General features: G+C 45.2%; 3 protein-coding genes, 1 long non-coding RNA gene and 1 pseudogene across 5 annotated transcripts; 4 read left to right on the top strand and 1 right to left on the bottom strand.

The window, feature by feature from the left end:
• The first annotated feature begins 5,001 nt into the window (after positions 1–5,001).
• Positions 5,002–8,145, top strand: LOC109744773 (protein ORANGE, chloroplastic). Its single transcript, XM_020303919.4, has 8 exons — positions 5,002–5,551; positions 5,838–5,952; positions 6,399–6,515; positions 6,645–6,731; positions 6,837–6,913; positions 7,007–7,134; positions 7,459–7,595; positions 7,763–8,145. The coding sequence occupies exons 1-8, from the start codon at positions 5,310–5,312 to the stop codon at positions 7,838–7,840; spliced, it is 981 nt and encodes a 326-aa protein (XP_020159508.1). The 5' UTR covers positions 5,002–5,309; the 3' UTR covers positions 7,841–8,145.
• Positions 8,146–27,991: 19,846 nt separating this feature from the next.
• LOC109744775 (uncharacterized) lies at positions 27,992–32,097 on the top strand. 2 transcript variants are annotated; one of them, XM_020303920.4, is made up of 7 exons: positions 27,992–28,220; positions 29,968–30,141; positions 30,222–30,305; positions 30,574–30,823; positions 30,991–31,087; positions 31,287–31,352; positions 31,801–32,097. In XM_020303920.4, exons 2-7 carry the CDS (start codon positions 29,994–29,996, stop codon positions 31,993–31,995), a joined length of 840 nt encoding a protein of 279 aa, XP_020159509.1. In that variant the 5' UTR covers positions 27,992–28,220; positions 29,968–29,993; the 3' UTR covers positions 31,996–32,097. The 2 variants fall into 2 exon arrangements, with proteins under 2 accessions (XP_020159509.1, XP_020159510.1); XM_020303921.4 differs by having other exon boundaries at positions 28,018–28,220; positions 29,984–30,141.
• A 13,406-nt stretch (positions 32,098–45,503) lies between these two features.
• On the top strand, positions 45,504–49,542 carry LOC109769915 (serine/threonine-protein kinase AFC1). The gene is made up of 12 exons (XM_020328617.4): positions 45,504–45,920; positions 46,462–46,639; positions 47,074–47,100; positions 47,243–47,396; positions 47,478–47,526; positions 47,614–47,728; positions 47,975–48,066; positions 48,233–48,389; positions 48,512–48,576; positions 48,708–48,805; positions 48,958–49,063; positions 49,188–49,542. The coding sequence occupies exons 1-12, from the start codon at positions 45,810–45,812 to the stop codon at positions 49,338–49,340; spliced, it is 1,305 nt and encodes a 434-aa protein (XP_020184206.1). The 5' UTR covers positions 45,504–45,809; the 3' UTR covers positions 49,341–49,542.
• A 1,832-nt stretch (positions 49,543–51,374) lies between these two features.
• LOC141025645 (uncharacterized) lies at positions 51,375–52,353 on the top strand. The gene is made up of 2 exons (XR_012187854.1): positions 51,375–51,776; positions 51,899–52,353. It is a non-coding gene; the product is annotated as an uncharacterized lncRNA (long non-coding RNA).
• A 2,442-nt stretch (positions 52,354–54,795) lies between these two features.
• Positions 54,796–65,295, bottom strand: LOC109769933 (uncharacterized; annotated as a pseudogene).
• Positions 65,296–71,569: the final 6,274 nt, after the last annotated feature.

Genomic DNA, 71,569 nt, shown 5'->3' with positions numbered 1-71,569 from the left:
TTCCCTTTGAGACAACACCTCGGCATCGTCCGTAGGGCGGGGGAGGAGGCGGTCGGGAGTGAATCACTGTTCATATATGACGGGCCCAAAGAATCATCCGACGAAGACACGTCGATGTGGGCTCGGGATGGACTGCATAATCATGCGTGGCGTGATAAGAAACAGTACAATAAGACACACCAAGAATTATTATGGTATCCGAATACTCACGACTTCGCCAGGGGCTTGTCCCTGGGTAACCACTCCTCGTCGCTGAAAGCGGCCGTCGTGGAGCAGTCTGGGAGGAGGGTCCTTCCCTTCTTGGACCCTTCGGCCTCCCCTGATGGGGCAGCCTTCCTTTTCCTGTCCCCCCCCCCCTCCCGGCTGGGGGGGAGAACTTTCCTCTTCCCCCTCCTCGTTTTCGTGGGAGGAGTGTGCCTTGGTGTTTTCGGACGACGAGTCCGATATAACCTTTCGCCGGAGACCCTTCCTGGTCCCCGTGGCCTTCTTCTTGGCCTTCTTCTCCGGCACCTCATAAGGCGCCGGAACCAGCATCTCCGTTAGGAGAGCATCTGCTGGATCTTCGGGCAGGGGAGCCGGATAATCGATCTGCTCCGCTGTCGCTACCCAGTCCTGTTAAATGGCGTGGAGGCTTAGATCCCGCGTATGGTTATACTGGGGAAAAGAACATCTTATGAGATGTAAAAGACTTACCGGATTGGCAGGGCGCTTTGCGCTGAGTCCACGGTCCTCGGTAAGGGGAGGAGGTACCTCGGCGCCCTTGAACAGCACCTTCCAGACGTCCTTGTGCGTCGTGTCGAAGAGCTCTCGCAGCGTCTGGTGCTCGGCCGGGTCGAACTCCCACAAATTGAATGCTCGTCTTTGACACGGGAGGATCCGGCGGAAGAGCATGACTTGGACCACGTTGACGAGCTTGATTTTTTTGCTCATCATGTTTTTGATGCATGTCTGGAGTCCGGTCAGCTCCACCGAGGAACCCCAGGACAGACCCTTCTCTTTCCAGGAGGCGAGCCGCATGGGGATTCCGGATCGAAATTCGGGGGCTGCCACCCAGTTGGTGTCGCGCGGCTCGGTGATGTAGAACCACCCCGATTGCCACCCCTTTACGGTCTCCACATAGGAGCCTTCGAGCCAGGTGACGTTGGGCATCTTTCCCACCATGGCGCCTCCACACTCCGCTTGCTGGCCAACCACCACCTTCGGTTTCACGTTGAAGGTCTTCAGCCACAGGCCGAAGTGGGGCTTGATGCGGAGGAAGGCCTCGCACACGACGATAAACGCCGAGATGTTGAGGATGAAATTGGGAGCCAGATCGTGAAAGTCCAGCCCGTAGTAGAACATGAGCCCGCGGACAAACGGGTGGAGGGGAAATCCCAGTCCGCGGACGAAATGGGTAAGAAATACCACCCTCTCATGGGGTTCTGGAGTAGGGATGATCTGCCCCGCATCTGGCAGCCGGTGCGCGATATCCGCGGCCAGGTATCCGGCTCCCCGCAGCTTTGTGATGTCCTCCTCCGTAACGGAGGAGACCATCCACTTACCTCCCGCTCCGGACATGCCTGGAGTGGTTTGAGGAGAAAAACGCGAACTTGGGTGCTGAAGCTCGAGTGCGCGAGAATGGATGAGCAAGGAGGAAGAAGGCGTGGGTGAAAAAGGTGAATCATTGTCCCTTTATAAGGGCGGAAGAAACTATGCGCCTCCCCACCTACCTGGTAAACTCGCTTATTCCCCAAGCGCCGTAATTGATGGCGCGGTTGGGTTACCCACACCTGTATTAATGAGAATCCCGTGATAAGGGGACACGATCTCTGCTTCGACAAGACGTGCCAAGAAAATCGCCTCGCAATATGTGCAGTGGCTGGTTGTGAAAAACGGTTCGAATAATGACCGCGCCGTGGTGTGATGTCATGCTGCAGAATGTGTCAGTAGATCAGACTTGTGGAAATATTATTCTCTCTACGGTGGTATGTGGAATTTGTTTTGCAGAGCCGGACACTATCCTCGTATCTTCTATGGAGTATTCGGAGGAGGAACCCGCCTTGCAATGCCGAAGACAATCTGCACGCCGGACTCATCGTCATTGAAGCCTGGTTCAGGGGCTACTGAGGGAGTCCTGGATTAGGGGGTCCTCGGACAGCCGGACTATATCCTCTGGCCGGACTGTTGGACTATGAAGATACAAGATTGAAGACTTCGATCCGTGTCCGGATGGGACTCTCCTTGGCGTGGAAGGCAAGCTTGGCAATACGGATATGTAGATCTCCTCCCTTGTAACTGACTCTGTGTAACCCTAGCCCCCACCGTGTCTATATAAACCGGAAGGTTTAGTCCGTAGGACAACAAAAATCATACCATAGGCTAGCTTCTAGGGTTTAGCCTCTACGATCTCGTGGTAGATCAACTCTTGTAATACTCATATCATCAAGATCAATCAAGCAGGAAGTAGGGTACTACCTCCATCGAGAGGGCCCGAACCTGGGTAAACATCGTGTCCCCCGCCTCCTGTTACCATCCGCCTTAGACGCACAGTTCGGGACCCCCCACCCGAGATCCACCGGTTTTGACACCGACAGTGTCCTACTCAGGAAGGTGAGACGGTGGCGGCTCCCTGAAGATGGAATAAAGGTCTCCCCGCCTAGCCCCCGTTCCGGCGGTGCGTCTAGCATCGTTGGTGGGCGTGTGGAGGTGTGTCTCCGGCAGATCTATCTTTGGTGGATTTGCTCGGATCTCGTCGTTGTTCGTCTACGTTCGTATGTCTTCGGTTTGGATCCTTCCGATCTACGTTATTTTTCATCGGCGGCGGTTGCTGTTCTGGGGTGCTGGTCCTATGGGGCCTTAGCACGACGACTTCCTGACTGTCTACTACAACAAGTTGTGCCCGGTTCCGGTAATGGAGGGGCGATGACGGCGGCACGCCTTCGGCTCGCTTCGGTGCTTGTAGTCGTCGCTAGGTGGTCTACGAATCTGGATGTAATTTTTATTTCTGGTGTTCGTTGTACTGTCATGATTGAAGATGGATAGATTGGAAGTTTTTCCGCAAAAAAAATCTTCTTCTCTTTTTTTTTTAGAAAAGATCAAGCCTTCAGTTAAATTCCCAATGACGAAGTGTTACAGTCATCCCATCAGGGTTTCTCTTAGGGCTAAAGGTAAATCTCCAAAGGCTTTGTGATCTCCATGAATTCTGGCAAACACGGCCAATTCATGAGCCATTCTGTTGCTGGTTCTTCTAACTGCTTTGATGGTGACCTCCTTGAACTGTTTCATAAGGTCCCAAAAATCAGTGACAAGAGGGAGCAGTACTGATTGGAGGAGCAGTCCGTCTCCACACACACCGGCCCCCTGTAGCATTTACTTGGCTCCAAAAGGCCATGCAGAGCAGCTGTTAGCTCGGCTTCTTCTGAATCTTTGCACGCCGGCGTAAGTTGTCCCCCCGACACAGCAACCTGGCCCGAGCTGTTCCTGACAATAAAACCGGCAGTCGATTTCTCCGGTGTTCTGAATGAAGGATGCGTCAGTATTTAGTTTCAAGAAACCTGCCGGCGGTGGATCCCATTGGCCATCCCCTAAATGTATGATCTGTTGCAGGGGACTCAGCATGAGTGCTGTCCAAATCCCACCCGATTTGGCAACTGTATTGCCTTTTTTCATTAATTGTGAGTTTCTACGTAGTGATTTAAACGCTTTTATATTAGTTTATGGAGGGAGTATGAGAGATTTATTTTATGAGTATGCAATGCAAGAGATGGACACGGGGAGACACACGCCATGCAAATGCCCTGCAGATCTGACCGGACCTGGGCATATCCTGATATCGGATTGAGATCCAGTGACTTGCTGTGAGCAAGTCACCGGTGAACAGTACGGTGACTGGCTCCCCTCTCCACACTGTCCGATCAAGGATCAACGGACAGATCTGTGTGAACAGCGTGCCCCCGAGCTACAATAACTCGTCTACAGTAGGTCATCCACAGTACCCCGGTCTACAGTACCATCCACAGTGTTAGCGCTACAGTATTCAATCTGAACTGCCTCCCCTGCATCCAACGACTGCCCGCCCGCTAGTTACGACATGACTTGTTGTGGGCAAGTCACTGGATTCCTGATATCCATCAACGACATCGACAATGAGCGATACTCTATCCAGCTAAAAAGACCTTTCTCTCATGTTCAATCATTCCACTTTCTTATGTGAGTCCGAATGCTCCTTGTTTCTTGCTATCCATTCAAGTGCTTTGATTAATTGCTAATATGCCAAGACTTAAAATCTATAGAAGAGTTTTCCTCCAGAATTTCTTTGTCAGATATTAAAACCGGAAATCACTTAACAATGCAAGTGCTTCGCGGACAGATGAATTGCAAAAATATGAACACTGTTGACAAAAAGAATGCAGGGCTGCACCTTCTTATTAGACTTTCACCATCACATGCAGTTCCTAATGCTAATTGCGATGCCATCACTTCTTTCTGTAATTAGACTATTGCACTAATCCTCCCGTTTACAAACTAGAGAGTAAAATTTTCACAGAACTTGGACGATGTGTTTCTTGCAGAAAAAAAAAAAGTTTGGCAATGTGGAGCAAGCTCTGTACCATCCTCACTCAATTGTTTCCGGGCTTCTGGCTTTAGCCGACCGCCAATACAAAATCAACGTGTTGGAGCATGAAAATTATATAACATATTGGATAATTTAATATTTTACTCGCAAAAAAGGATAATTTAAAATTTTAATTCGTAGCAACGCACACGTATTATAGTGGATGATGGACAAAGAAGAAGAGTGAATTTATTTTTCGGTAAAAAAGAATCGACTATGTCGTTTAAAATACTAGCATCGGATGTGAATTATGTTGCACACAATTGATGTTTTGCCGTTACACCGCACGGGCATTTAGCTAGCCGAACGTAAAAAAAAACCACTCGTAGTTCGTGACGGGTGTTTCTAGGCGTCGCGTTTTCGCATGGTGCACAACCATCATAAATCCACTAATCACGGATACTTGTGGATCACCTTCGTTTCCAAATTCCATCTACCACTATCATTCTCTTCCTACAGAAAAAAGAAAATAAAATTGAGTAGAAAATTTGAGCTCCACTACTTGCTGCCGCGACGCTCTCCCCTCTTCCCCACTCCGCCGATCAGAACTCAGAGCCACCACTTGCTTTTCTTCCCCGCTCCAAATCCCCAATTTTCTTCGATATAATCTAACGTATCCGTCCATCAATCTCACCTCCGATCCGTCGCCATCAACCTATTCATCCACGGATAAGCACCTCTGATTTGGAAGCTCCAACGGGGAGCATCGCCGGCGATGCTTTGCTCCGGCCGCATGCTAGCCTGCAGCGGCCTGAGCCCCGGGAGGCTCCGGCCGCCGCGCGCCTACGCTGACCGGCTGCGTCCCCCGCTCCCCGCCCGCAGGTGGCGGGTCGCCGCCTCCGCCGCGGCTCCCGGCGGTTCCCCAGACCTGCCGTCGTCGTCGTCGACACCCCCGCCGTTTGGCGCCGGGGACGACCAGGCCGCGGCCGCGGCCGCTGCCGCCTCCTCCTCCTCAGGGTACTGATTAATTGATCTATTTTCTGAGCAGTTGGTAGCTTTGGGTGCTGGTTGTGCCCGTGAATCGTGAAGCGTCGCTACGATTATGCCAATCAGATTCAGGAGTAAAAAAATTACTGTAGTAGCTATATATAGGAACATGCTTGGGCAGCATATAGCCTTATCTGCCAATCTAGCATATGGGATAACCATGATTCTGTTCTTGAACTTCTGGGGACTGGATATTTAGGTGGTACAGTAATGATTCGGGCAACTCAAGTTGAGCATTGCTTGTTCTGGCTTGCAGGTTTTGCATCATTGAAGGGCCTGAGACAGTTCAAGATTTTGATAAGCTAGATTTGCAGGAGATTCTTGATAATATCAGGAGCCGCCGGAACAAGATATTCTTGCATATGGAGGAGGTGTGTTGGTTTTGTGTTATTTTTGTCAATCAATATTTACTGCTTGCTTGTGAGCTTGCATATACAATTTGCTTGTCAGAAAGTTGAAGTACTGGAGGACAGGATATAGTTTTAGGACTTGTAAATTGGTAACGATGTTAGCTAAAATGGCAATCCCCATGCTAGTACTTGATTTTTTAATTCAATAATGAGCTAGAACTTGTGAGGCCGAACTACGTTATCCAAGGATGGTGCAAACCGTGCAGGTACAACAAACTTGGAACTAGCTTGGAACATCCATGGATCCTTTAGGATTAGTTTTGGCCCTTCTAGTGTATCTTCTTTCTGTTTATGATTCAGCTTGGCATCTTTTAATTATGCCTTCGAGTGAGTTCTGCTGTGCAATAATGTCAAAACCACTATCATATACATTCTGGCATCATATTTTCCTCTCTTTTTTCACACAGATTCGCAGATTGAGAATACAACAAAGAATAAAAAATGCTGAACTTGGAATCTCAAATGAAGAGCCTGAAGGAGAACTCCCAGATTTTCCATCATTCATCCCGTTTTTGCCTCCCCTGGTTAGTAGGCCCTCACCAGACCCAAAGCTATTATGCAACAGCATTTTAATACTTTACACGCCATGACATAATAACGTATTGAACTTGAATCTCGAAAGCAGTTAGTTACCATTACTTTCTTGTAAACAGAGTGCAGCTAATCTGAAGGTCTACTATGCTACATGTTTCTCTCTCATTGCTGCAATAATGGTCTTTGGTGGATTTCTTGCACCAATTGTAAGTTACATTCTTGATTTTGGATTGGCAATTGTTGCTACTCTAACTGATTTCATCATGAAACAACATGGTGGATGTGTAACAACTTGATTTGCTTCCCTGCAGCTGGAACTTAAACTTGGTATAGGAGGCACATCTTATGCAGATTTCATCCGAAATGTTCATTTGCCTATGCAACTGAGGTGATCTAGTCTAATTTATGAAGCATCTTTTATCTATGGAATTTGAATGATTATTTACTGCCCTTACATTCATTTGTCTATCTGATATTGTAGCCAGGTAGATCCTATTGTGGCATCCTTCTCAGGTGGAGCAGTCGGAGTTATCTCCGCCCTAATGGTTGTTGAGATAAACAATGTCAAGCAACAGGAGCATAAACGGTGCAAATATTGTTTAGGAACTGGTACCCCCTCCCCCTCTCATAGAACTCTTATCATATATGCACAGAATGGGGAAGATTCCACATAATACTTAATGTTGACGGTGATAATTTAGTGCAAAATTATATTACACCGTCTAAACCCAGTTTCAAACCCGAGACGGGTAAACTTACTTCATTGGCTGCTTAGTCTAAGATCAAACAGCGAACAAATCTCAGATGGATTGATAGAGATAGTAGCTATAGTAGCATATACATGATAGCTTATTGTGCATCCCCTATACTTGGGTGGCTATTTGGTAGCTGTAAGTTTAAACTCACTGAGGAGATTCCATGATGTTGCTGTAGGGTATCTGGCTTGTGCCCGCTGTTCAAGCACGGGAGCTGTTGTGCTTACTGAGCCTGTTTCGACATTCAGTGATGGTGATCAACCTTTATCAGCACCAAAAACCGAGAGATGTCCAAACTGCTCTGGTGCAGGAAAGGTAAAGCAGTCCTTTGCATGCTGAACTGAACACTCGACCCTGTTTCTGAATCAACACACACTCAATCCTAATCAATATTGGCTCTTATCAGTATGTTACATGCTACCCTGCATGCTATCTGGAATTGAGACTCAAATGAAACATGACATGTGACAATATGCTTGCAGGTGATGTGCCCCACATGCCTCTGTACAGGGATGGCAATGGCAAGTGAGCATGATCCTCGAATCGACCCCTTCGATTAAAGGCATATATCAGTTCAGGAATTCTTGTATCGCTATGTAAGTTGTTGTTTGTAGATAATAGTATGGACCGGCATGTCAGGGATTCAAGGCCTATAATCATGAATAGGGACTATTTGTATACTAGTGAATCTGAGTAGACCACTACAGGAATCTGTAACATTATACCATACCCATCGTGTGCACTGATCAGTCGCTTGAACCGAACGATGCAGGAGTGTATGTTTGCCAAAGCAAATAAATCGTGTCACGTTTGTACCAAACAATTCAATCTCATTAATGAATGTTACGCGCCTTTTGAGTCCTAATGTGTGTTGTAAACGAAATTTCAATGGCACTGGTGTAAGGCACCATTCTTTGAAGACTACTGTGAAATGTCTAACTTCTACATAGAAGCATATGACTATTTGTGTGATGTGTAATACTTCCCCGTTCACATGCTAATTGCCTGAGCTAATATGTCAATAAGTTGGAGTTCATAAACCACTTTGAAAAATAAGATATACTTCTTTCGTCCTAAAATAAGTGTTGCTGATTTAATACAAAGTTACTATTCCCTCCTTCCCACAATATAAGACATTTACGCCTTATATTATGGGACAGAGGTAGTACAACTTTGGGACGGAAGTAATATGTTTTTTTTGGCAAACACGGAAGTAAAATGTTTGATTTGCGACATACTAACTGCATTAGTCTTTTTTTTAGGGAATACTAACTGCATTAGTCAGAGTAATATGAAGTTTTGAACTTTCTTATCCCAGCAGTTTAAAGGAATAGCTGGGCCCTAGGCAGCCCAGACCATGGCCCGGGGAGTGGAAAAAGTACTAGCCCATGGGTATGAGATTTGGCCCGAGGCGCAACCCAGACAGCCAGCCCAAGAACAAAACTGACTTGAGAGGAGCTTGAACTAGGGGACTGACTAGGCCATCTCAGGACAACTCCAACTGGCCGACCCAAACGGACACACAATGTGTTCGTTTTTGTCTGTTGGAATCGGCCAAGCGGACACCAGGGCCGTCTTGTTTGATGGCCCGTAGGTGCGTCCAACACGGCGGACGTGCATTTCAGATTTACACAATATTTTAAAATTAAAAATATTTCACTTCGTCACCAAAAGTCTCGGCTTACATTAATTAAACTAAAAAGTCATAATAAAATCTTACGTCTAGTTGTGGTCGTCGTGGTTGTCGCTGTCGTCCTCACTGGTGAGGTCGACGAAGGCCAGATGATCTCATGGAAACAACCATGGAACTACCGCCGGCTGTGGCGTTGGCGCGTGCAGTGGTGCAGCGGGGCGTCTCCTGCTGCTGCTGAGTGACCACATGTTCGCACCCACCCACACGGACGGGCCCGACACCCACTTCGGCGTGCAGGGCACCATGGCCGTCCACGACCACGATTGCCCCACTAATGATGCCCACCCATCGTGGCCCTCCGGCTGCCGCTGCTCGAGCACGACGACATCGCCTGCGGTCGATGCAGCCAGTTGCTTCGCCAGGCCCTCCCATTTATGTGAGCTCGTTGAGCTTGGACTCCCCGAGGGACTTCTTGTAGGCCGTCGATCTCCTCGACTGGTGGCAGGGGGCTGGGAGCACGCACGAGGGTGAGCGGGAGCATGCGCACAAGCGGTAAAGTGCGAGCGATGCCGCACATCGTGCTCGTCGCAGAACCAAGTGTCCCAGAACGATGAGTTAATGGCGAACATCGCGTCACGGTGGAGGTCCTCATGGAGCTGAGCTCAGCGGCGGTGTATGTCGGCATAGCGTGCGCGGCCGGAGGCCATAACGACAAGCACTGGGGCCCTCTCTGGTTAAGGTGTCAACCGTTCGGCGGGTGGGCGTCAGGCCACGACACCAGGATGGCCTCCTGCCAATACTGCTTGCACTGCTCCATGCCGACGTACACAGTCGTTGGGATGCATGCAACGTTAGGGCCAAGCTTTCCGCACAGCCTCGAGGAGGAGCCAACCTTGTGGTCGTGCTTCCCGGCCTTCCCGGGGATCCACTTCCATGATATTTTGCCGGTGGGCTGTAGCTAGGGGTAGAGGGAGGAAGAAGATGATGACTGGACCCCCCCCACACACACGTAAGCCATCAAAAAGGACCCATGAAGGAGGTTGGCTTGACGTGTGGGCCCTCGGCAGGCACAGGATTTAAGAGGACTAGCGGGTGGTGGTTGGGTGGCCGGCACGCAGGCCCAAACCAAACACCAAGAGGACACGGGCGCGACTGTCTCATGTCAGTGTGGATGCAAATCAGGCCCAAATTTGGGGTGGATTTGCATCCGGACAGACATGTGACGGACAGAAATTGTGTTTCCGTCCGCGCCTTGTTGGGCCGTGCTTTTTTCCCTCACGAACCCAAATAGACACAACCGGACAAAATGGGTCGGTCGGTTGGAGTTTCCCTCACTGACTAGCTAGCGGGTACCCTCCATGCAGATGTCTCCTAGCGGGCAGCGCTGGGCGCACTCAGTCGCTGCGACCACATGCGCATGCCGTGTGCATCCTACATGAACACTTTTTTTCTACAATGCTTTCGTTTTGTTTAGCTTTTCAACTTTTACTTGGCTTTCCCTAGGTTTTGGTGTTTTTTTGCGAGCATCATTGTGCTTCTCTAAATAATGCGAAATGCACGGCGTGTGCTTCGAGAGAAGCACAAGAAGCACAACTATGCTTCTCGTGAAAGCGCAAATTTGGTTTCGCGAGAAGCATATCATAGGCTTTGATGAGAAGCACAGGATGTGCTTCCACGGGAAGCACAACCTCTGCTTCCCCGAAAAAAAAGAAAAGGCATAGTAGTGCTTCCATGAGAAGCACAACCTTGTTTCCATGAGAAGCACAACTTCGGATTTTCTGAGGGAAAGCATAGCATGTGTGACGGAGCTAATTCAGACAGATTTCCAGGCAGGGGATCCTAAGCTAGATGTCTTGGAACAATGGTAACAATGACATGGGATTTACCGAGGTTCAGTCTCTCCGGGGAGATAAAGCCCTACATTCTACTTGTGCTTTTTTGTGTTGGAGTGTGTGTAGAGTATAGGTAAAACTACCAAGAGATTGTATGATGTATCTATGAGCATGACCTCTAGGTTTATATAAGATACCGGGGTCCTAGGGTACAAGATCCTAGTCGGGTACATACAAGAGGTAGATTCCTCCATGAATCCAGCATGTCATGTACGCCAAGTCTTATGGATCTCTACTCCTAAGGGACGAGTTGGTAGTCTCCGTCGGTTTATTTTCGCCCCACTACTTTCGTCCGGGTTTTCTTCGTCCCCTCCCCCACCCCACCCCACCCCACGCACGAACCACTCCTCTCCCTCTCCTCGCGCGAGCGGGTCCTCTCTCCGGTACCCTCGCATGCGCTAGGGTTCCTGCGCCGCCGCGAGCTCGTCGACCAGCCCAACGTCCTGCTGCTCCGCGCCTCGCTTCCCTCGTCGCTCGCCTTCAGACTCCTCGCTAGCCTCAGGCGATCCATCGCTTGTCTGCAAGCCAAGCCGCCGCCTCTCCGCCGAGAAAGAGGGCTCCCGATCTCCGCCGTGGTCGACCAACAGCCCATCGCGCCTGCTCCATCGCCTCGTCACGCATGTCATCTGCTCCGCCACCTCGCCGCCTGCTCTGTCGCCTCGCCGCCTGCTCCGTCGCCTTGCCACGCGCCGACCGCCTTCTCCCCCTCGTCTCGCCGCTTCTCTCCGTCCGCACTAGGAGATCAAGAGGGAAGGGATCCCCTTTTCTGCAAAGCCCGTGCCTTGCCGGCTTCGGCAGCGGCGCTCGATGACCCGCTCCTCGTCCTCGAGCACCTCCTCCAAACCTCGAGCTCCGGCGGCGGCGGCGTGGGAAAGACGACCAGGGCATGGGGAAGACGAAGACTTCCTCCACACACATGCCGCTGCCCTTTGATTGTCTTGCTCCTTGAGTTGGCGGGCTGATGATGGAGGATCTGCACTCTGTGCTCCACTGGCGCCACCGCTGCCGCTTCTGCTTCTGCTCCCCGCTCGCCCACGGCGCAGGTATGTTGATGTCTACTATGCAACCTTCTTGTAGACGTTGTTGGGCCTCCAAGTGCAGAGGTTTGTAGGACAGTAGCAAATGTCCCTCAAGTGGATGACCTAAGGTTTATCAATCTGTGGGAGGTGTAGGATGAAGATGGTCTCTCTCAAACAACCCTGCAACCAAATAACAAGGAGTCTCTTGTGTCCCCAACACACCCAATACAATGATAAATTGTATAGGTGCACTAGTTCGGCGAAGAGATGGTGATACAAGTGCAATATGGATGGTAGATATAGGTATTTGTAATCTGAAAATATAAAAACAGCAAGGTAACTAATGATAAAAGTGAACGTAGACGGTATTGCAATGCTAGGAAACAAGGCCTAGGGTTCATACTTTCACTAGTGCAAGTTCTCTCAACAATAATAACATAATTGGATCATATAACTATCCCTCAACATGCAATAAAGAGTCACTCCAAAATCACTAATAGCGGAGAACAAACGAAGAGATTATTGTAGGGTACGAAACCACCTCAAAGTTATTCTTTCTGATCGATCTATTCAAGAGTCCGTAGTAAAATAACACGAAGCTATTCTTTCCGTTCGATCTATCATAGAGTTCATACCAGAATAACACCTTAAGACACAAATCAACCAAAACCCTAATGTCACCTAGATACTCCAATGTCACCTCAAGTATCCGTGGGTATGATTATACGATATGCATCAAACAATCTCAGATTCATCTATTCAACCAACACAAAGAACTTCAAAGAGTGCCCCAAAATTTCTACCGGAGAGTCAATACGAAAACATGTGCCAACCCCTATGCATAAGTTCACGAGGTCACTGAACCCGCAAGTTGATCACCAAAACATACATCAAGTGAATCAATAGAATACCCCATTGTCACCACGGGTATCCCACGCAAAACATACATCAAGTGTTCTCAAATCCTTAAAGACTCAATCTGATAAGATAACTTCAAAGGGAAAACTCAATCCATTACAAGAGAGTAGAGGGGGAGAAACATCATAAGATTCAACTATAATAGCAAATCTCGCGATACATCAAGATCGTGCCGAATCAAGAACACGAGAGAGAGAGAGAGAGAGAGAGAGAGAGAGAGAGATCAAACACATAGCTACTGGTACATACCCTCAGCCCCGAGGGTGAACTACTCCCTCCTCGTCATGGAGAGCGCCGGGATGATGAAGATGGCCACCGGTGAGGGATCCCCCCTCCGGCAGGGTGCCGGAACAGGGTCCCGATTGGTTTTTGGTGGCTACAGAGGCTTGCGGCGGCGGAACTCCCGATCTATTCTGTTCCCCGAAGGTTTTAGGGTATATGGGAATATATAGGCGAAAGAAGTCGGTAAGGGGAGCCAAGAGGGGCCCACGAGGGTGGAGGGCGCGCCCCCCTGCCTTGTGCTCTCCTCATTGATCCCTTGACATGCACTCCAAGTCTCCCGTATTGCTTTCTTTCCAAAAATAACTTTTCCGAAGGTTTCATTCCGTTTGGACTCCGTTTGATATTCCTTTTCTGTAAAACTCAAAAACAAGGAAAAAAAACAGAAACTGGCACTGGGCTCTAGGTTAATAGGTTAGTCCCAAAAATCATATAAAATAGCATATAAATGCATATAAAACATCCTATATGGATAATATAATAGCATGAATGCTTCATAAATTATAGATACGTTGGAGACGTATCAGCATCCCCAAGCTTAATTCCTGCTCGTCCTCGAGTAGGTAAATGATAAAACAAATAATTTATGAAGTGTGAATGCTAGCAGGTGCACAAGTTTGATCAATGATAATTTCAATCACCTTTTCTAGCATCATTATATGTCATAACAGTAGCTCAACTCATAAAACTTTTCATGATCAAGTAACAAACTATTCACATGTTAAAGTATAGATCATAAACTTTCTTGAAAACTAACAAACCGTGTTATTAGTCATCAAACAATTACAATTCATCTTATTTTCAGGAAGAGTCTATGTCAGAGCTTTGATTCAGCAAACTTCACATACTCAACTATCATTTAGTCTTCCATGATTGCTACCACTCAAAGCATATTTTTAGAACAAATAGTATTCATCGAACACAGAGAAAGATAGGGGCTTAATGTTTTGCCTTCCAACCTTTTACCTCAAGGGTAATGTCAACAATAATAATTCATGCTCAAATATATTTGAATGGCCATATATGCTTAGATCTTTCCATCACATGATGCTTGCCAACTAAAGAGTAGGTTGGAATGAGAAGGAATACTACTGACTCTTGCATAAAATTAAAAGATAGGCCCTTCGCAGAGGGAAGCAGGGATTTGTAGAGGTGCCAGAGCTCGAAGCAAAAACAGAGATGAAAATAATTTTGAGAGGTATGCTTTCATTGTCAACATAACGACCAAGAGTTCCCAATATCTTCCATACTAGATACATTATAGGCGGTTCCCACGCAGAAAAGTAAAGTTTTTACTCCCCCTCCACCAACATTCACACTCAACGGCTTGTCCGAAACAACGGGTGCCGTCCAACTATCAACATTCCTAGGGGAGTTTGTTTAAATTATTTGCGAATTTGTTTTTGATCTTTTGATCATAGGACTGGGCATCCCAGTTACCAGCCATTTTCTCGTGAATGATGAGCGGAGTCCACTCATCGTGAGAATAACCCACCTAGCATGGAAGATACTACTAGCCCCTAGTCGCCACATGAGCGATTCGGGCATACAAAACAGATTATTATTTGAAGGTTTAGAGTTTGGCACATGCAAATTTACTTGGAACGGCAGGTAAATATCACATATAGGTAGATATGGTGGACACTCATGGAAGAAACTTGGTTCAAGGAATTTGGATGCACAAGCAGTATTTCGCTTAGTACAGATATTTTGGCTAGCAAAGGATTCTAAAAAGCAAGCACCACATGTTAGAGGATCCATAACAATATAAGTTCTATACAAATATACCCAAGCATAACTCATTATGTTGTCTTCCTTGTCCAACTTCAACTAATTTGCTCAGGTTTGAAAATAATTAATGGGGCTCACAATCATAGAAGATGTCCAAGATAGTACTATATGTGAAATCTCTCTTCCTTCAATATTCTTTCATGAATTGTTCAAGTGACCAATACAATGTTTGCTAACCTTCAATAAATCTACCACCTCTACTTCTTATATGTGAAGGCATTACTCCCCATGGGAAAGGCATATGAAACATATATAATTTCAGATTTATGACATTCAAATCATTCAACCATTTACTCATAGGATATAAGTGAAGCACACGATTAAATGACAAACTACTCCAAAAAGATATAAGTGAAGATCAATGAGTAGTTAAATAATTATGTAGCTATGTGAAGACTCTCTCTCATTTAAGAATTTCAGATCTTGGTATTTTATTCATACATCAAGCAAAACAAAAGAAAACGAGATTTTAAGGATAGCACTCATCATGTGAAGAAGCAAAAACTTAGGCTCAACCGATACTAACCGATAATTGTTGAAGAAGAAAGGTGGGATGCCTACCGGGGCATCCCAAGCTTAGATGCTTGAGACTTCTTGAAATATTATCTTGGGGTGCCTTGGGCATCCCCAAGCTTGAGCTTGTGTGTCTCCTTAATTCCTCTCATATCACGGTTTTCTAAATTTCGAAAGCTTCATCCACACCAAACTCAACAAGGACTCGTGAGATAAGTTAGCATAAACCAATGCAAAAACCTTATCATACTATATTGTAGCAAATCACTAAAATTATTATTCAACATTGCATACTAAATGCCTCTGCATATTTAATAGTCCTATCCTCAAATTGAATCATTAAAAAAGCAAACATATGCAAACAATGCAAACATAACAGCAATCTACCTAAACAGGACAGTCTGTAAAGAATGCAGCAAGATCCATACTTTCCTAGCTCCAACAATTATGAAAGAAAATTCCCACTGTAGTAAATTTATCAAAGCTTATTATGCAAAAGGTTTCAACACACATTCTGACTTTTCTAGGGAATTTTTGCAACAGCGGTAAACTTTCTGTTTTGAAACAGCAACATGTATACTTGCAAAATAAGCATGGTAAAGGCTATCCTTGGCATTTTTATTAAAAATAAAGATGCAAAACATTATTATAGATAACAGCAAGCAAATCCTAACAAAAGAAAATGACGCTCCAAGCAAAACACATATCATGTGGTGAATAAAAATATAGCTCCAAGTAAAAGTTACCGATGAACGAAGACGAAAGAGGGGATGCCTTCTGCGGCATCCCCAAGCTTAGGCTCTTGGTTGTCCTTGAATATTATCTTGGGGTGCCTTGGACATCCCCAAGCTTAGCCTCTTGCCACTCCTTATTCCATAGTCCATCGAATCTTCACCCAAAACTTGATTACTTCACAACACAAAACTTAACAGAAAACTCGTAAGCTCCGTTAGCGAAACAAAACAAAACACCACTTCAAGGTACTGTAATGAACTCATTCTTTATTTATATTGGTGTTAAATATACTGTATTCCAACTTCTCTATGGTTTATAAACTATTTTACTAGCCATAGATTCATCAAAATAAGCAAACAACACACGAAAAACAGAATCTGTCAAAAACAGAACAGTCTGTAGTAATCTGTAACTAACGCAAACTTCTGGAACTCAGAAAAATCTACCAAAATAGGACGACCTAGATAATTTGATTATTGATCTTCTGCAATTGGAATTAGTATTTTATCACGTTCTGGTGATTTTTAACAATTGTTTTCGTGAACAGAAAGTTTCTGGAATTTTTAGCAAGATCAAATAACTATCATCCAAGAAGATCCTATAGGTCTTACTTGGCACAAACACTAATTAAAACATAGAACCACATCTAACCAGAGGCTAGGTGAATTATTTATTACTAAACAGAACCAAAAAGCAAGAAACAAAAATAAAATTGGGTTGTCTCCCAACAAGCGCTAACGTTTAACGCCCCTAGCTAGGCATGATGATTTCAATGATGCTCACATAAAAGATAAGAATTGAAACATAAAGAGAGCATCATGAAGAATATGACTAGCACATTTAAGTCTAACCCACTTCCTATGCATAGGGATTTTGTGAGCAAACAACTTATGGGAACAATAATCAACTAGCATAGGAAGGCAAAACAAGCATAACTTCAAAACTTTAAGCACATAGAGAGGAAACTTGATATTATTGCAATCCCTACAAGCATATATTCCTCCCTCATAATAATTTTCAGTAGCATCATGAATGAATTCAACAATATAACCAGCACCTAAAGCATTCTTTTCATGATCTACAAGCATAGAAATTTTACTACTCTCCACATAAGCAAATTTCTTCTCATCAACAATAGTGGGAGCAAACTCAACAAAATAACTATCATGTGATTGAAAATTAAGATCAAGATGACAAGTTTCATGGTTATAATTATTCGTTAAAGCATACGCGTCATCACAATAATCATCATAGATAGGAGGCATGCTTTCATCATAGTAAATTTGCTCATCAAAGCTTGGGGGACAAAAAATATCATCTTCATCAAACATAGCTTCCCCAAGCTTGTGGCTTTGCATATGATTAGTATCATGGGTATTCAAAGAATTCATACTAACAACATTGCGATCATGCTCATCATTCAAATATTTAGTGCCAAACATTCTAATGCAGTCTTCTTCTAGTACTTGAGCACAATTTTCCTTCCCATCATTCTCACGAAAGATAATTAAAAAGATGAAGCATATGAGGCACCCTTAATTCCATTTTTTTGTAGTTTTCTTTTATAGACTAAACTAGTGATAAAACAAGAAACAAAAAGATTCGATTGCAAGATCTAAAGATATACCTTCAAGCACTCACCTCCCCGGCAACGGCGCCAGAAAAGAGCTTGATGTCTACTACGCAACCTTCTTCTTGTAGACGTTGTTGGGCCTCCAAGTGCAGAGGTTTGTAGGACAGTAGCAAATTTCCCTCAAGTGGATGACCTAAGGTTTATCAATCCGTGGGAGGTGTAGGATGAAGATGGTCTCTCTCAAACAACCCTGCAACCAAATAACAAAGTGTCTCTTGTGTCCCCAACACACCCATTACAATGGTAAATTGTATAGGTGCACTAGTTCGGTGAAGAGATGGTGATACAAGTGCAATATGGATGGTAGATATAGGTATTTTTAATCTGAAAATATAAAAACAGCAAGGTAACTAATGATAAAAGTGAGCGTAAAAGGCATTGCAATGCTAGGAAACAAGGCCTAGCGTTCATACTTTCACTAGTGCAAGTTCTCTCAACAATAATAACATAATTGGAGCATATAACTATCCCTCAACATGCAACAAAGAGTCACTCCAAAGTCACTAATAGCGGAGAACAAACGAAGAGATTATTGTAGGGTACGAAACCACCTCAAAGTTATTCTTTCTGATCGATCTATTCAAGAGTCCGTAGTAAAATAACACGAAGCTATTCTTTCCGTTCGATCTATCATAGAGTTCGTACTAGAATAACACCTTAAGACACAAATAAACCAAAACCCTAATGTCACCTAGATACTCTAATGTCACCTCAAGTATCCGTGGGTATGATTATACGATATGCATCAAACAATCTCAGATTCATCTATTCAACCAACACAAAGAACTTCAAAGAGTGCCCCAAAGTTTCCACCGGAGAGTCAATACGAAAACGTGTGCCAACCCCTATGCATAAGTTCACGAGGTCACTGAACCCGCAAGTTGATCACCAAAACATACATCAAGTGAATCAATAGAATACCCCATTGTCACCACGGGTATCCCACGCAAGACATACATCAAGTGTTCTCAAATCCTTAAAGACTCAATCCGATAAGATAACTTCAAAGGGAAAACTCAATCCATTACAAGAGAGTAGAGGGGGAGAAACATTATAAGATCCAACTATAATAGCAAAGCTCGCGATACATCAAGATCGTGCCGAATCAAGAACACGAGAGAGAGAGAGAGATCAAACACATAGCTACTGGTACATACCCTCAGCCCCGAGGGTGAACTACTCCCTCCTCGTCATGGAGAGCGCCGGGATGATGAAGATGGCCACCGGTGAGGGATCCCCCCTCCGGCAGGGTGCCGGAACAGGGTCCCGATTGGTTTTTGGTGGCTACAGAGGCTTGCGGCGGCGGAACTCCCGATCTATTCTGTTCCCCGAAGGTTTTAGGGTATATGGGAATATATAGGCGAAAGAAGTCGGTAAGGGGAGCCACGAGGGGCCCACGAGGGTGGAGGGCGCGCCCCCCTGCCTCGTGCTCTACTCGTTGATCCCGTGACGTGCACTCCAAGTCTCCCGTATTGCTTTCTTTCTAAAAATAACTTTTCCGAAGGTTTCATTCCGTTTGGACTCCGTTTGATATTCCTTTTCTGTAAAACTCAAAAACAAGGAAAAACAGAAACTGGCACTGGGCTCTAGGTTAATAGGTTAGTCCCAAAAATCATATAAAATAGCATATAAATGCATATAAAACATCCTATATGGATAATATAATAGCATGAATACTTCATAAATTATAGATACGTTGGAGACGTATCATCTGTCTTCTGAATTTACAGGTGATGTCTGTCTGTTGAAGCAAGCAGGTGAGCTGATTTTGTGCAGCGATTGGTTTGTGCAGCGATTGGAGGAGGAATGGGGTATTGCAGAGGATTGGATGCTGCTTCCGTTGGTGCAGGTGAGCCATGGAGTATTGTGAGTACGAGTACAGTACTGAGAAAATTCAGTTAGCCATGGAGTACTTGAGATGTACATACAGTATAAATTTAGTTAGACTTGCACTTTGTATGCTTTCAGTATTGGTGAACATACAGTATAGAGTCAGTTAGCCTTGCACTTTGTATGCTTTCAGTATTGGTGAACATACAGTAGATAAACATACAATATAAATTCAGTATGAACAGTATTGGTGATAATTGAATTCAGATGGGAACATCCTCAGGCCACTATTCTTATTCTTATTCTGTAAATTTATTCTTTACACTTTATTCTTTGGTTACTTCAAGTGAGTAGCTACAATAACTTCAAGTGGGTAACTCCATTTTCTGAATTTTTTTACACATTAACCATGATATTTGTTCCTCTGTTCTGGTCATAATTATAATCTGATTGCTGAACCCTTAATCATTCTCATAATCTGAATGCAACAAGAGCATCCAAAATCTGGAGCAAACAATGTTTGAAAAATTCCAAACTTCTGTTGAAAAGTTAACTGAATTTTTTGTATCAACATTGCAACATTTCAGCATGACAACTCAACTCAACTCAATTCAGTAAATTAAATGGCATATTGCAATATTTACAAAGATTCAGTCAACTTCTGTTAACATTCAGTTAACTGAAGAACATGTTTATCCAGACCAAGAACATTCAGTTAACTTCTTTGACATTGGAGGTGAACACATTCAGTTAACTTTTTTGCAACATTTATGCAGAATAAATGATCAATTGCGTTTGAAATTAATGAACAAGCGCAATTTGCAGAAATTGGAGCCCGGGTTCTTCCTCTCACCGGCAGCAGCACGAGCAGGGGATTAGTGTTTGAAATTAGGGTCTTCTGAATGTTGTTTCCTTGTTGCTGAAGATAGGTGACTCTGAGGAATGTAGGTAGGCTGGCTATGTCGCCGAGGTTGAGAGGGAGAGCCCACCACCTTTTCTGATTAATGTTGTTTAGGTTTAGAGATGGTCCTAACACTAATCCCCTTACACCCAAAAGAAAAAACATCCTAATCTAATGTTATCTCACCTAAAAGAAAAGCATCCTAATCTAATGTTATCTCTGATTTCTTTTGCAAATGTTACTGTTCGTAATTTCCCGAGCTTGTGTAACGTCTTTGTTTTATTGCTGTCCATTGGGAGTATTCTTATGCATGATTGCTTCTTCAGATTGCAAATGTAGCTGGTGCACTCCGGAAGGCGGAGAATAAACTTGAGAAGAAGTTGGATGATCTTACTTTGTAAGACTTACTCTCGAAAGGAGAATGCGGGTATATTTTTCTCTGTCTTCATTGTTTTTATGTTTATTGTGGTCCCTTTATTTTTGATGTGCTACCCTGCATGTCGTAGTTTGAGACAGTTCTGCTTGTTCCTGCCAGTATAAGGACAAATACAATTTCGCCTACGAAACTTCCATTCTTTCCCTGTTCTGTTTGTGTAGATTTTCTTCTTATATAAGATACACATATATTTTTTTGTTACAAGCAAATTAGATTGGTCACAAAAACATGTTATTTCAGCAGCAGTTATTGTTTCAACTGAAATCATGTTTGCTTACTGGGAGCTAGCTATCCCCGACAATAGATTTACACTTTGCTTATATTCGAGCAGTAATATGACGTAATGGTTTTGTTCTCTCCTTGCATTTGCCTCTGCTTTCTTGATTCTGTCCTTAAATGATGACTAGATATGTCCGTTGATAAAGTTATCTGATGTACATAAGGATCGTAAAGTTATATGTTACTCATGATTGGTGTTGACTAGCTACAGAACCTGGGCACTACTCAGTACACCAACCACTTCAACGATGCAACAGATGCACCAACATCCTGTGCAAAACACATTTGTGCAGTCACTTTTTATATTACAACAAGGTTTACTCGGACACTACACATATGGCTTCAAACATGGGCTGAATTTGTGTTGGCCTGAAGGAATGCAAAAAATACTACTTCGGCACATTGATTGGTTGTTAAGCGTTGTATTTGAGTTTTGCACAATCAGTAGCATGTTTAGCATAACATTTTTGGTATCTAGGAACACTATTGTAGGGATCCTTGTTCAGTGTTCGTTTACACAAGAATTTGTGGAAAAAAATATTTGTCAGGCCCCTTGCAGCGTACATGGTCGGGACATGCACTGGCAGGATGGATAGATGCTGTTTTGGTGGCAGTGGCGAGCTGCCGGGGTCGCGGTTCCTCGACCAGGATGAGATGCGCAATTTGGAGCTGGCCCGGAGGAGAAAGACGAGGGTTGGTCCAGCCAACGACGGCCTGCTAAACGAACTGATTTGTCTAGGTAAAGGTTTTCTCACTGCCTTTCTTTTCCTACAGTGTCGTCTTCTTTCCCATGTAGGTCACGTGCCTAGATTGCTTGCTAGATCTTGCTAACTCAACCACTTGATGTTAACTTTGTATGTGTCTACCTAGATTGTTTGCTAGACCTTACTAACTGGGCCATTTGATGGTAAAGTGAAGTACAATCAGGCTTGTTGACTCTACTGTACATGTATGCCTACATTACTTACTAAGTACTCCCTCTGTTCCTAAATATAAGTCTTTATAGAGATTCCACTAGATGGACTACATACGGAACAAAATGAATGAATCTACACTTAAAATGCATCTATATACATCCGTATGTGTTTTATAGTGGAATCTCTACAAAGACTTATATTTAGAAACGGAGGAAGTATATCTTACTGCATATGATGATTTTTTGCCAGCTGTCCAAAGGTTCTGATTTTGGATTCTGTCAAGTTCAATTCAGATTTTAATTTTGTTTCCACCTCCTTTTGTATTGACAATGTGTGCGGCATTTAAACGATGACTGTGAAAATTCATGGACATTGCGAGGCATGGAAAGGATTGGACTTTGATTTTTGTCATTAATTAAAAGGTATAGGTAAGGCTTGGTATGTTCTAATTTGGAGTTGCACTGCAGCCACGACAATGGGAGCTTGGAAGCGAGCCAGACGTGAATTGCATGTGCACGAGCTCGGTGGCGATCGCAAGACCCCCACCTCGAGTGTTCCCATCCACCTACAACGGCTTCATACAGGTGAAGACACATGCTCAATCTGCCATTACCTGGTTGGCACATGCTTGAATGTACGAACCAAATATTCTTGCTAAGTTTTTCTCTTTCAACCATGAAGTGCAATACTATAGGTGAGCGCTCTTAACAGGCTCCAGATCGCCACATTTCTCGAAGAAATCCACCGGCTTAAAAATCTTGCTGCTGGTATGCATCCACCACCTGATCCTTAATCTAAATTTGAGAAGAAATTGATGTAACATCTGCTCTTATGTTCTTTGTAACTCCCGAATTGGAACCCGATGGCAAGTCTTTTTGAATGAATGAACAGAGCAACTATGTCTTAGCATATTTTTCCAGAATCTTTATATTTTTTTAGTTTCATGCTATTTAGTGCAACCTTTGCTATATTCAGTTTGTCCACCTTTAATGCATCTGTTTATGTGACATGTAACATCTGCTCTTATGTTCTTTTTGAAAGGAATGGAACCCCCTACATCGATGTTTGTTTTTTGAAAGAATAAGAACCAAGATGAGCTAGGCTCACTCCTTCACAATGAAGATTTTCGTTCATTTCTCTTTATCTTGCATAATAAATAATATTTACAGTTTTATGCAAGACTATTTTAGCCCGAGCACTGGACAACTGGCACTTTTCATGGTGGTATGTTGCAAACTTACTTGATGCTTATCCAGATATAATATTTCACGCACAAGTACACCCCTCTAAGCAATTGGTCAGAATTTTGATCTTCTATTGATTCATGTTACACACTTTAGGACAAAGGAGGATGTATCTTCCCTTTGAAACAACTTTAACGAAATGCATTTCGCAATTAGATGGGTAAAGTTTATCGAAGGAAGCATTTCAGTTATTGGGCTGTTTTTTTTTAGTTAGTATGTCTTAGCTATAAACCGGTTTTTGTTATTTTCATTTATCGGAGCCACACAAAAGAATCTTGTTGCGGTGGAATAATAAGGAGAGACAAACACCAACATTGCCCTACATGCAACTTTCATTGTGTGTAAATAAGGATTTAACATGCAGTTACCTCTTGTGGTTGGAAAGAGTTTTTCATTTGTAAATCAGATGTACAATACATCATCTTCTCTCATGGTATGTGATGACCATTTCATATATTTGCTAAATTTTGGAAAAGGTGCACAAGCAATTATAAAGGGGTGTGAAGGGCGTTGCCACGGGACAACAAACTTACGCATGGCGATGCTGCTAACTGTTTGAAAAGGTGCACTAGCATTTCATATATTTGCTAAAATTTTGAAGTGTCGACAATACAAGAGTAAGGGCGAATGAACACAGTGGAGGAACAGAGGGAGGTGGAGGGAGGTCGGGTGGGAGAAAACATTGAGATGCACTATGGGGCAATGCAACATCACAATGGCAGCGGAGGCAAGGGAATATTTTAACTCAGTGTAACAAATGCAGTGAAGTAGTGCCTGCTATGCACCAGATGGACCTTATTTTTATATATGCTTTTCTCAAAATGAAAAATGCTAAAATGCACATTCAAATTTATTGGTATCCGATGACAATTCCTTATCCAGATTGTAATTAGTTATACTATTTCCTACAGGTTAGAAGGTACATATGAGACAGAGTAAAGTTGATTATATATGGGATATAGACTAGAAAATTATAAGGCGTCATATGCAAGTTGTCTGGAAATTCTGGCGAATGCATTGACTTTGGCCTCACACGGGGCAAGACATGAACATGATGCCTGATAGTTATCGTCGCTGCACCTTTGGAACTGTTTTTTTTCTTGCAATATCCTTCATCTAATGAGAGTTGTTACCATGCACATGTTAGCGATGCAGGTTATAACGCTACCACAAAGCTTGGTTAAGTCTATTTTTGTGCAAATGAAATATATTTCCTTGGATTAATGATTTAGTAGATATTGGTTCAATACTGCTATCATTGATTTTTGTGCTAAGGGATACCTAGGGTAATTTTCTAGCCATGTCAGTAACATGCCTTGAGTATTCAAACTTGGTATTACAAATTTCTCAATTTGATATTTGATTCTTTCAAGGAATATTGTTGTTTGCCTAATTAACGAGATACTCGAGTCACTTAAGAAAAATGGTACGCCTTTGGAGGTGTTCACAGGGAAGGCTGCTGGTGTTGGCATCGCTGTTATCAGTTATAAGCTAAATGATCTTTAGCGTGATGGGAAGTTATCAACTCTCGTGGTGATCACTAATGATCTTTAGCGTTGCATAGTGAGGATGAGATTGGACCACCGTCTTTGGTAGAAAATTGATTCCCATTTGGTTAAGTTGTAGAGGGAGCATATAATGGTTATTATTGGCATTATTTGCATTGTGCTTTCCCTTCTTCATTGGAATTGACTTTATGCCCATTACATAATCTGTACAGAAAATGTAGAATGCTATTATTACTTTTCCTCTAGAGCAGTGTTTCTAAGCAAACAAAAATGGCCACTTGTTCTTTATAGTGCATGCAGAGGAGAAAGGTATGTGCTACCATATCCTGGTCATCAATAGTAAATGTGTGTATGGTCTTCACTAAGTCATAGTTCTGAAGTGTCTTTGCAACTTCAGATAGTGATTTTACTGTTACTATTTCTTTCATGTTAGAAGGCACACAATATTTTTCTCATTTCATCTTTGCACATGAGTAATTATTATTTGTAATCAGATAGTGTGAGAAATGAAAGATTTATTTGTCTTAGCATTAAATGTTAAATATGCATGGTATCATATTCAATACACATATCATTTCCTTTCGTTATTCTGTGCCCATGTTAGAACTAATGCAAGAATAAGTATTAAAACTAATGCGATGGTGCCCATGTCAAGTCTTGCAGTGGATTAAAAAGTTTACCATGTGAAATCATTTTTGTTTGTTGTACATAGTATAATCATTAATTTGTGTGCTCCCTCGTGGAGTAAATGAGTCAGGATGAAGTTTGAAAAGTTATCTTAGCCCGTATAAAGGTTATGATTTTCCTTTGATGTTTAAGCTTCTAGGATATTTACTGTAGCCGCCAAACATTAATAGGGGTGAGAGAGAGAGAGATAGAGGGTGAAACCCAGAGAGAGAGACGGTGGGAGAGATGGAGGGTGGTAGACAAAGAGAGGAGTATGCATTTTATTCATATATGTGTAATCGAAAAAAGGCCCGTAGCAACGCACGGGCGTTCTACTAGTCTTCCTTGTATACGCCATGGACTGCGTGATGAGGCCCAAGACGGAACCGACGAGGGGTGCTTAGTCTGGCCCACTAGGCCGAGAGTCGATATGGTGAGTGGCCCTTAGCCAGGACACCGTCGTTGTGCTTCCCCCCAAAAAATGACAATCGCAAAATTGTGCTTTCAGTTTCTTTTGGTATTCATTTTTTGTCGGTTTTTAAAATTTAGTTTTTTGGTTATTGTTTCTATTTTTCGGTTTTTTCATGAATTTTTTAGCCAAATCTACTAACATGGGATCTAGTTTGGAAAATCTTGACGTAAGAAATCCAACGATAAAAATGGTTCGGTATTTGGACGCACGAAAACGTTTTGAATAAACAAATCTACAAAAAAGAGAAAACACCCAGCTTACGACAAGTGGCGCACATTAACACCCGAGAAGATGAAGAGTGACCTTTGCAAGGGGTAACTCTTAACTAGTGATTTCGGCGAACTCGAGGTAGCGTGAGGGCATATATTATTTCTTGCGCGTGTCAGGGGATAGCGACCAACGTGCTTCCCGGTAATGGGCCAACCCACTAGTCAGTCTTTGTGTTTCTCCGTTTGTCTTCTTTTGCTTTATTTATTTATTTTTATTTTGCAAATTCGTATATTTTAAAAAATCTAAAAAAATTGAAATTACGAACTATTTTTTAAGGCATGATTTTGTTGAAAATCACAAACAATTCGAATTTATGAACACCTTTTGAATTTGAGAACATTTATTGAAATTTGTGAACATTTTTTTCAAACTCGTGATTTTTTTGAATTTGTGGAATTATTTGAATTCATGATCATTTTTTTAAATCCATGAACATTTTCTTCAAACTCGCAAAGATTACTGAATTCATCAAAAAAAAATTAAATTCAGGAACATTTTCAAACTCACGAACATTTTTTGAAGTTCATGACCTTTTTTAATTCGTGAACATTTTTTGATTAGTGAACATTGTTCAAACTCAAGAACAGTTTTTGAACTTCATGAACATTTTTTGATTTTTGCGAACATTTTTTAAATTCATGAATATTAATTAAAAGTTGTGAACATTTTTTGAATGTACAAAGCTTTTATGAATTTTATGAACATTTTTCGAATTTGGGAACATTTTTTGAGTTGGTGAACATTGTTTTGAATTTACAAAGCATTTTTTCAAATTCACGAACATTTTCCAAAATCATGAATATTTTAAGAATTATGAACATTTTCTTTTTGTCGAAAAGGAGGGAGAACTCCGATTTTGCGAAAATTCAAATTGGTGAACATTTTTTTAAATTCAGAACTTTTTGAAAGCCGGAGTTTTTATATAGTTAAAAACATCTGCCGCCTGGCTGGCCGTTGGATGGACGCGCTGCTGGCCGTCCAATGTACCACCCACGTTCCCCACCTCCCTTCTGCAACAAGTGCGGTGTTGCAAAAACAAGCTGGACTGTGCTACGCGTCCGCCGGTTGAAGTTCGGGAAAGATCGACCACCTTCCACGCCGTTAGGTCTCCCCACGTGAGCGTCATAAATTACAACAAGCTAGTTGTTACGCTCATCCCTCTGCAACAACGACTTTGTTGCAAACCACTCTGAAGCGTTATCGTGTGACTTCACGAATTGCAACAAGTTGATTGTTGCTGAAACGGAGACTTTGTGCGGAGACGTGATGTAACTTTTGCAACAATGGTATTGTTGCACAAAACTTTGCAACTGTGATGATGTTGCAGAAAAAAATTGTCTTCACTTTATGCACCAAATGTAATGTTGCAGATTTTTTTTGCCTTCACATTCATGCAACGTAGGTAATGTTGCGGGAGCAAAGTTTTGCAACATTACTGATGTTGCGGAGTTTATTTTCAATGAATAGGGTTGGTCCAGGTAGTAGGGCCCAAGCACGTGCATCAAGTCTTCATGTGAGTCACGCGCGCCTCACGATCTAGTGGACCAATGGGTCGCGATCTTATGGCCACGCGAGTGATAGATGCAGCGAGAAAGATCGGCCAGTTGATTGGAAGCTTTTTCCTTTATAAAAAGCAAATAAAAAACAAAAAAGGAAAAATGAGAAAACAGGGGCACCTGCGCCAGCGATGGGCTGGCCCGAAGTGTGCGTGGTGCGCGTTTGCTTGTTCCCCCCCGGACCGAGCGGACGAACTACCCAGTAGACTACCCTAAAAAAACAGTAGACGAAAACAGCCCCCTCTAAAAAATAAAATAAAAACAGTAGACGAACCCCTTCCCTGCTGCCGCCGTCCAAGAGGCCGCGCATCAACGCCGCCGCTCGTCCGGCGACCCCACGCCGCCACTCGCCCGCGTTCGCCCGTTCGTCTCCAGGAGGGTGCGCCGCTTCCCGTCCAGGAGGATCACCGCCCGCCCCTCTGTCCTTCCGTTCCGCTGCCTCCGCACGGTACTCCCCCTCAGCCCGCCTGACCCTTCCCAGATCCTAATTTCCACTTACACTACCTGATGCCTTGCTGACTTGAATGATTTTTCCTTTTAATAGATTCATTCAACTGTTCAATATCATCGATGATTAGCTCCTGAGGTTTAGAGTTTGTTAGTTCAATGTAGAAAGCCTTTGGGTAATTTCTGTTTCAATTTGATTTTAGTAATTTTTGTTCTTTGAGAGGAGCTTGACTTTTGATATGCATGTATAAAACTAGGGTTGATTTTTGGGGGTGTTTTTTAGCCCTTTTTTTGCCCGGGGAGTCAGCTAATCCTGGCTACGCCGTTGCCAACAGTTAGTGTGGAAACTGAAAATTGTTTCAGAACCTAGCTGAAACTATCTTGCTTCAGACACCTAGTCTTAGTACTCTAATTACTGTCCTTGAATCAAGAGCTCGGTCCACCTCCCCAGGTGAACACTACCAGATGCAATTCTGGTTGCTGGTTGCTGGTCAGTCAAGTAGTATTGCCCATTATTCGGTATTTATGCAAAAGAAGTAATAATATTTGTAGCATATCTGGGTGCTTCCTGCATTCTGTTTTGCCATTAGCATCATGCGTTCAAAACTTCAAATATCTCCATCAACCGACCAACACCATAATATAGGCTTGTAGAAATGGTAGCGGCAGGTTAATTATTATCTGGAACTCGAGATATTCGAATGGACCGTTGGTGGCCTGTCATCTGGATGTTCTTAATAGTTTCTGTCAAGACTTGATCTGAGTTCCTGGGTTGCATGAACTTGGATCGCCTTCAACTACTGATGTTGGATATAGCTCTGGGCATAATCCACCTCACAAAGAAAAACTATGTCATGATCATTTTTGGCAGAATGGTTTTCTCATCTGGTGCATTTTATTACTTTGAACTAGAATGACTGGCTAGCAATGTTTTTGGTGAGTTGGCTAACAAGTGGCACTGTATAAGCATTTTGTGATCTTGGACCTTGACTAGTATGATCATATGATGGATGAAAAGTTCCATTTTTATGCACACATGATGGATACCTAACTGATACAAAAAGTTCAGTTTGAAATGCATTTATTGATTCTCTTGGATCTTTAAGTGTTTTTAAGCTCTGCAAGGTACAACATAAATTCTGTGTTTAGTGATCCAGGTTTGATTGTCCGAGAGTTCTTAATATACAGGCCGGCGTCTTGATAACATAGCACAACTTATTTCTTGTCAGTGTCTTAGTGTCTTCTCTTGAAAATTTCTTTTCATTGTCATTGTGCATCAGAGAGACCTTGTTGTAGCTGTATGCTTCCTCTTGGTACCTCAGAGATGGATTGCTGCACATGAAGATATTCCTTTTCTAAATATTTTTTTATTTTGAATATGAAATGCCGGCTTTGTATAAGTTGTAACTGGCAAGTCTTATTAGTATGTGTTGTGACTTGTGCCCATATTTTCTCCTCTGCTTGATGCTTGAAACCTCAAAATAAACCGAACTGCAGTTGATAGGGAGGGAGGGAGACTGTGATGATTAGTGGGGATTGAGTGGAGGGAGGGGTTTCACCCAATCCCTGCAGGGACTGAACTCCCTAGGTAGGGGATTAAACCCCTGTCAACCGAATAAAGCCGAACAGGGGTGACAGAGAAACGGGTTCGGTCAGGTTGCTCTGTAGGAATAGTTCATGGAAATTGCGATCGTACTGCCCCTTGATACAAATTGCATACAGAAATTGTGTTTCTAATAACCGAACAGTTATCCAACTTTGCAGCCTCCCATCGATGGATGCACTCATGGCTAACTACGGATCCGACTCTGATGATGACAATGAGCCGGCGACGGTTGCCGGTGGTGCTCCGGAGCCACAGGAAGCTTCGGTGCTGCTTCCTCCTCCTCCCCTCGACCTTCTGCAGCCCCCAAATTTCGTAGGTTTGGCCTTCTTGAATCTATCCCGGTCGTTTTGGGGGTCTGTGGTGATTGCTCACGTTTTGGAACAATATCTGCTGCAGATTACTCGACAATTGCACAGGGGAGTCGCATCCGGAGTTTCCCCCATGTGGAAGGCAACTATGCGCTGCATGTCTACATCCCTGGTCTGTTTCTTTTGGCTATTAACATAATATCTATCTACAAGTATTGATCAGGCATGCATTCATAGATCCATCTGTAACATTGGGCTCCAGATGCTGCTGCTCGCACACTTGGTCTCTGAACTAATCTTATCTTTTCAGTTTTAATACCAATATATGAAGCGACCTTGCAACACAAAACTGAGACTCGTTTCTCACTGTTAGGCATGCAAAATTTACATCCAGAAGCTTCTTCGCTGTTATGACTTATGTGTAGCTATCTCATATGCAGTTGTCATTCCTTTCAACGCAAGAAAACAGCTGACCCTCGTTATGAGAAGAGCTGCATCACTTGTGCCAGATCTCTATGCTGTAGATGCAGATTATGCACTTTCGGAATTGTGTAAAGATGAGCAAAAACTTGAGAAAGTGCTTCTGGGCAGGGAGTTCCATGTAAGCTTAGGAAGAACTGTTGGAATTCAGGTGCATCAAATTGACTCCCTCGTCGCAATGCTTCGTCAGAAGTTTCAATCACAACAGCGGTTAGCCATCTCTCAAAACTTTATTGCTGAGCTGACAATGTTTTGCTCCCTCTGGTGTATCAAATCATGTGAACTTCTGTAGAGGAATGTGTGTGGCCAGTTATGCATGTACTTGTATGTGTCATGATTTGCACTTATGTAAATGCGTTTGTATTTGCATAAAGCAGGTATTGGATGGAGTTCAACAAATGGGAGCATTTTGTCAATGATGATTCTACACGATCATTTCTTTCGCTAGAGGTTACAAGAACTGGGTTACCAGAGGTATGTGGTAGTGTCTGTCTTCACTTGTTGTCTATACGCATCACACGATTGTCAATTTGCATTTATTTATTTTGGTCCTATGGCCAACTCATTTTGAGTTTCTTATCAACATTGTATGATAAAGAACTCACATTGTAACTGCAGTTCACCGATCTGAAGTATTTACTATAATGAGGTCTGTGTGTACTTTGTTTTGCAGATAAGTAAACAAATACATATGGTTGATGAAGTATATCGATTGCACGGTCTCCCTGAGTTTTACAAGGTACTATGTCGTTGAATTATGTTCTGTTTCTGGATGATAACCAGATGGTATGACACTTCTAGTTTACGGCTGATGTCACAACATGCCATGGATAACATAACTTTGCCTCCCGAAACTAATAAATCAAACGCCCTACTTGGAAACAAAAGGGATGAGTTTCAGTTGACAACATTGGTACATAAGTACTCCCTCCGTTCCTAAATATTTGACTTTTTAGAGATTTCAAATGGACTACCACATACGGATGTATATAGACATATTTTAGAGTGTAGATTCACTTATTTTGCTCCGTATGTAGTCACTTGTTGGAATCTCTAGAAAGACAAATATTTAGGAACGGAGGGAGTAATTAGTAACTGAGGTCAGATTATTACGACTGTAAAAAAAGCATCTCGGTTTTCGTCACCAAATTTGGAAAGACGTTTTAACTGGTATTGTCATTTTGCAGAATCCTCGGCCACACATATCACTGGCGTGGGCATTGGGTGATGTTAGCTCCAAATTGAAGCAAGCAACTAAGGAGATTGAAAAATTTGAGAACAGCATCATCTCATCTAAAAACTGTAATCTGAGATGCAATTTCAGTCGTATAGTGTGTAAAGTAGGCAAGAAGGTCTACGATATCTGTAAGATTGGAGACTGAAGCAGCGTTCTTGTACACCTGACTTGCGGTATTACCGAGTTTTATAGAGTCAATACCTTTGGTTGTAACAAGGAACTAAAACTGTCATGTGTTTCGGTAGCATTTGTTGTTGGACGCCGATAACTGCTACACGTGTGGGCGTTAAGGAATCTGCCCACACGTTCTGTGTGGTGTCTAAAAGGACCAGCCCACACGTCTGTGTGTGGGCAAAACAACTAGCGCCCACACGCCTCTTTTTTTCCCTCCCGGTCTCTCTTACATGCGTGCGTGTGGGCGAAATAGATAACGCCCACACGCCCGGTACGTCAGGCCTCGTATCTCGTGGTCCCGCACGCCCCACGTGACACTTTACCGCGCGCCCCGTAGTTGCCATGGGCCGGACCCTCGTCCATGTTCGTTTAAGTGCAGTTGCCATGTCGCTGAACTACGGTTGCCATGTCGGACAACTACAGTTGTCATGTTTGCTCAACTGCAGTTGCCATCTCAGGTCAAAGTTCCAGATTGCCATTTTTTGGACAACTACAGTTGTTGCCATGTGTGGTCTGGTCTACTGCAGTTGTCATGATTTCAAAACTTTAGGAGTTGCCACCTACTAACACTCATGTAGCGCTATAAAAAAAAGCATGGCAAAAAACATGTTTGGGTAAAAGAGAGAGTTGCCATGTGCTCACAAGCACGCTAGGGCAGTTGCCATTTAAAAAGAAAGAGTTGCCATCTGCTTACGTGCACGCGAGGGCAGTTTGCCATGTACCATGCAAAACATATGGCAACTGACATGTTCGGGTAAAAAAAAAGAGAGTTGCCATCTGCTTGCAATCACACTAGGGCAGTTGCCATGTACACTGCAAAACGCATGGCAACTGGCAGCTTGGGTGTGGGAGAGGAGGCGGGCGTGTGGGCGAGATGGCAAACGCCCACACACCAGCCCTTGTGCATGACTGAAAACTGGTGTGTGGGCGAACTGTTAAACGCCCACACACCGGCCCCTCCGTGTGGTAAAACGGATGTGTGGGCGACCTCTCTCACACACCACACACACGAGTTGTCCTACGTGGCATACAAAATCAGCTAATTCGTGCCAAGATTCGTGCAGAAATTACTGGACGGTGATAAAGACGTGTGGGTGAGTTGGCTAACGCTCACACGTGTGGGCGTTACACTTTTCGTTGTTGTTTTGGTAACTACACGGTTGTTTGAATCACAGATAACTAGGAAAAATAATCCCACCGTTACAAAATGTTGAAAGTTCTAGCTTTATCCTAAGCCAAACTTATTTATATTTGACCAAGTTTTAGAAGAATGTGCGAATATCTACAACATCGAATCCTCTACTCTAAATAGTTGCCTCCCACTATTGAATTTTTCTGCAATATGGTGAAGCCATGTCATCATTTTTTATTTTGTTTTTGTAAAGAGAAGAAAATCCGGAGCACGGACTGTGGTGATGCGGTTGCATCGTCTTCTCCGAGCACTATACTATCTCCTAAGTTTCTCACCACCGATTAGTTTATCTCTTCATCTCCAACCTGACCCTTCTCCAGCATATTGAATTATTTGCCAATTCTAAACACCATTTCACCATAGCAGTTGTTTAGTTCTTTCTTAGTTGCTTTTTACAATTTTCGGCCCATATTTAGTGATGTGATGGTTTGACCAATAGCTCTTCGTGGATAATTAGGTATTCATTGTGTTCTTAATCGTGTTGTGTATCATGTATTAATTGAATGTGGCAATGAAGAGTAAGAGAATTGCTCATTTTTCTCATATAGGAAGATATTTTTATAAAAAAATTAATAACGCCCAACAAAACTGGAAGAACAAGGTACAATTATTTTCTTATCCTCTTCGTTTACCACCGCATATTTATTTGTAGTACAAGATTGTTCCAGTACAATATATGTACTTTTCTTGGCATGCTTTTTATGAAACCTATCAACTGCCTTGATCAGGCCGAACAAATTGATAATTTCCATTTTTGTGGAATTATAAGCTTCTATTTTAACAAATGTTTGTCATACCTCAAAACAGGATTCCTTATCAATAGGTAGCCAAGAGTTTATATTTCTCACATCTTGGATTTGTCAATGCAATCTTTGTGTGTTCCTTTACTTTTCCGATGATGTAGTGAAAGGTGTAATCAGTAACCATTTTTACAACAGACTTTTATACAGCCTTGCAAGCATCTCCAACAACTCACCAAAACAGTGTGCCAACAACTACTTATTGGGACTCCCCATTAACAACTTTCTGATTACTGGGGATGAATGCTCTAGCAAATCCATAATAAATCTTCTCCAATAACCAACCTAACATACGGGCCCACTTGTCAACCTGACATACAGGAATACACGACGCTGGAGGTGATGTACGACCAGCGGTGTGCGGCGGCGACAGTGTGGTGGTCCAGTGCGTGGTGCACTGACGTTGTAATATTGGGAGAAGGGCAACTCTCCCTCTAATGGATAGAGGAAGATTAGTTGTTTTACTGGTGATCACTGGTCGCCAATAATTTATTGGGAAACGGAGTTGTTGGAAATGTTCCGAGCTCTACTTCTTTTGTTTGGTGTAGATTATCATCCATTTGCGGTGATGCAACACAATATACTACTCGGAGCATTGCCAATGCCTCTATTGCATTGGTCCATATTTTAGGGCCTGCTAATCAAGCTATGTAACAAAGGACTTTTAGCTTCAACTGAAACCTGACTGATGCAGATAATATGCATGTTGCATTGGCCTTTAGATCTACCTTGTTGGGTTGCTAGCTGGGTTGAACTAAATTATTATCCCTTTTGTTGCCCCTTTCTTTTTATGGCCTGTCTTCTTTATAAATTGATGAGCTAGCATCATATTCATCTATTGAGGATGTACTTCCACCATCCAGATGTAAATAATGATGATGAATGAAGGGTTTCACTTGAAAAGATTAAATATGGACGCAAATTTGGTTACATTTTTCACTGTTGGGTGACTTTTTTTTTGTTTGGCACATACAAGTGGCAGAAAAAACTACCATTAGCTAACATTTGGAGAACCCGCCACTGGTAGCCCAACAAAATGTTGCTCCTTCAATGAACAACATATCACTTAACCCAACTAAACTCCACCAAGACAACATCTTCACAAAGGTAGCAACATATGTACGCTGATCCATGTTGATAAGGGTACCAACATTTGAAGGCCAGAACATGGATTCACCTTATTTGGTCATCCTAAAACTAACCCAAATATGTAGTGAAGATCATATCATCATGAGTATAAGTACAACACCTTCAAGAACGGGATGTTCCACACAAACATCGTTGTCAAATCTAACCTAACCAACAAAGATCATCTCGGTGTATACACCTTATGTTGGAAATATGCCCTAGAGGCAATAATAAATAGGTTATTATTATATTTCCTTGTTCATGATAAACGTTTATTATCCATGCTAGAATTGTATTGATAGGAAACTCAGATACATGTGTGGATACATAGACAACACCATGTCCCTAGTAAGCCTCTAGTTGACTAGCTCGTTGATCAATAGATGGTTACGGTTTCCTGACCATGGACACTGGATGTCGTTGATAACGGGATCACATCATTAGGAGAATGATGTAATGGACAAGACCCAATCCTAAGCCTAGCACAAGATCGTGTAATTCGTTTGCTCAGAGCTTTTCTAATGTCAAGTATCATTTCCTTAGACCATGAGATTGTGCAACTCCCGGATACCGTAGGAATGCTTTGGGTGTACCAAACGTCACAACGTAACTGGGTGGCTATAAAGGTGCACTACAGGTATCTCCGAAAGTGTCTGTTGGGTTGGCACGAATCGAGACTGGGATTTGTCACTCCGTGTAAACGGAGAGGTATCTCTGGGCCCACTCGGTAGGACATCATCATAATGTGCACAATGTGACCAAGGAGTTGATCACGGGATGATGTGAGTTACGGAACGAGTAAAGAGACTTGCCGGTGACGAGATTGAACAAGGTATAGGGATACCGACGATCGAATCTCGGGCAAGTAACATACCGATAGACAAAGGGAATTGTATACGGGATTGATTGAATCCCCGACATCGTGGTTCATCCGATGAGATCATCGTGGAACATGTGGGAGCCAACATGGATATCCAGATCCCGCTGTTGGTTATTGACCGGAGAACGTCTCGGTCATGTCTGCATGGTTCCCGAACCCGTAGGGTCTACACACTTAAGGTTCGATGACGCTAGGGTTATAGAGAAAAGATATACGTGGTTACCGAATGTTGTTCGGAGTCCCGGATGAGATCCCGGACGTCACGAGGAGTTCCGGAATGGTCCGGAGGTAAAGATTTATATATGGGAAGTCCTGTTTTGGTCACCGGAAAAGTTTCGGGTGATATCGGTAATGTACCGGGACCACCGGGAGGGTCTCGGGGGTCCACCAAGTGGGGCCACCAGCCCCAGGAGGCTGCGTGGGCCAAGTGTGGGAGGGGACCAGCCCCAGGTGGGCTGGTGCGCCCCCCCCACCAAGGCCCAAGGCGCATGGGAGAGTGGGAGGGGGCAAACCCTAGGTCCAGATGGGCCTTAAGGCCCACCCTAGTGGCGCCCCCCCTCTCCTCCCCTTGGCCGCCCCCCTAGATGGGATCTAGGGCTGGCCGCCAGCCCTTGGGGTGGAAACCCTAGAGGGGGCGCAGCCCCCTCACCCCCCTATATATAGTTGAGGTTTGGGGCTGCCCAAGACACGAGAACGTCTCTCTTTCGGCGCAGCCCTACCCCTCTCCCTCCTTCTCTCCCGCGGTGCTTGGCAAAGCCCTGCGGGATTGCCACGCTCCTCCACCACCACCACGCCGTCGTGCTGCTGCTGGACGGAGTCTTCCCCAACCTCTCCCTCTCTCCTTGCTGGATCAAAGCGTGGGAGACGTCACCGGGCTGCACGTGTGTTGAACGCGGAGGCACCGTTCTTCGGTGCTTAGATCGGAATCAACCGCGATCTGAATCGCTACGAGTACGACTCCCTCATCCGCGCTCTTGCAACGCTTCCGCATCGCGATCTACAAGGGTATGTAGATGCACTCTCCTTCCCCTCGTTGCTAGATTACTCCATAGATTGATCTTGGTGATGCATAGAAAATTTTGAATTTCTGCTACGTTCCCCAACAGTGGCATCATGAGCTAGGTCTATGCGTAGTTTCTATGCACGAGTAGAACACAAAGCAGTTGTGGGCATAGATATTGCCAATTCTTCTTGCCGCTACTAGTCTTATCTTGTTTCGGCGGCATTGTGGGATGAAGCGGCCCGGACCGACCTTACACGTACGGTTACGTGAGACAGGTTCCACCGACTAACATGCACTAGTTGCATAAGGTGGCTAGCGGGTGTCTGTCTCTCCCACTTTAGTCGGAACGGATTCGATGAAAAGGGTCCTTATGAAGGGTAAATAGAAATTGGCATATCACGTTGTGGTTTTACGTAGGTAAGAAACGTTCTTGCTAGAAACCTATACAAGCCACGTAAAAAACTTGCAACAACAATTAGAGGACGTCTAACTTGTTTTTGCAGCATGTGTTATGTGATGTGATATGGCCAGAAGATGTGATGAATGATATATGTGTTGTATGAGATTGATCATATTCTTGTAATAGGAATCACGACTTGCATGTCGATGAGTATGACAACCGGCAGGAGCCATAGGAGTTGTCTTTATTTTTTTGTATGACCTGCGTGTCATTGAATAACGCCATGTAAATTACTTTACTTTATTGCTAAGCGCGTTAGCCATAGAAGTAGAAGTAATCGTTGGCGTGACAACTTCATGAAGACATAATGATGGAGATCATGATGATGGAGATCATGGTGTCATGCCGGTGACAAAGATGATCATGGTGCCCCGAAGATGAAGATCAAAGGAGCAAAATGATATTGGCCATATCATGTCACTACTTGATTGCATGTGATGTTTATCATGTTTACATCTTATTTGCTTAGAACGACGGTAGCATAAATAAGATGATCCCTCACCAAATTTTCAAGAGACGTGTTCCCCCTAACTGTGCACCGTTGCGAAGGTTCATTGTTTCGAAGCACCACGTGATGATCGGGTGTGATAGATTCTAACGTTCGAATACAACGGGTGTTGACGAGCCTAGCATGTACAGACATGACCTCGGAACACATGCGAAACACTCAGGTTGACTTGACGAGCCTAGCATGTACAGACATGGCCTCGGAACACAAGAGACCGAAGGGTCGAACATGAGTCGTATAGTAGATACGATCAACATGGAGATGTTCACCGATGATGACTAGTCTGTCTCACGTGATGATCGGACACGGCCTAGTTTGACACGGATCATGTATCACTTAGATGACTAGAGGGATGTCTATCTGAGTGGGAGTTCATAATCAGATGAACTTCATTATCATGAACATACTCAAAAAAGGTCTTTGCAAATTATGTCATAGCTTGCGCTTTAGTTCTACTGGTTAAGATATGTTCCTAGAGAAAATTTAGTTGAAAGTTGGTAGTAGCAATTATGCGGACTGGGTCCGTAAACTGAGGATTGTCCTCATTGCTGCACAAAAGGCTTATGTCCTTAATGCACCGCTCAGTGTGCTGAACCTCAGCGTCGTCTGTAGATGTTGCGAAACATCTGGCATACACGTTTTGATGACTACGTGATAGTTCAGTGCGTAATGCTAACGGTTTATAATTGTGGCACCAAAGACGTTTTTTGAAACGTCGCAGAACATATGAGATGTTCCGAAGACTGAAATTGGGATTTCAGACTAGTGCCCACGTCAAGAGGTATGAGACATCTGACAAGTTTCTTAAGCCTGAAGACTAAGGGAGAAAAGCTCAATCATTGAGCATGTGCTCAGATTGTCTGAGTGCCACAATCGCTTGAATCGAGTGGGAGTTAATCTTCCAGATGAGATAGTGATGGTTCTCCATAGTCACTGCCACCAAGCTATTAGAGCTTCGTGATGAACTATAACATATCAGGGATAGACATGATGATCCTTGAGCAACTCGCGATGTTTGACACCGCGAAAGTAGAAATCAAGAAGGAGCATCAATTGTTGATGGTTAGTAAAACCACTAGTTTCTAGAAGGGCAAGGGCAAAAGGGATACTTCATGAAACAACAAGTCATTTGCTGCTTTAGTAAAGAATCCCAAGGTTGAACCCAAAACCCGAGACTAAGTGCTTCTGTAATGAGGGGAACGGTCACTGAAGCAGTACTACCCTAGATACTTGGTAGATGAGAAGGCAGGCAAGGTCGACAGAAGTATATTGGATATACATTATATGAATGTGTACTTTACTAGTACTCCCAGCAGCACCAGGGTATTAGATACCGGTTCGGTTGCTAAGTGTTAGTAACTCGAAATAAAAGCTGCGGAATAAATAGAGACTGGATAAAGGTGAGATGACGATGTGCGTTGGAAGTGTTTCCATAGTTGATGTGATCAAGCATCGCATGCTCCCTCTACTATCGAGATTTGGTGTTTGCGTTGAACATGATTGGATTATGTTTATCGCAATACGGTTATTCATTTAAGGAGAATAATGGTTACTCTGTTTATTTGAATAATACCTTCAATGGTCTTGCACCTAAAAAGAATCTCGATCGTAGTGATACACATGTTCATGCCAAAAGATATAAGATAGTAATGATAGTACCACATACTTGTGGCACTGCCACTTGAGTCATATTGGTATAGAACGCATGAAGAAGCTCCATGTAGATGGATCTTTGGACTCACTCGTTTTTGAAAAGAATGAGACATGCAAACCATGTCTATTGGTATATATGCATGAAGAAACTCCATGCAGATGGATCGTTTGGACTCACTTGATTTTGAATCACCTGAGACATGCAAATCATACCACATGGGCAAGATGACTGAAAAGCCTCGTTTTCAGTAAGATGGAACAAGAGAGCAACTTATTGGAAGTAATACATTTTGATGTATGCAGTCCAATGAGTGCTGAGGCATGCAGTGGATATCGTTATGTTCTTACTTCACAGATGATTTGAGTAGATGCTGAATGTATTTACTTGATAAAACACAAGTCTGAATTATTGAAAGGTTCAAGTAATTTCAGAGTGAAGTTGAAGATCGTCGTGACAAGAGGATAAAATGTCTGTGATATGATCATAGAGATGAGTATCTGAGTTACGAGTTTGGCACACAATTAAGACATTGTGGAAAGTGTTTCACAATTAATACCGCCTGGAACACCATAGTGTGATGGTGTGTCCGAACATCATAACTGCACCCTATTGGATATGGTGCATACCATGATGTCTCTTATCGAATTACCACTATCGTTTATGGGTTAGGCATTAGAGATAACCGCATTCACTTTAAAAGGGGCACCACGCAATTCCGTTGAGACGACACCGTTTAGAGAAACCTAAGTTGTCGTTTCTTAAAAGTTTGGGGCTGCGAAGCTTATGTGAAAAGGTTTCAGGATGATAAGCTCAAACCCAAAGCGGATAAATACATCTTCATAAGAATACCCAAAACAGTTGGGTATACCTCCTATTTCAGATCTGGAAGCAAAAGTAATTGCTTCTAGAAACGAGTCCTTTCTCGAGGAAAAGTTTCTCTCGAAAGAATTGAGTGGGAGGATGGTGGAGACTTGAAAAAGGTTATTGAACCGTCACTTCAACTAGTGTGTAGCAGGGCACAGGAAGTTGTTCCTGTGGCACCTACACCAATTGAAGTGGAAGCTTATGATAGTGATCATGAAACTTCGGATCAAGTCACCACCAAACCTCGTAGGACGACGAGGATGCGTGCTACTTCAGAGTGGTACGTGATCCTGTCTGAGATATCATGTTGTTGGACAATACTGAACCTACGAGCTATGGAGAAGCAATGGTGGGCCCATATTCCGACAAATGGTTAGAAGCCATGAAATCCGAGATAAATGGATCTTTGAGAAGAAAACGGACGTGGACGGTAATGTTACCGTCTATGAAGCTCGACTTGTGGCAAAGAGTATTTCCACAAGTTCAAGGGGTTGACTACGATGAGATTTTCTCATCCGTAGCGATGCTTAAGTCCGTCGGAATCATGTTAGCATTAGCTGCATTTATGAAATCTGGCAGATGGATGTCAAAACAAGTTTCCTTACCAGTTTTCGTAAGGAAAGGTTGTATGTGATACAATCGGAAAGGTTTTGTCGATCCTAAGGATGCTAAAAGGTATGCTAGCTCCAGCGATCCTTCCATGGATTAGAGCAAGCATCTCGGAGTCAGAATATACGCTTTGATGGAGTGATCAAAGTTTTTGGGTTTATACAAAGTTTGTTAGAAACTTGTATTTACAATAAAGTGAGTGGGAGCGCTACAACATTTCTGATAAGTATATGTGAATGACATATTGTTGATCCGAAATGATGTAAAATTTCTGGAAAGCATAAAGGGTGTTTGAAAGGAGTTTTTCAAAGGAAGACCTGGATAAAGTTGCTTACATATTGGGCATCAAGATCTATAGAGATAGATCAAGACGCCTAATGATACTTTCAAAGAACGCACACCTTGACATGATTTTGAAAGAGTTCAAAATAGATCAGCAAAGAAGGAGTTCTTGGCTGTGTTACAAGGTGTGAGTATTGAGTAAGACTCAAGACCTGACCACGGCAGAAGAGAGAGAAAGGACGAAGGTCGTCCCCTATGCTTTAGACGTATGCTCTATAGTATGCTATGCTGTGTACCGCACATGTAGTGTGCCTTGCCATGAGTTGGTCAAGGGGTACAATAGTGATCCGGGAATGGATCACATGACAGCGGTCGAACTTATCCTTAGTATCTAGTGGACTAAGGAATTTTCTCGATTATGGAGGTGAAAAGGAGTTCGTCGTAAAGGGTTACGTCGATGCGAACTTTGACACTAATCCGGATGGCTCTGAGTAGTAAACCGGATTCGTATAGTAGAGCAGTTATTTGAAATGGCTCCAAGTAGCGCGTGGTAGCATCCACAAGATGACATAGATATTCGTAAAGCACACACGGATCTGAAAGGTTCAGACCCGTTGACTAAATAACCTCTCTCACAAGCATAACATGATCAAACCAGAACTCATTGAGTGTTAATCACATAGAGATGTGAACTAGATTGTTGACTCTAGTAAACTCTTTGGATGTTGGTCACATGGTGATGTGACCTATGAGTGTTAATCACATGGTGATGTGGACTAGATTATTGACTCTAATGCAAGTGGGAGACTGTTGGAAATATGCCCTAGAGGCAATAATAAATAGGTTATTATTATATTTCCTTGTTCATGATAAACGTTTATTATCCATGCTAGAATTGTATTGATAGGAAACTCAGATACATGTGTGGATACATAGACAACACCATGTCCCTAGTAAGCCTCTAGTTGACTAGCTCGTTGATCAATAGATGGTTACGGTTTCCTGACCATGGACATTGGATGTCGTTGATAATGGGATCACATCATTAGGAGAATGATGTAATGGACAAGACCCAATCCTAAGCCTAGCACAAGATCGTGTAGTTCGTTTGCTCAGAGCTTTTCTAATGTCAAGTATCATTTCCTTAGACCATGAGATTGTGCAACTCCCGGATACCGTAGGAATGCTTTGGGTGTACCAAACGTCACAACGTAACTGGGTGGCTATAAAGGTGCACTACAGGTATCTCTGAAAGTGTCTGTTGGGTTGGCACGAATCGAGACTGGGATTTGTCACTCCGTGTAAACGGAGAGGTATCTCTGGGCCCACTCGGTAGGACATCATCATAATGTGCACAATGTGACCAAGGAGTTGATCACGGGATGATGTGAGTTACGGAACGAGTAAAGAGACTTGCCGGTGACGAGATTGAACAAGGTATAGGGATACCGACGATCGAATCTCGGGCAAGTAACATACCGATAGACAAAGGGAATTGTATACGGGATTGATTGAATCCCCGACATCGTGGTTCATCCGATGAGATCATCGTGGAACATGTGGGAGCCAACATGGATATCCAGATCCCGCTGTTGGTTATTGACCGGAGAACGTCTCGGTCATGTCTGCATGGTTCCCGAACCCGTAGGGTCTACACACTTAAGGTTCGATGACGCTAGGGTTATAGAGAAAAGATATACGTGGTTACCGAATGTTGTTCGGAGTCCCGGATGAGATCCCGGACGTCACGAGGAGTTCCGGAATGGTCCGGAGGTAAAGATTTATATATGGGAAGTCCTGTTTTGGTCACCGGAAAAGTTTCGGGTGATATCGGTAATGTACCGGGACCACCGGGAGGGTCTCGGGGGTCCACCAAGTGGGGCCACCAGCCCCAGGAGGCTGCGTGGGCCAAGTGTGGGAGGGGACCAGCCCCAGGTGGGCTGGTGCGCCCCCCCACCAAGGCCCAAGGCGCATGGGAGAGTGGGAGGGGGCAAACCCTAGGTCCAGATGGGCCTTAAGGCCCACCCTAGTGGCGCCCCCCTCTCCTCCCCTTGGCCGCCCCCCTAGATGGGATCTAGGGCTGGCCGCCAGCCCTTGGGGTGGAAACCATAGAGGGGGCGCAGTCCCCCTCACCCCCCTATATATAGTTGAGGTTTGGGGCTGCCCAAGACACGAGAACGTCTCTCTTTCGGCGCAGCCCTACCCCTCTCCCTCCTCCTTCTCTCCCGCGGTGCTTGGCGAAGCCCTGCGGGATTGCCACGCTCCTCCACCACCACCACGCCGTCGTGCTGCTGCTGGACGGAGTCTTCCCCAACCTCTCCCTCTCTCCTTACTGGATCAAGGCGTGGGAGACGTCACCGGGCTGCACGTGTGTTGAACGCGGAGGCACCGTTCTTCGGTGCTTAGATCGGAATCAACCGCGATCTGAATCGCTACGAGTACGACTCCCTCATCCGCGTTCTTGCAACGCTTCCGCATCGCGATCTACAAGGGTATGTAGATGCACTCTCCTTCCCCTCGTTGCTAGATTACTCCATAGATTGATCTTGGTGATGCGTAGAAAATTTTGAATTTCTGCTACGTTCCCCAACACCTTAGAGGTTAGAGCTAAAAGAGGGTAAACTCGTTACCCTATGTTTTGCGGACCACCAACCCCAATTACCTGATCGGGGAAGAGTAGCCATAGCATGCATGCCAGCGTCACCATAGAGCTCCGTTGGGAATATGCAAACACACTCGTACCAGACCGCTACTGGAACTTCTTCAAGATGATGCACCGACGCATGCGCTTGTGATGTCATCTCAAAATGAGGCCTTCAGAACGATGCAGATGTATGCATAGAGCGCAAACAAGACCACCTTCTCGCTCCCCACATGCGTTATGTCAACCGGGAATGAAGCCCTCCAAGATGATGCAAAGGGGAGGTAAGAGAGGTTAATTCATGGACAAGAGGGAACTCCTGAGCCCCTTTGGTGGTCGCGACTCAAGAGAAAGACCCTAAGTTCTTCATCTTGATGTACAAACCAATTTATTGTTTTTTGTTACCTATAGATTCAACCCGTAGGTTCAATCATCAAAGTACTATGGTACTACCTATCAACCACCAAATAGCTCAACCAATACACACATAAGGCCAACAATAGTCATTATGCTAGATCCCTAGCGGCAATCGGTGTTGTACCAAGATTATAACCAACAATCTATAATGACACACCGAATTACTTTGCAAGCGATTTTCCTCGCCAAACTGGATACCATTACTCTTTTGATATTTGCTATATAGCTATTTCAAAAGAGGGTGTGGCTAGAAATTAGTCAGCTGAAAATTTTGTTTGAGGTGAGTCGATTTTTGGATCGTTGGATGCGAACTCAATGGCCCACAGTCTTTCTTCAACCTCTCGACGCATCTTCTTCCTTGAGCCGCCAGCCACCACCGGCCTAACCGCCGGTCCCCGCCGCCCACGGCCGGCGGCGCTCCCGCGCCACCTCGCCGCTCCGTCCTCCCCGAAACCATTCCTCATCGCCGGTCCTCCCTCTAGCCCCCCCCCCCCCCCCCCCGCATTGAGCTTTTTCTTCGGCGAATCCCCACACCACCGTCCCACCACGTCGTCCACCACCGCCCCCACCCTGAATCCTAAGATAGATAATGGGGTGATGACGGCGGTCCCTTCCTTCTCTCCGGCAAGGCCCTCCCTTCTCCTTCCTTCATTCCAAAACCGACTGGCGCCGAATTCGAATCAACTAACTAATGTGTACCTAAACCGTTCAAAAGAATACAAACTCTATGATAGCCACATGTAAGCTGTGTTATCATCATAAACAACTAATCATTGCAAGCTCTGAAAAAAATATCATGCACCATGACAGTTCACTCAGCTGATGATTGCTAATCCGGAGAATGCACCATTGGAAGATTCTAAACAAAAAGAAGAATACGCGTAGTACCATCAGAAGGAGGTTGAAACCGTTTTCCCACCCACTGCCGCTGCGACGACAGCTCGGATTCGAAATTCGACGCGAAATCACAGAAGCACCTCACGAAAGAGTCCAACGGGCCCAAGATATTTTACGACAAGCACCAGAAAGAAAAGAGGCGCTGAGCTGATCGGCCCAAGGGAAAGATATCCAAGGGACCGAGGCAACGAAGCCTAAAAACGAGCTAACCATAGTTAGTTCGCCTTACCTTTCCCGCACGATACAGACCAAACCAGGGTTCCGCGTACGCCAACGGCGAAGCCAAACCACTATCATCCTCTTCCTCGACCTCGAGCTTCCCCCCGTCCCCTCCATTCCCCTCGCACAGGATTCCCCAGATCGACGCCCGGTTCGTCCCGAACCGCACCGGAATCCCCCGCCGGATTGGCCCCGCCCATGGTGTAATCGAGGGCCCCGAGCGCGCTGGCGATGGAGGCGCAGTGGCTCGCCGAGTACCCGCACCAGGCCGCCGACAACCGGCCGCGCAAGCGCCCCCGGCTCGCCTGGGATGCCGCGCCGCAGCTCTTCCCGCCTCCCAAGGTATCGTGCACGTGGCTTCCCGCCTCGATCCGCTTCTAGGCGCGTCGTTAGGTGTTGGTTTTCAGGCTAGATCTACTCCTGGTTTCGTTAGGTTTGGGCGGGACGGCCCGATCCAGGTGCGGGGCTGGTGGCTTGGCGGTTCTGCCATGTGGTTGTTGCGGATCATCGGTGAGATTTTGCGAATTAGTGGAATAAGCTGGGAACAAGTTGCCGGTGCATAGAGAAACTTTCGATAAAAAGCGAGACGGGGGACTGTGCAACCTCTGTGCTGCTCAATTTATGGGTCTGGCAAGTAAAACCTGTTAATAATTGTCGTATAACCGTCGATTAATGAATGTCCCATCTTTTGGAAGAACTCGCGAGCGTTACTCGATGAGCTGCTCTACTGGACAGTGAATTCGAAGGACGCCAGGCGGTGTGTGGTCATTGTGCCGCGAATCACGTGGCGGGCGTTTAGCCGTTTCTCTTCTATTAAATTCTTTTATGCTCGTTATCGGTCTAGTTATTTGTCGTTACTAAGAATATCTGTTGGCTTTTGTAGGCAATCCCGATGCTATATTGTGGGCAGGAACTAATCAACGGTAATTTCACTACTGCTTTCCTGCCGCCGCCACCAATTTATTATGCTGGACCGCCGCGGAATCTTTCGCCCCCTTGGAGGCCGGATGACAAGGATGGCCACTATGTTTTCACACTTGGCGAGAACCTTACGCCAAGATGTACATTCCACAGCTCAATCTTTTATGTATTTATTTTTGCTTGAACAGGTTACTTGTTTTCTCGACACAGTTAGCTCAGCTGCTTTATTTAGGTGATGTTTCTAGTGATGAAGTGCCTGTAGTATTGAATGTTAATGTTAAATATGGGCATGAGGCTTTCATCTTTGTTATTCTGGCTTTGCATAATTATTTCCCGGTTTATCAGTCATTAACCGCTCCCAGTAAACCATGATAATGTTTCTCTGAATCTCTTAACTTGGCTTGTAACAAGTTTTCCATGTGCCATGGTCATGTCTTTTAGATGTGTGCTAACCGCTCAATGCCTTCACGCCTTCTAGCTTTACTTAATGTTATATTTCTGTTTCACTGCCTCCAGAAGAGACAGTTTGAGTTAATTATAAGCTCTCTCATTGTTTTCCTGTATGTCAATGCAGATAGGATACTCAGCAAGATGGGCGAAGGTTGGGTTGCTTCTCCTCCCTTGTCTTTGTTTGGAATGCTTAGTTTTGAAGTGAATACTACAGCGTAGTAAGACATTGTCTCCCACACTCGTAAAGTTGAGCCATTATTTACCCAGTATCTGCCTTTCTGAACGTTTTACAGGGACCTTTGGACAAGTTTTGGAATGCTGGGACTTGGAAAACCAAGAATCAGTAGCTATCAAGATTGTGCGTTCCCTGCAGAAATACCGGGAGGCTGCTATGATTGAAATTGACGTGCTTCAGAGACTTGGGAAGCATGATTTTACTGGTAGTCGGTAAGTAATTTACCTTCCTTGATTTACTTCTTAACTCTATGTTGAATTGATGGGTTTGCATGAATGGTTCTATGCCTGCAGTTGTGTGCAAATACGGAATTGGTTTGACTATCGTAATCATATATGTATAGTAAGTACATATGGATCAAGAAGATTATACTTATCTTTTATTTTATTGATGGCCTAGAGTTTAATCATGAGTTAATGACCTTTTCAGGTATTTGAGAAGCTTGGACCAAGCTTATACGACTTCCTACGGAAGAATAGCTACCGTTCATTTCCTATTGATCTTGTTCGGGAGTTTGCCAGACAAATATTAGAGTCTGTTACATGTGAGTATTTTTGATTCTGCAGTTTGCTGTATTAGACAAATTTCTGTTTTGTTGTAACCTTGCCCTAATGTGCTAAATTATTCCTTTCTGTCTCTGTATGCCAGTGTTAAGCACCTATATATTTTTTTTGTCTTTTGGTTCTAGAAATTCCCTTCCCCAGACCCCACCTTGTGTGTGAGCTTTCAGGACTGGGTACACCCTTTTTGTGCCTATACATAACAATTATATTTTTTCTTACCTCTGCAGTTATGCATGACCTGCGGCTTATTCACACAGATCTTAAGCCAGAGAACATTCTCCTTGTTTCACCTGATACAATCAGGGTTCATGATTATAAGGTACTGAACTTCTAAATTAGAACCTGGCCTACATTGGAGATTTTCCAAATGTATACTTTTTTCATTCATTCTTTGGAGGTGATCCATTGGTTACTTGATGCTCTTTACTGCATAAGTAAATTTCTTTTTCTTTCTTTCTAAACTCAGTTTTCTTTTCTCCATGAAGATTCCTATACGCCCACCCAAGGATGGATCTGTTTTCAAGAACCTTCCAAAATCGAGTGCTATCAAGCTTATCGATTTTGGAAGTACAACATTCGATCATCAAGATCACAATTATGTCGTGTCAACAAGACATTACCGTGCCCCAGAAGTTATCCTTGGTACAAAGAACATTTTTTCTCTTTCAGTTTTCCTTAAATAGACAATACACCCTTCACTTTAGTGCACTTTGTTTTATGACTACGTTGTTTATTTTTTTTGTTATATTCTATTCTGTTTGTAGGTCTTGGGTGGAATTATCCATGCGATCTTTGGAGTGTGGGATGCATTTTGGTTGAGCTCTGCTCGGTTAGTACACAATAGCTGCCATTCTGTACTTGACCTGCTTAATTTTTACATATATCTAGTGCCAGTTATTTGTGAATCTCCGGTTATTGTGAGATTTACTTTGTCCTTTTGGTTCTGCATGGAAATTCTAGGGGGAGGCTTTATTTCAAACACATGAAAATTTGGAGCATCTTGCTATGATGGAGAAGGTTCTAGGCCCCCTTCCCAAACACATGATCGCCAGAGCTGAGTATGTATACAAGAGCTTTATAAGTTTGTATGAACTGTTAAGTTAATACCAGATGATGCGCATCCGGGCATATGCTGCTGCCTCGGTTCATCTGATGAATGCTAAGTTGGATAAATGGTTACTGACATACATTGATTCATGCCATTCTGCAGTAGACGAGCTGAGAAATACTTCAGGCGTGGACTAAGGCTTGACTGGCCAGAGGGGGCAGCCTCACGAGAAAGCATGAAGGCAGTATGGAAATTGCCTCGTCTGCAGGTAATTACTGTTTGACGTTGTCACTACTCTTATCAGCATAACACATTTTTCTGTGCTTAAGGTGTGATAGATAGCTGATATTTTATCTTGAGCAATTCTAATTCTAGTCATGGAATTTATGCAGAATCTGGTCATGCAACATGTCGATCATTCTGCTGGGGATCTAATAGATCTTCTTCAGGGGCTTCTTCGGTATGATCCTGATGAGCGTCTTAAGGCACGACAAGCTCTTCAACACCCTTTCTTTACCAGATGCCACAGAAGATGTGGTTACTGAGAGTATACTGAGAATGAAATGCTCAATTCTGTATTTCTTCATTTCGATGTGTAAGAGCTACCAAAAAAATGGAAATGTTCTGCAGAAAATGAAATGTGCTAACTCACATTCTGTTCAATGATGTGAAAGGTAACTGTTGTATATAAAATGAGTTTGTTGACAGTTGATTTATTTAAACCAGGCGGTACTTTTTCAGTTGATACATGCCTTCGAAATCCATACTAATTTTTCCCAGACTACTCAGTACTAACAGGTAGCATGCAGAAATCTCAAATCTCTAACTTGAGGATAGTCACTGAGGATTAGGGGGATGCAGTGGCTGGCTTGCATGAAAGACTGTTACAAATTTGATGGCGACAAACGGTGAGCACTCTGTCCATCTGATTCAGTCTAGCTGTATGCCTCAGACAGTCTTAACAGATAGTCTTGAGTGCATCTAGGATTTCATTATTATTTCTTCTGCAGCTGTTAGACATTTTCGGTTGAAATAGCATTTTTTTTGTCATGTCGGTGTGTCAATATGCCTGGAAGAAAATCCACGAATGCCCAACTTCGATAACACTAGTTTTACTGTTATGGTTCAAACTGGTTTTTTATAGCAATGAATGTTTGTCCCAGGCTTGGCTATGATTTTCTGTGGGCTGGTTAGCATCGACCATCTTACTGAGTCAGCTGGCTGGCACCTTGAATTTGAAACTAAATCAAGCTTAAACAAAGCCTTAACATGGTATTATTTTTGGCTCCACTAGAATGGCAATCCTTGAGCCCTTTACCCAACTTAGTTGGTGCTTTAATGATATTCTCTTAAAAGGCAACTGTGTAATGCAAGTGGGCCATGTCGAGCGACCCACACTGATCCATCTTAGTTCTGTCAAAGGGATATGTGTGCACAACTTAAGCCACTTGTTAGAGAAGTGAACACCGGTTAAGTGGGTGGGTTCAGTGGGTTGTTGATCCATTTTCATTTGTTGCATCCTGCTTTGTCCTTTCTGTGTGGAAATCTGGAAAATGATTGTGGTTTGGACTAATAATGCTTTCTATGTGTCAGGCTTTTAATTAACTACTATTCTTTGGAGTGGCGTTTTGTTGATTATTTTTTCTGATTATATTTTGTTGACTTCTATTTTTGAGAGGGTGTGTTTTTATTAACTTGAAGTTGAAACTTTATTCGGAGACGCTGTTATGTCATTCTTTGAATTAAAAGCTGCACTTGAGCAGTAGACCTGATTGGATGGTGACTTTACTAACTTTAATTCTCTGGAGTAGCGCTTTGTTGGTTATTCTTTTGAGTATATTTTTGTTAACTTATATTTTTTTGAGACTGTTTTTTGTAACTTGAAGTTGAATATTTTTTTGGAGACGCTGTTACATTTTTTTGGGGGGCATTATTCGAGTTATTTATCAGAAACTAGATGCAAGTTAACTTTCTTTGTCTCGGCTATAGTGCTTAGAAAAGGAAAATGTTTCCAGTCTGACATAGGTGTCATGATTGCCGTGTGGATGAACTGTGCTTTCTAGTATTCAGTTTGGGCGAGGTAAACATTTTGATAAACAGACTCTTGGTAGAATAGTAACTGCTAACAGGTGACCTGCCTTTGCCTTTGAAGGTTTTAGAACATGGTTTTCTTTAAATTGTTGTCCAATAAGTATATGATCTGATGAACGTCTGAAGGTAGGACCACCCAATTTGTGAATTATTTGTCTGGGTATCTTTTGAGCTGGAGCCTGGTTCAGAAGGCTAGTGACAATCTTTTCTTGCAACAAAACTGATCCGCAGAGAATGTGGATGCATCATGAAAGATAAGGGTCTGCTTTGGCATCTTCTTACGCTTCATCAATTCTATCACGATACAGTACACATGGTTAGCTTGCTTACTGTCGTGCATCTGCTTCAAACCAGTTACAAGCTGGTTGCATGAGTGCACTACGTGGTTGGCATGAATGCCTGATCACGTTATACCTCAGATGAATATAATAAATATGTGCTACCTAGCCCTATCTTAAAAACAACAAGATGGATCCCAATAGCGCTATGAGGAGATGGGAAGTGGTTCATTGACCACTCTCATCATCAGTGCTCCCATATCCTGGATCATGAACTCTTCTGCTACATGGTGAAGCATTTCTTTCTCTTTGAAACAGAGGCAAATGATTTGCCTCGTCCATTACTTAAGCAGAAGAGAGTTGCTTGGTTAATTAATGAAAGCTGGGCGAAAACCATGGCAAACCGTTGAGCGGCACACATAGGATAACCCCACACAAGCCTCTCCAAAGAGGGCCTCGTCGAGACAGTGCACCGGCATCATCGTCATCACTTCTGCTTTAGAAGGTCGAAGATTGTTTGTGGCGAAGTCGGAGTCGTTTGCACAGAGTTTGGATTGACATGGTGAATTATTGATGTCAGCTGTAAAGAAATCTAGTTCGGAGAAATTATTTGTACGTGCCATTTTTCTTGATGCCTTTAAAATTACATTTCAGGGGATGCATTTTCAGTCGAAGTAGTAGTATTTTTGCTGATTTGGTACATGCCTGATTGAGGATCGTCGCTTTCTTTACAGAGGGAGTACTTAAGACTGATTTCGTACATATGAACATGCCTGATTAGCTGTCGGGTCATGGCATGTACATGAGACTTCTTGCTTGCACACAGACACTTCAGTCTCCTCACACGCCAGCAGACTCCTATTGAAGACGATTTAGCCAGAAGATAACAAGCTGTGATGGCAATGGTGAGAGTGAGATGAAGCTAATGGATCTGCCATCCATGGGATGGATACTGCTCGATCTTGGCTAGAGAGGTGGATCTAAGGATGGGCTAATTGGATATGGGTTGGGTTTGGCTTGGTTTGAACAATATCAAATCCAAACCCAAATTTAACGGCATTCTTTGCCAACCGATGAAAGAAACCACGGGTAAAATATTGTGTAAGCGTCCAAACCGAATGGGTCTATGATGTCTTCCCAACACATATACGTACGATACAAGCGAAATGCGTACCAATTCTGAGATTAACACTTTGGACATTATCAAATAAGCATAATACCGGTCTAAGTTTCTCATAAAATGACAACACGGCTTCCGCCGTGACATGGGCGATGACCCCAAATCGCGTCGCCGCCAGACAAAGCCCATGCAGTGACGGGGTCTTCTCCCCTGATTATGGCGCATGGCGACGTAGAGGTCGGTGATTGGCAGTGTGGCTAAGGCCCAGTTCTTTTGGGCGATTCTCCCAGAATCGCCCCCTCCCCAGCTTCTCTTAGATTCTGGGAGAAGCTAGGGAGGGGGGCGATTATGGGAGAATCGCCCAAAAGAACTGGCCCTAATGGCGTTACACCGACGTATATGCGCGTGGATGCTGACGTTGCGGCCCTAGGGTGAGCTTCCTGGCACAACTTCGCGAGTGGGAGGCAGCAACTTGGGTGCTGGTCCAGGTAGCGCTCTTTGGCGTCTGTGCTAGTTGGCTAGCGATTGCTTCAACCATGAGGCTGGCGTGGGTCATATAGGTGGAGCAGCTTAGCTAGATTTGGGTCACCCCGCTTGGATATGTGAATGAGGTTGTGGATTATGTGCGGTAGCGACCAGGGAGGGCTCACCGCTGCCATGAGAGGTGATGGGGTGATCCAATTGCGATGGATCCATCCTATGCAACGCAGTTTGGCCCAACAAGGGTCGGGGCTCGGTCGTTGGTGGTGTTCAGAAGCAGCGTGATATTTTTTGACTAGATAGAAATAGTAAATTTGAATTGAGTATCTTTTACTTCGGATCTGGCATGGGCTGCGACTTGCCTAGGTGCCAAAGTTGTGGCTCCGGATGTGGTTGTGTTGTGCATTGCGTTGGTCTTGTAGATGGCGAGCCACCGGTTGGTGGTGGTTGGCGGTGTTGGTGTGTCATCACCCTCGACATTGTTACTCGCGACGTGTCATGGATGGAGGATGGTGCCATGGCGGAGCTCATTTCTGGCAGTGGGTCGGGCAGCCATGCGGCTTCAGGTGTCGTGGTGGTCATCGGCCGCAGCGAGATGCATGGGTCGCATCTCTATTGCGGCTTGAGCAGATGAACGAGCATGATTCAGTGACGATGTGTTTGGTGAGCTCTAGGTGAAAGGCTAACACCGACTTCAGATCATGCCGCCGCCGCCGTTGTTCTTAGACATCGCTGCCCTCCTTGAAAGCATTGTTGTGGATCCCCTTCACCTCACTCGTCATTTGGATCTCGGGCTCTCCGACCCAAGTTTCGACCTTGGTCAGAGTGGCCATTTGTGTCGTTCCCCCTTGGGGGCGTCGCCTTGGATCCGATCTATTAAGGAGTATTAGTATTGATTAGCTCTCCTTACATATTCCTTGAGCTATGCTACACATATAAATTGGTCCCCTAACAAATAAATTGATTGAAATTTGAGAGGATCAACAACCTATCATGTTGGCACAGGTCCAAGCTTGCGTACACACCAATATAGCTTCAGCCATAGGCCCAAGTCAGCTACGATGTGCACGGCCACTAGTGCTAAAGGTTGATTCTAATGTCACCACTGTCACAGGGATATGCAATATTACCATGAGCAATTCTTTATAAAGCAGGATACATTGCACCCTCAAACTTCCACCAAGTGATGATGTCCATATCTTTATATCTCGTATTCTCTTGATAGTTTGATATTCCAAGTATAAGCCTCAAGCAAAAATTGTAGGCTGTGAGGACATACTGATCAGATATGTTCATTATATCATCTACTACTCCAGCCGGTTGTGCATCGCAGCAGTGCTAACAATCTCCCCGCAATAATAATAATAATCTCTCATATAGCCATCTTGAGAAGCCATTGAGATGTAATAACCTCTCATTTATTGATTTGATTTGACAATAACTGACCATCAAACTCGTCATCTTGTCAATAAGATTCCAGGAAATACTTTGCACGAACGAACAAATCCACGTACAAAAACACTAACGTACAGGAGCAACAGGAGCAAGAATCTTACCCCGAATGCCGGCTGTTTGGGGTGGTCGTTGCCTCCTCGCCAGTCCCCATGGGTCGCGCCCGCCTCGCTGCTATGGTCTACCTCGCTGCACCCCCGTGTTGCCGTGCTTCTGCGCGCCGTGGAGCTCTTGCACGCCGCTGTGCTCCACATCGCAGCCTTGCGCTGCCGCGCCGCAGCACGCCACGACCACGAGTGGTGACTTGCAGAAAGTCCAGAGGGAAGGGATCTACATATGCGTGGCGGGTTGGCGGCGCCGGCTCTCTTAGGTGCTGCAACGTCGAAGTCCAAAGCCACCTGCTACAGGGATGGTAAGTCCTGGGTAGTAGACAACATCTTCCTTCTTGAAGGCATTGGCTTGAAGCATGTAGGTTTTGTGCTTAGAGTCGGAGAAGCTACCGCGAGGCATGTCACAGTTGGTTTTGCTTCACATTATTTTCCAATATATTTAACAATCGATGTAGAAAGATGGGTCATATTCTGGAAACAAAAGCAATTGCTAGTTGCGAACTGGGCAACTAAGTATGCAAGTTCAGACAACAACTATAGCTCATGTCAAACTGCAGTATACAACAACTATAGCTCATGTCAAACTGCAGTATACAACAACTACAGCTCATGTCAAACTGCAGTATACAACAAGTTCCAATTTCAGAGAATCAGGGGTCGTCCCTTATAGGAAGGGACATTAATCTCTGTACGAATTGGGATCTTGCACCCACAAAAAACATTCTGACACTCCACCCCTCTGCTGTTGTAGGTTTGGAGATAAAACAGGCACATGCCTTGAGAAAACAAAACAAAACAACATCCTTCGAGCATCTATGTAAGACAATACAACATGTTGATAGCACTTTTTGTACAGACGGGGCGTTCCATCGCTCTCCTCTTGCAGATGCAGACATACAATTAGCTTCACCACAGGTACACCGCTCTTCTACGCTGCATAGAAAAGGGAACACCATCAGTTTATGTTATAACTGGTAAGTAATACCTTGCACATACATTATAGTGAAAGAGCACACTTGCTGATAAACTAATGGACATGAGTACAAGGATAAGCAATCTCACGATGAATAACTAATTCAGAAAAAAATTCTATTTCATTTTATTTTATTTTTGAAGAGCAATCTGAGTTACAATGCAAGTAGACACACAGCCTCACGATGAATAACTAATTCAGAAAAAAAAATTCTGTTTTATTTTTGAAGGAGGGGGGGGGGGGGGGGGGGGGGGGAAGGCCCTCCCGCCTGAATATTTTCCATTTTCTATTGATTTTTCTCCATTACAGAGGCTATCTCAATTCAGGATTTCTATTTTCAATACCTTGCAAATAATTTTACTTATTTTATTTAAGAATTCATAAATTCAGAACTTGATGGAACACCTGCTTGTGCACAAATGAGATAAAAGGATAATTACCACAAACAAATATGGAAATTGCAAACATTCTGATCTCAGAAGCTTCCACTTACCAGAGATCTATAAGTTCTATCACCACTGCGACGGGAGAATACTCACAAACATCTCTTTCAGATCTTCATCTTCAGTCATCTGTTCCAAAATCCTGTCATTGGAAATAAATTCTGATGACCGGCTGCACTCTGTAGGCTGTGGCTCACTTGAAAACAGCAATTTGGACATTTGGTCCTTCTTAGCTTGTGTGTCATATTTGGCCTTCTCTTGTGTTCCTTCTGCGATTAGATTGTATGTATGGACAATCTTTTGTTGACCAATACGATATGCCCGTCCAATCGCCTGCCTTCCAACAGAAGGGTTCCACACAACATCGAGGAGCACCACACGCGATGCTCCAACGAGGGTGATACCTTCTCCACACGCCTTGGTCGATGCAAGCATCACCTTGGCCTCGCTCTCCACATCATTGAAGGCCACCATCAAGGCTTTGCGGGTTTTAGGGGAGACATTTCCACTCATATACATGATCTCTTTGCCTTTAGTCCAGTTGAACTCTTTTCTCAGCTGTTGCATGATCAAGTCCAGTGGTTCAAGGAACTGGCTAAACACAAGCACTCGCTCTTTTAAAGCTTGACATAGACGCACAACCTCGTACACAAACCTCGTCTTAACTCCTTCACTTGGCTTCAACCGTAACCTCTCCAATGGAAGCTCGTCCACAACAGATGTTACTTCTTTTGGCAACTTTTTCATGCCAGCAACGAGGGACGGATGTACAGACGCAAGAGATATCTTGTATTCCCACTCCAAAGTGCCGCCATGTGTCTTTTCTTTTTGAGGACGTTTGCCACGTGTCTTATGTTTCTCCATCATTGCGATGATCCTCTTCTGGCTGGGAAGAGGATTCAGAATCACAACAGATTCTCTTAGTCCTTTAAGGGATTTATGAAGAATGTCGCCATTATGGATGTGCACAAAAGGGTCCAATCTTTTCCTGATCTCATCTACCATCACATCTGTCACGTTGTGTAGTTTCGAAGAAGGAAAGAAATCCATGGCTTCAAAGTTTGCAGGAAGTAACAGGCTAAAGACGCTTCGAAGCTCTTCAAAGTTATTTTGAAATGGAGTCCCTGATAGGATTATTCGTCTTTTTGTCCGAACTTCAGCAAGAGCCTTAAAAATATTGCTCTCCTTGTTCCTTGGCGTGTGTCCTTCATCAAGGATCAGCAAGTCAGGCCTTTGAAGAAGCATCTGCCTCAGCTTGTCATCATCATTGCCTTCTCCTTTGGTGAGCTTCTGGAACAGGCTGTAGCTGAGTCCAATGATGCTACTCCCCTCAGCCCACGATCGCAATTTCAGCGCGCGCATATAATTCTTGTCAATGCTGCTAATGGACAGCCTCCGGGCCAATTCCTTATCATTCGAGGCCAGTTTTTCGACGGTTTTATCTCCATGCCAGTGGATATCTCTGGAATTCAGTATGTGGAAAGGTATCTTCACATTCCATTTCCTGAACTCAGTTTCCCATGTGTCAAGCATCCCCTTGGGGGCAATGATCACCGGAAAACACTGCGGGAAAAGCTCGAGGTAAGATTGAACAAATGTGATTGCTAATCTGGTCTTCCCCGTCCCTGGGGCGTGAGAGATCACACAGCCACTTAGAGTATCAGTTTTCACAAACTTCTTCACCTCTTCAATGTCAATACCTCCGGCCAGTTTCTTCCACATGAATTCAAAGGCTTCCTGCTGGTGTGGGAACATGTCTTCTCGGACACCAGGAATGAGATTCCATACAGGGCCACTTTTATGACTGCCAGTGATGTACTCTCCTTCATACCCCATTGTTGTTAGGATGCCATTAAAAATAATATTATCCATGTTCAGCTCGCGAGCCGTTGGTTCCCTTTCCGCTGAATAATTCCCCTAAATCGAGTGAAAAAATATAGGAATCATATGAGTCGATTACATATTTAATTTGAAAAAAAATGTTGGATAGCGCAGTGCCTTACCATAGGGGCCATTACATATTTAATTTCAAGAACAAATCTGCAGTGCTTGCACCAAGTTCCAATTTGGTCATCGGTAAATAAATCATGCTTCCCTTGACTGCATAAAGTTTTTTGGTCTGATGGAATATCTTGCCCCTGGCTCTCTTCAACCTGAAATGCAAGATGTAAGGATTGTTTATATCTGAACAGTTTTTTTTTTCGAAAAGGGGGATTCCCCGGCCTCTGCTTATATCTCAACAGTTAACTGGAGATGATCACAAATACAAAATTTACACGATTACAGAACTTAGCATTTGTGAAAGATGTAACATGTTTGCATTTGATTTGTGAAATGAAATAGAAGGCTTTTGTTTAAGCTTACGGGTGAAAGCTCACCCACCTGCGTTTGATCCGCAGGGGACACTCATTTCTATCTAACTAACGGACTGTTAAATTAGGGACTCCCCCCCCCCCCCCCCCCCCCCCCCCCCTTAGCCAACATTTTAAATTGAAGGCCTTTGTGCTTCAAGAAAAGTAACTTTGGTGGTATTTCATATGACTCACTAGCTTCTATCTATAAGGACATTGGCATGCTAGAGCGTACTCTCGAGAAAAAGAAAACTTTTCCCGGGCACGCAGAAATGAAATTTCCAGGATTGATAGCGAGGACTATTCTACAGCAAACAATAGTACTTCAAAGCAAATGTAGTAGTATAACGAGAAGGACTAGCAGAGAGTTAAGTACCTCCTGGGAGCTGTGAGCATTGGCATTGTTGGCTTGAGAGGCAAGATCCATGTCTTCCCACTGTTGATCCTCAAACTCGTCATGCTCTGATTTCACTTCAGCTTCCTCCCCGAACTTGAACACCAGAGGCATCGTGTCGCCGCCGCCCTGCTGTGCATCGGCAGGAGCAGAGCCGTTCCGGTAGCTCGGTATCCCGTCGAATAAGGAGGAGAGCAGATCATTGCAAGGGTTGTCCTCCTCCTCCGTATGCTTCCCCTTGCGATGAGACAGGGAGCTTTTCTTGAAGAAAATGTCATCCTGCAGACCGCGCCCCTCTGCTGTGCTTGCAGCGTGATTCTTGGCGCGTCGTGGGTTGGAAGAAGAGCCAGCGTGGGCTTTGCCACGTTCCTTGGCAGCAGACTGCTGCCGGTTTGACGCTCCGGTCTTCGGCCGGCTTGAGCTCGGCCCCTTCCTGGCGTTCCTCGGGAACGTTCTGTCGTCGTCAGGTTCAGCGTCAGGGTCGTTGCCGTGGTCGTCCTCTTCCTCTGAGCGCCCGCCTTGGGCGATCTGCTCCCGGCACCGTCTCTTCTTCTTCCTCCTCTTCGCCGGCCTTCTGTCTTCGCCGGAGCTGTCGTCCTCGGCCGCCCAGCTGGTTGGCTGAGGCGGTTGCACGGCTTCCTCTGGCTCGGAGCCGGAGGAAGATGTGTCGAGCAGGACCGGCCTGCTTACAGTACCACGTTTCAGCAGTTTCTTGTTGGAGCAGCTCAGGTGCGACCGTGTCCGCTCACTGATGAGACCCCGGCCGGGAGGGGGGGCGGTGGTGTCGGGCTCCTCGACGATCCACAACCCCTCGAATCTCCTCTTTCTGATTCTTGGCAAACCCTCGACGGCTGGTCTGGCCCTCCCACCGGCCTCGCCGTTGCTGCTTGGCGCGACACGCTGGTCCTGCCCTGCCTCGCCGTTGCTGCCAGGCGCGACACGCCGGTCCTGCCCTGCCTCGCCGTTGCGGCTAGGCGCGACACGCCGGTCCTGCTCTGCCTCGTCAGATTCTTCTTCTTCTTCCTCCTCCGCCTCCTCCTCCTCCTCTGTCTCTGTCTCCGTAGTGTCGTCAGACTCCTCTTCGTCAGCATTGGCATCAGAACTGTCGTCATGAGTGCTGTTTCCGTCGTCCTCCCCACCGACCTCCTCCTCTACGGATTTGCATCTGCCGTGGCTATTACCATTGTCATCCTCCTTGTTCTTCCCCTTCATCACATCCACATCCTCCTTCTTCCTCCTCATCACATCATCACCCCCCTTGTTCTTCCTCTCCATTACATCTTCATCCTCATCCTCGCTATCATCACCCTCCTCCTCCTCCCTATCGTCACTTTCAACATCCTTGTTCGTCCCTTTCATCACATCCTCCTCCTCATACTCCTCATCCTCTTCCTCACTATCGCCACTTCCGTCATCCGTGTTCGTCCCCTTGATCCCATCCTCCTCCTCGTCATCTCGGGATCCCTCATCATTGTCATCTGAACTGCTCGTCTCTTCACCTTCACCGTCATCCCCGCTGTCATCAGTTACCACAGTTCTACTTCTTCGGTGGCCGTCGCGTGAACGATTACGAGATGCAACAACCGCGCCGGCCTGCCTCGGCGGCGCAGCACCATGCCGGCCCCTATGGCCGAATCTCCCATCGTCATCTGAGCTGGTGTCTTCCATCTCCTCACCATCACCTTCGTCCACGCTATCTTCGGGAACCACTGGTGCAGCATACTTCGCAGCCACTTTTCCTCGGTTGCCGCTCCGCGAACGAGGGCTTGACGCAACAACTGCGCCGGCGCCGAGCTGCCTCGCCGGCGCAGCATCACGCCGACCCCTGTCGCCGCCCCCTTGGCCGGATCTCCCGAGCCGTCCATCGCCGCTGGAATGATGAGACCGAGGACGACGGACGGCCTCGAGTCTCTTGTGCTTCCTCGACGACTTGTGGGAGGTTCGCGGTTCGTCGACAGGCCTCGTCGCGAGAGCGCGAGCCCCCGCCCCGTGCGCCTTGGCACCGCTCGACGACTCTCGTCTCTGCTTCTTCGCCTTCCTGGAGCCACCGGGCGAGGAGGGCGCCGCCCTCTTGCGACCTCTCGCGCGTGAATCCTCCGAATCGCTGCTCGGACAGTAGAGATATGTGGCTCCACTATCGGAGACAGGATCCGCCCCCCGGCCATGATGGCGTGCGGCTACCTTGTTCGAGCTCCGGCCGCGCATGTCGTCGTCGTCGCTGTCGCTGTCGAGCTGGATGGACGGAGGATTCGCGGCGCCGGAGCGGACCACGGACGGAGAGGACGCCGTGGCCGGGTTTCGTCGCGGTGGCGGCGATCCCGCCGCCGCGCGACCACCGACCAACGGACCCTCCCGACCGCGTCCGCGATTGCCGGGGCGGTCTCCCTTAGCGCGTCCTCCGCCTTCACCGCGTTCCGAGCGGCCGGAGCGTCCACTCTTAGCGCGGCTTCCGCCTTCACCGCGTACCGGACCGGCGGAACGACCCCCCGTAGCGGGGCTTCCGCCATGACGGCCGCTGCGACCTCCGTCATCGTCGTCGTCGCCGTCGATGTCGATGAGCGGGACGGTCTTGCGTATCGGGAGCTCGACGACCGGCGGCGGCTTGGGCATCGCGGTGGGCGGCGGTGGGAGGCCAAGGGGCGAGGCGAGGCAAGGCGGAGGCGGGGTTTGGAGCGGGGTTCTGCGTTCGTCGCTGGGTTGGTCACGGCTCACGAGGGGCGGGACGCGCGTAGATTTTAGGAAATCTTTTGCCCTCTACGATTGGGAGGCAGGAACGGATGCTGGGCTTTTAATGACGGCCCGTCTGTCATTGGCGCTCAAGCGAACTGGCGAAAGATCACCGGATTAATGCGGGAGAACGAGGCGTCGGGGCGTACGCGTTCGGTCACCCACTGCCTATGAGCTGTGGGTCCCGACATTCCTCCGATTGCTTTGGCCCAGCTTTCAGTGTGCCAAATATTTTTGCGGGTGGAAAGGTCAGTGTGGATAGGCTAAGCGTATCGTATCTTTAGTAGGGAAGAACAAGTTTTAGAAGATTGTCAAGCTCATTGGTAGCAAATTAAGACACCACCCCGCAATATCTTAGGCTACTCCCATGCAAATAAAATAAAATAAAATAAAATCTTAGGCTACTCTCTCGCGTTCGCAGTATTTCTCATGCATACACATCGAATGAGAATGTGGTCTGCAGTGTCCTGATTTTGCACACAAAGATTGCATGACACCGTGTTGTCATGCAGTCCAGGCCTAACTCACCCGTCTATCATTCAAGTACGGTATTGCATAGTCAGCCAGACGGGAATTTTGGAGGTTAGAGGCACCTTGGTCTTCCACAGCCATGGGGCGACGAAGAGAGTCGAGCCTTCCAATAGTAGACCATAGGTGGAGCTTGCTAGATATGTCCCATATTTACTCCAGCGCCAAGAGAACTTATCGGCCTATTGCGTGTTGTACTCCACCGCAACAACATCCCATAGCTTGATGTGTTGTGTCAGTGCTTGAGTGGTAACTGGTAAGAGCACCTCAGATGTCTCGAACCCAAGCATAGTTTAGCAGTCCCTTGGACACGATTCGGTTGTTAGCAGCTTTAGCATTCACCTTGACCCACACGAGCGGTGCGATCTCACACGCCATTCACCCATTGATCCATCGTCTTTCCAAAACAGAGCCCTCCTGCCATTGCCAACTTGACTTGAGCAAGACTATAGAATATTGCATTGACTTTTTGGGCCTGAGATGAGACCAAGGCCTTGCTAAGGCTTAGATGGGTCCATGGGGTGAGCAATCCACGTGCTCGAGTGACGTGTTGTGGCGAACTGGCGGAAGCTCACTGGATCAACCGCGGGAGAACGAAGCGTCGAGGCATATTTCACCGAGCTATTCCCTATGACTTGTGGATCTCTGAATGTTTGAACCCGGTGGTTAGTGTCAAATTTCTTGTGCGGGTGCAGTGGTCGGTGTTGAAAGGCACGGTGAGGGTTCATCCTACTGGATTTTTGGGGTGCCTATGAAAAGATCAAACAACCAGAGTTGGAACCTATACATTACAGTTTACTACTCCGTCTTGCTTGCGTAAAAAGCCTTAAATACATACTTGTCATTGTAGAGTCGCAACAACACAACTTGTCAAGCGCTGGTCAGCTCGTTCTCTTGCAAAGGTTCATGCTGGAGAATAAACCAATGCAATTAAAGACCATGATTCCTAACCAGAGTCTTTTCCTAAAGATTTTTCTCTATGTTCAATTTCTTCGATCCATCGGGAAAAAACATGATGTTATGCATTGCCTACATAACAGATGAATAAAACACAGTGTGATCTGCTAAGGTAGATGTACATGGTTGCTTCCATGGGATTCGGTATTGTGTTGAATATGAATTCAAATTGAACGATAAAGGAACAACACACGATGTTGAGTTGTGTGTGAGTCTTAAACAATAATAAATGAACGAAACATAATGTGATTTGCTAAGCTATGTATGCGTACCTGGTTGCTTCACGAAACCCGATGATATAGTCAAAACGATAAGCAATGGGCGAGTGTTTTTTTAGCACCTAGCGCTTTGAGTAGTGCCTCCCCAACATACCTAATGAGGACAAATGATAGATACAAGGAAAGACAAGTAAAGTGTTAACATGGCCCATTCTGGCCCAATGGATGCTACCATGTTAAAGATTTAGGATTACCTCTGCCTCCTCGATCCCATCCGCCATCCGCCATCCGCATTGAGTAGCAACACATAGTGGCGCAAGTAAATAAGCATCAACTATACTGGTGGTGTGGTGACGATGACCAGTTGACGACGGAGATGCTGCAACGACCTTCACCACCATTACCTGTCATCCCTCATCATGTAGAGCAAGGTTGAGTATTGACTGGAGTCATCGATTTTAGGAGGTGCTCGTTTTCTCGACAGAGGTTGTCTGCCTAGACATCCAAAGCATCGATGTTGTGTGTTTGGCTGGTGGCCAATGAGCCTTACATGGCCTTTCAAAATCTTGGAGATGTTTCACCAACTAGAGGTAAAATGTTTCACACATCAAAATAATAGGAGGAAGAGACAACTACAGGAGGGGTAAGAAAAATGAGGGTGGCAGCGACGCTAGGGGGTAAGGAAAATGATAGATTTGCGTCAGGGGGAAGGGGATATATAAGGAAATATAGCGCGACGGGGAGGGGGAGGAGGAAAAAGGCTAGGGCGGCAGCGGGTCGTGGCGTTGGCGACGACGGGGAGGGGGAAGCTGGGGTGGCAGCGAGGTGGGGGAGGTATATACGCCAAAAAAGGCTTTCGCCCCGCTTTATATATAAAGCAATGATCAACACCAGAAGGCTCCAAGGCGGCGCCTTCAGGAAGGTTACGACACCAGAAGGCCGTCACTATCCGACCCGAGAGTCAGAGTTTCCCCTGGAGCAACACGATGGCGATGAGAGCCGCGACGACGCCTTCAAGAAGGAGACGAGCGTCGTCGCCGGTCCATCCGAGGATAGATCAGGTTTTCACCCCGGCCAACACTCACCGCCACCGAACGCCACACCCCGGTGACCACGTCGCCCACACGGCCATGGCCATCAGGCATCACCAAGCTGCGGGCTCTGCCCATGAGCACCGTGGTACCACCACTAGGGCCGCCGCCCCGGCATCCAAGACCTTGACACCACCTCACCCGAGACTTGCTGCTACCCCAACCAAAGATACGAGCGGAAAGGACCCGCCCTTCGCATCCCTGGGCACCCCTAGTGCCGTGACCCAATAGGCCGGCCAAAACTGGCCTCCATCGACTCGTCCTGCTACATCGGGAGCGAGACAAGGTCGTCCTGCTGCCAGGCGCGAGACGAGCTCGCTCCTACAGCACCGGGCGCGAGACGGGCGATGGACCGCAGCTAGGATCGGGCCGACCCTTTGATGGAGGTAGCGCCCAGACGGGGGAAGGGGTCGAAGGCCGACACAGACCACCTAAAAACGGGCGAACGCCGGAAAAACCAGCCGCCGCCGCAGCCGATCTGCCACCACCACACCAGCGCCTCCACCCCCTGGCCAGATTCGTCTGGAGCCCCGCCATCCCGTACCGGAGTAGCGGAGACACTAGCCGCATCACCACCACCTCATCAGGGCCGCCAGCCACCCCTGCCAACGCCAACCTTCACCATCCACCGGATCTGGGCAGGGAATCCCAGATTCGTCGCCCTCGCCAACCACCACCATCTAGAAACAGGGCAGGGGGCCAGATCCGCCACCAGCTCGCGCCTGGGCACTTGAGTCCCGAGCCCCAGAACAGGGGAGGAGGCGGCGCTGGTGACCGCAGGACGCCGGGAGGAGGGAGGTGCCCCGCGGAGCCCACCAACTGTGTGCGGGAGAGAGCCGCCCCGTTGCCGCCAACGCCACACGGTCTTTGGCCGAAGACGCCCCCGACGGCGGCGAGGGAGGGGGTTGAGGCGAGGGGGGCGTGGAGGAGGCGCTAGGGTTTCCTCCCGGGGCCCACGCGGGAGCTCCTCGGGAAGGGAGGGAGGAGGAGTCCCACCAACTCTGTGGGGAGGTATATAAGGAAAGGTAGGGTGCCGGCGTCGGGAAGGGAGAGGCATATAAGGAAGACATGGTGACGGCGGTGGGAAAGAAAAAGGCTTGGGTGGCAATGGGGGCAGGGGGAGGTATATAAGGAAAGATAGGATGGCGGCGGCTGGGGGGGCTAGGGTGGTAGCAGGGGATGTGGGAGAAGGAAAGATAGGGTGGCATCGGCGAGGAAGGGGGAAAAAGGCTACGACGACACCGGGGGATGGGAGGCATATAAGGAAAGACACAATGGTGGGGATAAGAAAACGGCTGGGACAATAGCGCGCGGGGGGGGGGGGGGTGCAGGTATATAAAGAAAAGATAAGGTGGCGACAGGGGAGGGGCTAGGGCGCCAACAGGGGTGGGGGTGGGGCGGCAGTGGGCAGAGTAAGGAAAATGAGAGTGGGACGATGACGCAGAGGCGGCCGGGCGGGGGAGGGGGGGAAGGGGGCTAGGGCGACAGCAGGGGTGGGGCGGCAGGGGGTAGAGTAAGGAAAATGAGAATGGGACGACGACGCGGCGGCGGCCGGGTGTGGGGGGGGGGGAAGGGAGTTGAGGGTGTAATTACGAAAAAAACGGATATTAGGGTAGGGTTTGTTACCGATACAAATCATGATGCAATAATATCTAAATATACCTTTTGTTTAGCTCCCAGTTTCCATAATTATCCATTGACCATGTACATGTTATTTCACTTACGTGCAAGTTGCTATTTTACATATTTGTTGAAGGTTATTACTTTTTGAGCCAAAATATCAAGTGGTATGCTCATATTCCATACATGGTACTCTAAAGCGAAATTATTCATTGGCTCACCACATGATATTTTTGTCTATGTAGGATAGTCCATAAGAAGAGAAGAACACCACAGAGTGTTTATTTGTGGACTTCCGTGAGAGTTAATCTTATGGGTTTCAAAAAGAAAGTTTATGAGCTAATGCAAAGAGTCATCTTGATTTTTTTTCCGCGAATACTTGGAGGCTTTTTAATATATTCCATATTTTGTTCATATTTATCTTGGATACTTGGACGCTTTTTAACGTACATGATTAAGTTTGGATACTGACATTAAACCACAAAGGATATTATTACGAGCGTTTATCTCGGATACTTGGAGGATTTTTAACCCATGGAGTGCTTTGTTCATGCACTTCTTTTGAAAATCCAAGTATCCGAGATAAGTGCATGTAAATGTCCATATTTATCTTATATACATAGAAGAAATTAATATCTTCCATATAATATTCCATAATATATATATTTCATTAGTGTACCCATTAATAGTAGGAAAATTAAATACCACATGAAACATGTGGTAAGCAATCCAAACAATTCAAAAAAAAAATAGTAGGAAAATTAGATAGAGGGGTTGGAAGCATATCTTCCATATAATATTCCTAAAAATATTTTTTTTCATTAGTGTACTCATTTAGAGCAGGAAATTAAATAGAGGGGTTGGAAGCATATCTTTCATATAGTATTCCAAAAATATATTTCTTATTAGAGTATGAAACTAAATAGTGGGGTTGGGAGCAATTTTATATCTTCCATATAATATTCCATAAAATATATTTTTCGTTAGCATACTCATTTAGTCTAGGAAAGTAAATAGAGGGGTTGGAAGCGTATCTTCCTTATAATATTCCAATATTTTTTATTAGTGTACTCATTTAGAGTAGGAAATTAAGGGTTGGGAGCAATTTAATATATTCCATATAATATTCTAAAAAATATATTTTCCATTAGCGTACTCATTTAGAGTAGGAAATTAAATAGAGGGGTTGGATGCATATCTTCCATATAATATTCCAAAAAATATTTTTTCATTAGTGTACTCATTTAGAGCAGGAAATTAAAAGAGGGGTTGGAAACATATTTTCTATATAATATTCTAAAATATACATTTTCCATTAGCGTAGTCATTTAGAGTAGGAAATTAAATAAAGGGTTGGATGCATGTCTTCCATATAATATTCCAAAAAATATACTCCCTCCGTTCCTTTATATTAGGTGTATTTCTTTTTAACAAAATTCGAAATGTAAGGTGCATTTCTTATAATTTCTCATATTTCACTTGTATCTTTCTCCTGATTGTATGTATCTCTCTTTGTAGAAAAAGAAGGAAAGTATCTCTTCATCGATTGCATGTATCTCTTACTTTACTAGACTAAATGATTTACTTGCCATTAACCAATAAATTTGCCAAGAGTAATTTCGTCCTAACATGCCTATCATTATGTGCCTTGGTCACCGTGATGAAAATAATACACCTTACGGATGGAGTATTTTTCATTAGTGTCACTACTGCAGGATGCTGCTGATAATCCCCAAGTGAAGGAAATCATCGTAGCAATTTCCAAAGGTGGAAGTGATAAGTATGGAGTGTCGAACCCACAAGGAGCTAAAGGTAAGATCAATATTCTCTCAAGCCCTATCTGCCACTGATACGACTCTACGTATACCGAACGTTTGCTTCCAACTAGAAACGAGAAATAAAACTACGTTGTGGGTATGAAGAGGATAACTTTGCATGGTATCGGAGAGCTAAAACATAAAAGTAGGTGCTGTTATCATAAAGTTAGAATATATTACTAAATATTATAAATAGCGAGTGTGGAATAATGATGGATCGGTGTGCGGAATTGTCCTAGGCAATTGTTAACAAGACCGGAAGTCGTCATTGCAATTTCATATGAGGGAGATGCATAAGCTAACGTACTTTTTCTACTTGGATCATATGCACTTATGATTGGAACTCTAGCAAGCATCCGCAACTACTAAAAATCATTAAGGTAAAACCCAACCATAGCATTAAAGCATCAAGTCCTCTTTATTCCCATACGCAACAACCTCCTTACTCGGGTTTGTGTTTCAGTCACTCACCAACCCACTATAAGCGAATCTTGAACGTATTGCAACACCCTACAGCGGGAATCCTTCACGCTTGCACGACATGGAGGGCACCATAGGACATCACCAAAATAAAACATGCAACTCGTACCAATCTAGATCATCAATCAACCCAAAGACAAGGGATATCTACTCAAAACATCATAGGATGGCAACACATTTGGATCATAATATGTGGCATAAAGTACCATGTTCAAGTAGGGATTATAGTGGGGTGCGGGAGAGTGGACCGCGTAAAACAGATGAGGATGGTGATGATGATGGTGATGTTGATGAAGACGATCACCACGGCGATGATTCCCCTCCCGATGGCACTCTGGTGCCACCGAGAGAGAGAGGAGGAGAGGTTCTCCCCCTTGTGCTTCCTCCTCCATGGCCTCCCCCCTAGATGGGGAGAGGTTCTCCCTCTGGTCCTTGGCCTTCATGGCGATGATGGCCCCTCCGGGATCCTCCTCCATGGCCTCCGGTGATGATGGCCCCCTCCGGCAGGGTGCCAGAGAGGGCCTAGATTGATTTCTCGTGGCTACAGAGGCTTGCGGCGGCGGAACTTCCGATCTAGGTTATTTTCTGGGGGTTTCTGTATTTATAGGAATTTTTGGCGTTGGTTTCACGTCAGGGGGGTCTCCGAGTTGTCCACGAGGCAGGGGCCCACGCCCAGGGGGGTGGGCGCGCCCCCCACCCTCGTGGACAGCCCGGGACTCTTCTGGCCCAACTCTTTTGCTCCAGGGGCTTCTTTTGGTCCATAAAAAATCAACAAATATTGGCACGTCAATTGGACTCCGTTTGGTATTCCTTTTCTGTAAAACTCAAAAACAAGAAAAAAAACAGGAACTGGCACTGGGCTCTAGGTTAATAGGTTAGTCCCAAAAATCATATAAAATAGCTTATAAATGCATATAAAACATCTAAGATGGATAATATAATAGCATGAATACTTCATAAATTATAGATACGTTGGAGACGTATCAGCTGCTAACGCGACACTACGATCAGAGACCCTTTGACGAAACTGTGTGCGATGCATTAATCACAAACGGGGATGTAAAAAACCATCAAAAAAGGTGCAAAACATTTGCGATGGCGGAGCCATCAAACACGGTTCAGATTTTAATTGCGTGTGCGATTCAGGGCACACGATTAACCCATTCGAACTGTTTGGATGAGGCAGAACAATAGAAACGGGCAGACATATCAATGTATGTGTGCGATATACGGCATACAGTTCGCTCCGATGAACCGTTTGCTATTAGGGTGTGCAACATAAACGGTTAGCCAGATCAAGGTGTGTGTGATATAGGGCATATGGTTCACTCGGACGAACTATTTTCGATTAGCGAACACAACAGAAACGGTTCAACTTAACAAGATGTGTGTGATACGTGGCAAACAGCCGACTCGGATGAACTGTTTGCAATGAGAAATTACAACACAGACAGTTAATATAGTTAGTTCGTGTGCGATTCTGTGTGTACAAAAACTTTGAAAAATGCAAACTAGTTGATTGCAGCGGCTAGGAGTATCGCACACGATGCGTCTGCGAGTACTCATGTGCGATGATTAGTAAGTTACACATACGTTTCCTTATGTTAACACTTGTGTGATAAATAACATGTGGCACCGGATACAGTATTCGGGTTGTGTGTGTGCTCCGCTTAGTCTTCCCGCGCTCCAGCGAATGTTTCCCGCGCTCCACATGGGTGAATTGTAAAATCCACGCCTATTCCCTCACCGGTTTCCCGCCACCAGCTAACGACTTGCTACATATAACCCAGGCGACAACGCACCACCGCGACACTCTGCGAAGATCTAGTCCTCACCCATCTACCATTAGTTCTACCAAGCATGCCAGGCAACGACCAAAGCTTCGACATCGATGCCTACCTGCGTTACATCTTCGGCGAGGAGAACGAGCCGGAGCATGTCGGGGAGCAAGAGCTTCATCGGCCGGTGTAGGCACCATGGCCCATTAGCAGCGATATCGGCGTGACAGTCCTTGGGAGCACAATTGACATATTGCAGAGGAGGTGTAATGAGCAGTTTGCCATCCACCGTGCAAAAGATCCAGAGCTGCTCAGCGGCATGATCGACGACCCACCCGAAGAGCCGTCATCACCAGTGCTCATCAAGAGCCTGATGCCCCGCAAGGAATGGGCAGAGGACCTCTGTGTTTCAGTCAAGACAAAGGCAGCCTGCGGCTTCATCATTGCCCGCGACGGTCGTGTCAACCTCGATCCCGATGATGTGGTGGCCAGGCTCGAGTGCATCCTTGGCGGAGTTGACGTCCCCGATGAAGTAGAACATCGCCAACGTGATATCTTGAGGATGCAGGTGATCGACGGAATTTTCTACCAGGCCGGAGACATGGAAATGGAGCGGTTCCGCGGAGTTGTCATGCGCGCGATTGCACACTATCAAGCTCTTCTAGAAGAGGCCCAGCAGCCCCAAGAGCCTCCCAGCGCCAGCAGCTCCGTAGGCGGAGGCGGGTCGGGACACTTGGAGTGAACGGCCGCAAGGGTGCTATGCTGATCATAGAGTCCGAGAAGATCATCGTCAGAAGGACGCCAGCTCAGCCTTTTAGCTTATATTTTATTATAATTGTATGCATATGTAGGTGAGTGTTCCGGGCCTTGTCGTATGTGGCATTTTAAATTATCCTGAATATGTAAGACAATTATTAAGAATTATTAACCGTTGTCATTGTAACTTTGCCTCAACGACGAGCAGAGCGCGCGCAGGGACGCCAGAGCGGAGCGCGCCGCGGCTGCCTCAGCGGCGAGCAACCACGTGATCAACCTTCCGCCATCAATAAATTTTGACCTTGTTTCTCGTCACATTGCTGATTACAACGCAATAAGTAATTGCAAATCTGTTCACACCTATCAAACTAATATGTGTTCATACTTAGCACCGGGCTATAAAAACTACCCACTCGAAAATTATTTCACAGTTCCTCTCCTCATCACCCACAAAACTGGTTTTTTCTGTCAAGTCGTTCCGCCATGACCGGTAGGAGGAGTTTAGGGTGGACATATAACCAGGCAGCAAAGACCAAGGCAGCGGAAGCACTAGAGAGGTCCCGCCGCGAAGCCGCAACAGAGATGTCCCGACGCGCTGCGGAGCCCTCGAACGAGCTCTCACGGGCACGCGAGGGCTCTCACAAGCGCATTCGTGGCGTCGGCCATCACGACGAGCCGGTGTTCCTAAAGTCCTTCGCCGGCGATGACGACATTCTCGCTAGCGTCACTACGCAGCAGGAGCTGGTCGACGGCTTGATGAAGCTGCTCAAGATCAGCGATGCCTCGGTTGACAAGGCGACCTGCCTCGTCGAGCAGCTCATGGCTGACAATGCGAAGCTCCTCAAGTTGGTCGCCGAGAAGGAGGAGGAGGCCGCCGGCTGGAAGATGCTGCATGAGGAGAGTAGTGCCTCGGAGATGACGCTGAAAGCGGTCGTGGAGGAACTGATGGGTGGCTTGAGGAAGCTCTGGATCGAGCACGAGCAGGAGGTGGAGGAATCCGTGGCTGCTTTCAAGCAAAGTCATGAGGAATTGAAGAAGGAGCTGGAGGATTTCGCCGCCTGGCAATCCATCGATGAGTAGAGACAGTAGCGACCCAGATCGTTGTCTGCA

This window comes from Aegilops tauschii, chromosome 6 (genome assembly GCF_002575655.3).
Source record: "Aegilops tauschii subsp. strangulata cultivar AL8/78 chromosome 6, Aet v6.0, whole genome shotgun sequence".
In the NCBI taxonomy this organism is placed as follows: Eukaryota; Viridiplantae; Streptophyta; class Magnoliopsida; order Poales; family Poaceae; genus Aegilops; species Aegilops tauschii.
This window is presented reverse-complemented; position numbering and strand designations above follow the sequence as displayed.

Coding starts and splice junctions, on each gene's coding strand:
- LOC109744773 (XM_020303919.4), top strand. CDS start 5,310: ATGCTTTGCTCCGGCCGCATGCTAGCCTGCAGCGGCCTGAGCCCCGGG. Junction 6,914..7,006: donor CATTTGCCTATGCAACTGAG/GTGATCTAGTCT, acceptor CTGATATTGTAG/CCAGGTAGATCCTATTGTGG. Junction 7,135..7,458: donor CAAATATTGTTTAGGAACTG/GTACCCCCTCCC, acceptor ATGTTGCTGTAG/GGTATCTGGCTTGTGCCCGC.
- LOC109744775 (XM_020303920.4), top strand. CDS start 29,994: ATGGATGCACTCATGGCTAACTACGGATCCGACTCTGATGATGACAAT. Junction 30,142..30,221: donor GCAGCCCCCAAATTTCGTAG/GTTTGGCCTTCT, acceptor TATCTGCTGCAG/ATTACTCGACAATTGCACAG. Junction 30,824..30,990: donor AAGTTTCAATCACAACAGCG/GTTAGCCATCTC, acceptor TGCATAAAGCAG/GTATTGGATGGAGTTCAACA.
- LOC109769915 (XM_020328617.4), top strand. CDS start 45,810: ATGGAGGCGCAGTGGCTCGCCGAGTACCCGCACCAGGCCGCCGACAAC. Junction 47,729..47,974: donor AATATTAGAGTCTGTTACAT/GTGAGTATTTTT, acceptor TTACCTCTGCAG/TTATGCATGACCTGCGGCTT. Junction 48,806..48,957: donor CACATGATCGCCAGAGCTGA/GTATGTATACAA, acceptor GCCATTCTGCAG/TAGACGAGCTGAGAAATACT.